The sequence below is a fragment of the Triticum urartu genome, chromosome 2A, assembly GCF_056163025.1.
Source record: "Triticum urartu cultivar PI428250 chromosome 2A, HENAU_Tu73, whole genome shotgun sequence".
Lineage (NCBI taxonomy): Eukaryota > Viridiplantae > Streptophyta > Magnoliopsida > Poales > Poaceae > Triticum > Triticum urartu.
In genome coordinates, this window is record NC_141874.1 from 402,604,674 (window position 1) to 402,676,762 (window position 72,089).

General features: G+C 44.3%; 1 protein-coding gene across 1 annotated transcript; it reads left to right on the plus strand.

Moving 5' to 3' along the window:
- Positions 1-21,038: 21,038 nt before the first annotated feature.
- On the plus strand, positions 21,039-21,686 carry LOC147985264 (uncharacterized). Its single transcript, XM_087541486.1, has one exon. The coding sequence runs from the start codon at positions 21,039-21,041 to the stop codon at positions 21,684-21,686; it is 648 nt and encodes a 215-aa protein (XP_087397612.1).
- The last annotated feature ends 50,403 nt before the right edge of the window (positions 21,687-72,089 follow it).

Below are 72,089 nucleotides of genomic sequence, written 5' to 3' on the forward strand. Positions count from 1 at the left end.
GGACAGGAACTGGCAGATTTATGTCTGCAGGTATGCTGTCTGGCCGTCCCGAAGAGGAAATGTCCGGATCCAAGGCGACCTGCTACAAGAGCTATCCCAAATGCACGAGCAAGCTCGGCAAGCAATGCAGAGTGTTGCCAAGGCTTTATGGCCATCCGCCTCCCCACCAGGAAGTATGGCGGAGCTCGTGGAGCTATTCAAAGGAGCACGGCGGCGTATTCGATTATGGAAGATATCAGCCTGCCGAGAAGGTGCGCGGGTGGCCTGGGCCATGGTGAAGACACGGTACACCAAGCTTGATCCGAATCATATGGCCCGGGTCGGGCCTAAGGGGTCAGATGGAAAAGAAATTCCAGTTAGTTTGGTATATGACCAAGTAAAGGTAGCCGCCAAATATTCCCAACAGGATTGTAAGCTAGACAGCCTGTTAGACGGCATAGAGGAAGAAGTTTTTGAGTCCAAGTGACTACGTACTTCAATTGACATAATTGTCCCTAACCGGATTGTAAAACGATTGTCATGGCAGACCTTTTCGCTTCGACCTCTGGACCCGAATGTGCGGAGTGTTTCCGAATACCACAGTGGCCATATAGACCGGGGTATGCGTGGAAAGCAGGTGTAGGGGTCATAGTTGCTTGAACAGACAAGTTGTATCCGGCTAGCTATGTTATAGTACATTGTAATTGTAAGAAACATCTTCCAGAGAGAATAGTTCCATTAAGGGTTCCTTTCCGTGGGTGAACATGTGTTTAGTGTGCATGCCCGAACTGTGATTGAAAAAACCGCAGTGTACGTGACATCTGGGGGTTCATAGTGTAATGAGTGCAACACGTCTTTAGTCCTCCGACCTAATATTCCCTTAAGAACGCTAGCTTTCGGCTTCACCCGGTCTGAGGTACACGTCCAGATGACCCGGCAGTAACAATCGCAGAGGTGCTCCCTTTATGCCCTAGCCGAACAAATGGGAATTTAGGGCATAAGAACAGGAGCCAGGCAACCCATCTTGGCCAAAACATAAGTCATACGATGCATATAATGGCGAAGAAAAGGTACATATGAGGAAAAAGACACATGTGTGGTGAGCTTGATGCTCGAAAAATAATAATAAGCTTCTGTACAAGAAGCCCCCAGGTATTATGGGCGTACATATTTAAGTATGTGTAGGTCATAGGTGTGTGGTTTAGCCACACAAGAACTTAAAGCTAGAAGAAAAGTTAAAGAGAGGAAAAAATAATGGAAACAAAGGGAGAAGAAGACGAACAAAGGGTCCGGCTTTAGGCGTAGAATCTTCGGAGTCTGTCGGCATTCCACGGGTTCGGCTCTAAGCGGTTGTCCGATGCATCACGCAGGCGGTACGCTCCTCCAGTGAGAACTTCGTCTATGATGAAGGGACCCTCCCACCTGGGCTTGAGTTTGTCCTTTTTCTTCTCTGGTAAGCGTAGAACGAGTTCGCCAACGTTATAACTCTTGGCCCACACTTCTCTGCTTTGATATCTGCGAGCCTGCTGTTGATAAAATGTGGAACCAGCTTTTGCGACATCGCGCTCCTCCTCCAGGGCATCTAAGCCATCCTGCCGATCAAGCTCGGCCTCTCTCTCTTCATACATGCGCACTCGAGGTAAGTCATGAATAATATTGCAGGGCAACACAACCTCTATGCCGTACACCATGAAGAAGGGTGTATATCCGGTAGTGCGATTGGGCGTGGTCCGCAGCCCCTAGAGTACAGAGTCGAGCTCCTCAACCCAGTGCTTGTCTGATTCTTTCAAAGACTGCACTAGTCTAGGCTTAATGCCGCTCGTAATAAGACCATTAGCTCATTCGACTTGACCGTTTGTTTGTGGATGATAGACAGAGGCATAATCGAGCTTAATGCCCAGGTTAGCACACGAGGCTTTCACCTCATCGGCTGCAAAGTTGGAGCTGTTATCGGTGATGATGTTGTGTGGGACGCCATAACGGTGCACAACACCGGATATAAAGTCTATCACTGGTCCGGCTTCGGCCGTTTTAACTGGTTTGGCCTCTATCCATTTGGCGAATTTATCTACCATGACCAACAGATATTTTTTTCTTATGGCTTCCTCCTTTAAGGAGTCTGACCATATCAATCCCCAAACTGCAAAAGGCCAAGTAATGGGGATTGTTTGTAGAGTGGTGGGAGGCATATGGCTTTGGTTGGCCAAAAGCTGCCATCCAACACAACGTTGGACAAGGTCCCGTGCATCTGCTCGGGCCGTCGGCCAATAGAAACCTGTACAGAAGGCCTTACTTACAAGGGCCCGAGCCGCGGCGTGGTGACCACCGAGACCGGCATGAATTTCGACCAAGAGCTGTCATCCCTCTTCTTCAGAGATACATCTTTGAAGTACTCCGGTAGCGCTTTTCTTGTAGAGCTCTCCGTCATGGACCTTGTAGGCTTTCGAGCACCGGACAATGCAGCAAGTTTCATTCTGATCCTCAGGGAGCTCTCACCTATTAAGGTAGGCCAAGAAGGGTTTGGTCCATGGGGAAATTACTGCCGTGATAAGATGGGCTGATGGTGTTATTTCGGTGGCTGTGCCCCTGATGATATCGGTATTGTGTTCGGAATCTAGGGGTATAATCGGTTCTGGACTGGTGTGCCGCTCTCCCCCTGCCACACCACGGATGGCTTGAAGAGCCTTTCCAGGAATATGTTAGGCGGGCCAGGGTCGCGCTTGGCGCCGATGCGAGCAAGGACATCCGCCGCTTGATTACTTTCTCGAGCCACATGATGAAACTCGAGCCCCTTGAACCGAGCCGATATTTTGAGAACAGCGTTTCGATAGGCCGCCATCTTCAGATCTTTGGCATCGAAATCTCCATTTATTTGGGATATTGTGAGGTTTGAATCCCCGCACACCTCCAGGCGTTGTATGCCCATGGAGGCAGCCATCCGAAGACCATGCAATAAGGCCTCGTATTTGGCTGCATTGTTGGAGTCTGTGTATAATATTTGGAGTACGTAATGAACTGTGTCTCTAGTGGGGGACGTTAAGACAACGCCCGCTCCTAAGCCCGCCAGCATTTTGGAACCATCGAAGTGCATGGCCCAGTTGGAATATGTGTCGTGCTCTTTAGGGAGTTCGGCCTCTGTCCATTCGGCGACGAAGTCGGCCAGTACTTGGGATTTAATGGCCCGGCGCGGCTTGTATGTTATGTCGAATGGAAGGAGCTCAATAGCCCACTTTTTGATCCGGCCCGTAGCATCGCGGTTGTTTATTATGTCATTGAGTGGTACTTCGGAAGCCATCGTGATTGAGCACTCTTGAAAGTAGTGTCATAGCTTCCGGGATGCCATGAAGACCGCGTATGCTACCTTTTGGTAATGAGGGTACCGGGATTTGCATGGTGTGAGGATAGTGGATACGTAGTATACCTGTTTGTGAAGTGGGAATTTGTGTCCGTCCTCCTCTTACTCGACAACGAGCACCGCGCTCACCACCTGGTGTGTTGCTGAGATATATAATAACATGGGTTCGCCGATGTTTAGCGCGGCCAGGATTGGGTTGCTCGCTAAAAGAGCCTTTATCTCTTCCAGTCAGTCCGTTGCCGCATCCATCCACTCGAAGTGGTCGGTTGAAAGTGCAACTATCCCTAGGTGGTTTTGGTAATTCATAACAACATATAGCTCATTGAGCTAATGCTATTCCAAGATGACTATTTCAGGAAAGCTCAATGATTGGCATGGCATGGATGTGAAAGTGGAACCCTCAAAATGCTAAGGACAAAGGATTGGCTCAAGATCAAAAGCTCAAGACTCTTCATTTTATATTTTAGTGATCCAAGATCACATTGAGTCTTTAGGAAAAGCCAATATTATCAAGGAGGGATGAGGTGTTGCTTAATGAGCCTCTTGCTTCATGTGCTTAGTGATATGCTCCAAAACCCTCAACTACTTTCCCATATCCACATATGACCTAAACCCTAAGCCAAACTCGGTCCTACCGATTCTTTCTATCCGGCGCCACCGAGTTTCACTTGTCATAAGCCACTGCCAAACCCTAGCAATTCGGTTCTACCGATAGGGATCTCGGTCTCACCGAGATGGGATTGCAAACTCTCTGTTTCCCTTTCGTAACTTTTCGGTCTCACCGAAAGAGCGAATCGGTCCCACCGAGATTGCAGTGTGAACTCTCCGTTTCCTTTTTGTAACTTTTCGGTCTCACCGAAAGAGCAAATCGGTCCCACCGAGTTTACCTGACCAACTCTCTGGTTAGCTTATTACCAAACTCGGTCTCACCGAGTTTGTGTAATCGGTCTCACCGAGATTACGTTATGCCCAAACCCTAACCATATCGGTCCTACCGAGTTGCATGTCAGTCCCACCGAAAATCTCTAATGGTCACTAGGTTTACCTTTTCGGTCCGACCGAGTTTGTTGATTCGGTCCCACCGAGATTGGAAAACTGTTTGTAACGGTTGGATTTTGTGTGGAGGCTATATATACCCCTCCACCTCCTCTTCATTAGTGGAGAGAGCCATCAGAACACATACACAATTCCAACTCATATGTTCTGAGAGAGAACCACCTACTCATGTGTTGAGACCAAGATATTCCATTCCTACCATATGAATCTTGATCTCTAGCCTTCCCCAAGTTGCTTTCCACTCAAATCTCCTTTCCACAAAATCCAAATCCTATGAGAGAGAGTTGAGTGTTGGGGAGACTATCATTTGAAGCACAAGAGCAAGGAGTTCATCATCAACACACCATTTGTTACTTCTTGGAGAGTGGTGTCTCCTAGATTGGCTAGGTGTCACTTGGGAGCCTCCGACAAGATTGTGGAGTTGAACCAAGGAGTTTGTAAGGGCAAGGAGATCGCCTACTTCGTGAAGATCTACCGCTAGTGAGGCAAGTCCTTCGTGGGCGATGGCCATGGTGGGATAGACAAGGTTGCTACTTCGTGGACCCTTCGTGGGTGGAGCCCTCCGTGGACTCGCGCGACCGTTACCCTTCGTGGGTTGAAGTCTCCATCAACGTGGATGTAGGTTAGCACCACCTGTCCGAACCACGGGAAAAACATCCGTGTCTCCAATTGCGTTTGAATTCTCCAAACCCTTCCCTTTACATTCTTGCAAGTTGCATGCTTTACTTTCCGCTGCCAATATACTCTTTGCATGCTTGCTTGAATTGTGTGATGATTGCTTGACTTGTCCTACAATAGCTAAAATCTGCCAAGAACTAAAATTGGGAAAAGGTTAAGTTTTTATTTGGTCAAGTAGTCTAATCACCCCCCTCTAGACATACTTTCGATCCTACAAGTGGTATCAGAGCTTTGGTCTTCATTTGCTTTGATCTCCATAGCTTTTGGTGGTCATAGCCTTGGTTTCACAACCTAGGAGAGTATGGCGTCTAGCGAGGGAAATTATCACCGTAGAGGTCCTTACTTTGATGGTACTAATTTTGCTAGTTGGAAGCATAAAATGGAAATGCATATTCTTGGACATAACCCCGCCGTTTGGACTATTGTGTGTGTTGGTTTGCAAGGTGACTTCTTTGATGGGAAAGAACCAAACCGTGAAGCTACCGCGGATGAGTTGAAGATGTTGCAATACAATGCTCAAGCTTGTGATATTCTCTTCAACGGATTGTGCCCCGAAGAATTCAACAAAATCAGCCGTCTTGAGAATGCAAAGGAAATTTGGGACACTTTGATTGATATGCACGAAGGTACCGACTCCGTCAAGGAATCCAAGTTGGATGTGCTTCAAAGTCAACTTGACAAGTTCAAAATGAAGGATGGTGAAGGTGTCGCTGAAATGTACTCTAGGCTTGCTCTCATCACAAATGAGATTGCCGGCTTAGGAAGTGAAGAGATGACCGATAGATTCATCATCAAGAAGATTCTAAGAGCCTTGGATGGAAAATATGATACCGTGTGCACATTGATCCAAATGATGCCCAATTACAAAGATCTCAAGCCAACGGAGGTGATTGGAAGAATTGTTGCTCATGAGATGTCACTTAAGGATAAAGAGGAACTTCACAACAAATCAAGTGGTGCCTACAAAGCCTCATGTGAAGCCCCTACATCATCAAGTGAGAAACAAAACTTCAATGAAGAATTGAGCTTAATGGTGAAGAACTTCAACAAGTTCTACAAGTGTAGAAGCAAAGATAGAAGCTTCAAGTCAAGGTCCTACAATGACAAAAGATCTTCTAGTCGAGAGCGAAACTGCTACAGTTGTGGAAGACCCGGACACTATTCCAATGAGTGTATGGCTCCCTACAAGAGAAGAGAAGATTCTCCAAAAAGAAGAAGCAAAGAATCACCACCAAGAGAGAGAAGGAGTAGAGATGATCGTTATGAACGAAGATACTCACGGAGAAGCAAGGATTCGGAAAGGAAGGAAAAATCATCAAGGAGCTACACAAAACGAAGACATCAAGCTCATGTTGGTGAATGGGTATCTGGCTCCGACTCCGACAGCCACTCCGAGAGAAGTTATCACTCCGACTCCGAAGATACTCAAGATGAAGGTGTTGCCGGTCTAGCACTTGTGTCAACCAACTCCTACGACATATTTGACTCACCAAATGAAGGAATTGGAAGATGCTTCATGGCCAAAGGTCCTAAGGTAACACACCCCGAGTATGTTGATTTCAATAGTGATGAAGATGACTTGTTAGGTGATGATTTGCTTGTTGACAACTCTAGTGATGAATACTATGATGAAACGTCAATTAATCATGCTAATCAAGATAAAACGAATGACAATGATAAGGAGAAGATTGAGGCTCTAACTAAAGAACTAAACACTCTTAAGTTAGCTCATGAAACTATCTTCGAAGATCATCGAGAACTTTTAAGAGCTCATGAGTAATTACGCTTTGAAAAGCTCAATCTTGAGCAAGACCATGAGTTCTAAAAAGCAATCAATGATGATCTCCGCAAGAAAAGTTCTTCTTACATTGCCAAGCGTTTACTCTTATCCACTTACATGCCTCAAGTCAAGTCTAGTAACAAGAACAAGAAAGATTCTTCCTCTAGCAGTAACAATGATCATGCTAAATCCAATATTGTTGCTTCTAGTAGTTCTCTTGATTACACTAATGATTCTCTTAGCCAAGTTACACTTGAGCAAGAAAATAGCTTATTGAAGGGAATTATAGAGAAAGGAGTGTACAAAAGCCTTGGCGGGAGTAAGCAATTCGAGGAAATTGTGCGCAAGCAAGGAATGCACCGGAAGAATCAAGGTGTTGGTTTTGAACGAAAGTTCAATGCCAATGGAGTTGAGTGGGAAGAAGATCAATACCCCAAGACAAAGTTTGTTCCTCAACAAGAGAAGTATGATACTTCTTTCAAGGGGACACAAGCTCAAGATGATCTTCCACCACAAGGCTACAAGCAAAAAGGCAAGGACAAGCTTCAAGAGGAAATTGATGCATTTGAAGAAGCTCCTAAGACCTTAGTCAAGTGGATTCCCAAGACTACTTCAAGTTCCACTTCATCAAGTATGACTACAACTCCAAGGATTCCCATCAAGATGGTGTGGATCCAAAAGAAGAAGAACTAGAGAGTTCTTGAGGGTGACTCCGCCAACATACTTCACTCTTATCATTTTGGCAAGAACAAGTGCAATCAACTTCCACATCTTGCACTAGTTCAAGGAGTCACAAACCCTCTTGTTGGTAAGACAAGGGACAAGGTAACCTAAAAGTTTTCATGGACATCATCTTGTGTGTGCATCACTCTATGTCTATGGATATCCTTGTTTGTTCCTTGTGGGACTAACCCATGTAGGTATTGAAAGTGCAATTCACTCAAATGGATAGCTCCAAGTGATCTACATCAACATTGAGCATCCACATCTTCAACATCTACATGAAGTCATCATCGACAAAACCCGAGGTTAGTTCATCCCTCTAAGGGGGGATATCACATCTAGGGGGAGCTTTACTCTAAGACTTGAGCTAAAGCAACTCTAAAGATGTGAACACAACAATGCTTTATGTAAAAGTGGTAACCCCACTTGTGCTTGAACGATGAGTATGACCTATGATCAAGTGTTCTCACTTGACTCCTAAGTCAATATACTCATATATAGATGACCTTGTCATCGCAAATTGCTTGATAGATGCTAGAATTGGTTGTGCATGCCTTGTCACATATTTCATTTTCCATCTTATTGTGTGAGCATGCTGGTTGCATATTTTACTCATTCGAGGACATCCACTTGTTGTTTTGATTGTTTGGTTTTATTTCCTTTTGCCAAGTGGATGGACAAGAATGCCTAAGAACCTCCTCTAGCTATCTATGCTTTCCTCGTCTCAAACTCTATTCATGCTACATCACAAAATTTGATCAAGTCAGATTCAAACCACTCTGTGTGAGGAGCGCTCAGAGTCGTCATAGACTTAAACTTCCAAAACCTCTTTATGATTCTCGGTCTGACCGATACCCTACTTTCGGTCCTACCGAGATCATTAAGTTGATCTAGGTTTTCGATCTCGGTGCAACCAATTTGAACCATTCGGTCACACCGAGTTGCAACAACTGTATACAGTTTTGCATCTCGGTGCCACCGAGTTGTTCCACTCGGTCACACCGACAGGGTCGGGCTATATATAGTCATGGGCAAAAATTTGGAAATTTCTCCGAACCCCTTCGCCCGCGCGATAGCCTGCTCTGCCAACTTGGTCTCCGGATCGTCTCCTTGCCGCCAGCCGCCTCCAGTCGCTGGTCTTCGTCGCCGTCAACGGAAATTCAACCCCGCCGTTGCCGCCGTAGCGAGTCTCCGCTGAACTAGGGTATGGACTCGATCTTTGTGCTATTCCCCAATCCGATTCTTAGCACATTGTGATCATCATGATTCTTGCCACGTTTGTTAAACTTCTATCCAGTCAATGAACTCGTAGATTAGGTTTAATTCAAAAAATTTAGGGTTAGGTTTCCGCCGAAACCATCTCGGACCCACCGAGTTGAAAAACTCGGTCCCACCGATTTGGCTTATGCCACTGCACAAGTGAGACTCGGTCTGACCGAGAATTACTTATCGGTGTGACCGATTTTGGAACTCTGTGAAACCCTAGCAGTCTCGGTGCCACCAAATTGTGACTCGGTCTGACCGAGTTCACTAGTTTAGGTGCCAAAACTGCTTCGGTATCACCGAGTTTAGAAATCGGTAGATCCGAGATGCTTTCAGTGGGAAACTAAAACTAAGTTTTTGAATTATTCTTTTGCAAAAATCTCTGCATTTTGTGATGCTTATCCACTCTATCTCATCTATAACCTATTCACAGGGTCAGCAGTCAGAGTTTGCATCATGTCAGACCAAAGTGATAGCCAGAACTTGTCAGAGCAGAAAGTATAGATGAGTGAGGGCACTAGTCCCTCAGGTTCCTCAGATGATGGCAGCAGGAGCACCCCTAGCAATCTGCCTAAAGCTGCCACAAGACAGAGAAAGAAGAGAACCTCAGACTCAGAAGATGAGGATTATGTGGCAGAAGAGGACAGCAGCAGACCAGAAGAGGAGATGTGGATATGCCCCACAGATTCAGGAGCTCATCAACTCTAAGATGGGCACGGGCATATACTTATTGGACAAGGAACACCTGCCCATCCGTCCAGACTTTGAAGATAATCAAGTGGCCATGACTGAGAATGAGCCATCATCTGCCCAAGCACAAGCCAAGAAGGAGAAGGCGAGGAAGGAGAAAGCTGCCAAGATGCCTACTCAAGAGGAGGCATCTGAATATTTCCTGAAAACCAAACAAGAGCAGCTTGGTTACTTGATTGCATCCTCCCTGCGCATTGAGCAAGGACTAGCCACCCTAACTCAGAACCAGGCAAGCTTAGAGAGGATCATGGAACAAAAGTTCTATGACTTGGATGTCAAAGTGACAGAGATTCAGACTGCAGTGGAGCAGCTCTAGGATGACATGCAGGAGAGGAGAGGCAAGACTACAACTGATGCCTTTGCCAGAGTGCCACGAGGTCCGAGGTCGTCTACAGTGCCAGTTGCTGACCCCAGAGCTACCACGTCTGCACCAGCTACAGCCTCAGTTCCACCAGCTCCAGCGTCCACTTCAGCCTCGACTCCGACCACGTCTACAGAAGGCTTCGTCCTTGGAGTGCTCCGGACTCCACCACCACCTGAAGATCAAGCCTGAGTGTCGACTTAGCACTATGCATTTTCTAGGAACTTTTTGGTAACTTGTTTCCAAAGGGGGAGAAAATGTATAGATCATAGGCTTCGAGAGAGAGTGTTGCTTTTATTCTCTCTTGTTTTATTTGGTGGTTTTTTCGAACTTTGTTTGCTTTTGTGTGAGATACTATGTCATTGCTCATGAGACATTGATGATCATGTGTTTGATCATAAGCTACACTTAATGTTTGCTTAATATTATCATCTTATCTATCTTATGTGATCATTCACTATTCTTGGTGATGAGTGCATGTATTTCATTCTTATCATTTTAAGCGCTCCACCAAGATGTATGTGACATGGAAGAGTAACCCATGACTCTAACTCTTTGTGCATTTGCAGTCCAAAGCAAATTTTAAATATGCACAAATTTAGGGGGAGCTCTTACTTGTCACATACTTCTCAAAGCGACGATATATTTCATGCTTATTATCATTTGTCGAAGCTTTGATCTATATGTTGTCATCAATTACCAAAAAGGGGGAGGTTGAAAGTGCAACTATCCCTAGGTGGTTTTGGTAATTCATAACAACATATAGCTCATTGAGCTAATGCTATTCCAAGATGACTATTTCAGGAAAGCTCAATGATTGGCATGGCATGGATGTGAAAGTGGAACCCTCAAAATGCTAAGGACAAAGGATTGGCTCAAGATCAAAAGCTCAAGACTCTTCATTTTATATTTTAGTGATCCAAGATCACATTGAGTCTTTAGGAAAAGCCAATATTATCAAGGAGGGATGAGGTGTTGCTTAATGAGCCTCTTGCTTCATGTGCTTAGTGATATGCTCCAAAACCCTCAACTACTTTCCCATATCCACATATGACCTAAACCCTAAGCCAAACTCGGTCCTACCGATTCTTTCTATCCGGCGCCACCGAGTTTCACTTGTCATAAGCCACTGCCAAACCCTAGCAATTCGGTTCTACCGATAGGGATCTCGGTCTCACCGAGATGGGATTGCAAACTCTCTGTTTCCCTTTCGTAACTTTTCGGTCTCACCGAAAGAGCGAATCGGTCCCACCGAGATTGCAGTGTGAACTCTCCGTTTCCTTTTTGTAACTTTTCGGTCTCACCGAAAGAGCAAATCGGTCCCACCGAGTTTACCTGACCAACTCTCTGGTTAGCTTATTACCAAACTCGGTCTCACCGAGTTTGTGTAATCGGTCTCACCGAGATTACGTTATGCCCAAACCCTAACCATATCGGTCCTACCGAGTTGCATGTCAGTCCCACCGAAAATCTCTAACGGTCACTAGGTTTACCTTTTCGGTCCGACCGAGTTTGTTGATTCAGTCCCACCGAGATTGGAAAACTGTGTGTAACAGTTGGATTTTGTGTGGAGGCTAATATACCCCTCCACCTCCTCTTCATTCGTGGAGAGAGCCATCAGAACACATACACAATTCCAACTCATATGTTCTGAGAGAGAACCACCTACTCATGTGTTGAGACCAAGATATTCCATTCCTACCGTATGAATCTTGATCTCTAGCCTTCCCCAAGTTGCTTTCCACTCAAATCTTCTTTCCACAAAATCCAAATCCTATGAGAGAGAGTTGAGTGTTGGGGAGACTATCATTTGAAGAACAAGAGCAAGGAGTTCATCATCAACACACCATTTGTTACTTCTTGGAGAGTGGTGTCTCCTAGATTGGCTAGGTGTCACTTGGGAGCCTCCGACAAGATTGTGGCGTTGAACCAAGGAGTTTGTAAGGGCAAGGAGATCGCCTACTTTGTGAAGATCTACCGCTAGTGAGGCAAGTCCTTCATGGGCGATGGCCATGGTGGGATAGACAAGGTTGCTACTTCGTGGACCCTTCGTGGGTGGAGCCCTCCGTGGACTCGCGTGACCGTTACCCTTCGTGGGTTGAAGTCTCCATCAACGTGGATGTAGGATAGCACCACCTATTCGAACCACGGGGAAAACATCCGTGTCTCCAATTGCGTTTGAATTCTCCAAACCCTTCCCTTCACATTCTTGCAAGTTGCATGCTTTACTTTCCACTGCCAATATACTCTTTGCATGCTTGCTTGAATTGTGTGATGATTGCTTGACTTGTCCTACAATAGCTAAAATCTGCCAAGAACTAAAATTGGGAAAAGGTTAAGTTTTTATTTGGTCAAGTAGTCTAATCACCCACCCTCTAGACATACTTTCAATCCTACATCAGTGCATCGAAGAAGGCGATAAAGCGGCAATGCTTTTTCTCCTAGTCTGGAGATAAAGCGGCTTAAAGCTGCCACACATCCGGCTAGTTGTTGGACCTGTTTAAGGTCTGTTGGTGTAGCCAATTGAGACAAAGCTCGGATTTTGGCTGGATTTTCCTCAATTCCTCTATTGGAGACGATGAAGCCCAGCAGTTTTCCGGCGGGAATGCCAAAAACACACTTTTCCGGATTGAGCTTGATGTCATATGTATGGAGGTTGTCGAATGTGAGACACAGATCATCTATCAATGACTCGACATGCCTAGTTTTGATGATGATGTCGTCCACATATGCTTCAACTGTCTTGCCGATCTGTTTCTCCAGGCATGTTTGAATCATGCGTTGGTAGGTGGCGCCGGCGTTTTTAAGTACAAAGGGCATAGTGTTGTAGCAGAACGGCCCATATGGGGTAATGAATGCCGTTACGGCTTGGTCGGACTCCTTAATTTTGATTTGATGGTATCCGGAGTATGCGTCGAGGAAACACAGTGAGTCGTGTCCCGCGGTAGCGTCAATAATCTGATCGATGCGAGGGAGGGGAAGGGATCCTTATGGCAGGCCTTGTTGAGGTCTTTGAAATCGACGCATAGGCACCAGGATTTATCCTTCTTTGGCACCATCACCAGGTTTGCTAGCCAGTCCGGGTGTTTTATTTCTCTGATGAATCCAGCCTCGATTAACTTGGCTAGATCCTCCCCCATAGCTTGTCCTTTGGGTTCGGAAAAGCGCCGCAGTGTTTGCTTGACCGGTTTATATCCCTTCAATATGTTGAGGCTGTGTTCAGCCAACCTGCGTGGGATTCCTGGCATATCAGAAGGGTGCGAGGCGAATATGTCCCAGTTCTCGCGCAGGAATTCTCGTAGCACGGCGTCCACCGTTGGGTCCAGCTGTACCCCGATGGATGCTGTCTTCTTGGGGTCCGTCGGGTGGACTTGAAATTTGACTATTTTGTCTGCTGGTTTAAAGCAGGTGGATTTGGGTCGCTTGTCCAGGATTACGTCATCCTTATCCACCGTGGAGCGCAGCGCGGTTAACTCTTCGGCCGTGAGGGCTTCAGACAGTGCCTCAAGGTCCAGGGATGCGGTTTTATTTTCGGTGCAGAATGCTATGTCTGGATCACTGGCAAGAGTGATAATACCATTGGGCCTGGGCATCTTGAGCTTCATGTACCCGTAATGAGGTATAGCTTGGAAGCGTGTAAATGCATCTCGCCCCAATAGGGCGTGATATCCACTGTTGAAAGGGGCCACTTGGAAGGTTATCTCTTCGGACCGATAATTCTCCGGCGTGCCAAATACCACGTCGAGCATGATTTTTCCCGCGCATTACGCCTCCCGACTGGGAATGATTCCTTGGAAGGTCGTGCTACTTTGCTCGATGCGGCTCCTGTCTATTTCCATTTTGTTGAGTGTCTCCTCGTAGATAAGGTTTAGTCCACCGCCGCCATCCATGAGCACTTTGGTGAGCCAAAAACCGTCCACAATTGGATTGAGGATCAAGGCGGCTAGTGCCCGGGCTGTCCAACATTTTGGTTTGTCACTGGCATTGGAAGTTATGGCTATGTCGTTCCAGTGGTTTGTTGCTGCGAATTGGCAGACTTCGGCGAGGTCGCGGAGCGCCCTTTTGTGCCAATTGTTTGAAACGAAAGTCTCAAAGACCGTCAATACGCTGAGGTCATCATCTTCCGGGGGTGTTGCTCTGAGGTATTTTTGGTGAGGATATCCTCGCCGCTCTTGGCCACTTGCCGGAGTATCCAACATGCTCTAAGGTTGTGGGTTGGTATGGTATCCGGTGTTGTGTGTATTCTGCATGGCCTATCGAGCCATCCATCTAGAACGGTTCCGTGCCGCGTAATGGGCTTAGATTTCTTTACTATTGGGTCGGGCGCCCCATGAGGGTGCATCCTTTTTGCCCGGACGAGGGGTTGAGTGGAAACCGGTGGTTCCGAGCGAGCCGCCTGAGTTTTCTAGGCGCTTTCCATTGCCCAGTCCTTTTGTAGTATGGTTGCCAAGTCAGCAAAGTGTAATACACGACGGCGGTTGATGGCGTTGAGGATTCCTTCGTCCATGCAATTATTGCAGAATACTAAGATCGCGTCTTCGTCGCGGCACTCTTTAATCTTGTCTTTGACAAGAAGGAATCTGGCCCAAAAGTGATGGACTGTTTCTTGAGACTGCTGTCGTATGTACATCGCGTATATCTGGGTGGGTGGGTAGCTTTAAATCCGAACCCTAACCCAATTTGGGATCCGGAGTTTGAGAAACTTCCGAGCTTAATAGTTCGGGCTCCGGGATATCAACCGATTTTTCAGGTCCACCGTCCGATTCTAGGTTCGGAGGACAGGGCGTGTTGTTCCGCAGACAGGTATCCGGCTCTTCGAGCTCAGAAATCCTAACATAGTTCGACCTCAATATAGAGGAAGAGTTGTTGTTTTCCTCCGCTACTACCGCTATCTGATGGGTGATCGGCGGAGATGTGTTTTCTCTGTGATTGGGTTTAAGCCCAATCCGATCGTAGTCTGTAGCGACCCCCAAGGCGGCGATGCGATCCAAGAGTTCGTTTAAAGATGACAACTCCGTCGGATCCATCCGTTTGGAGTATTCGGAGTCAACACGGAGGCGATTTTCGTTGACTTGAGAAGTCATCGTCGGCTTAATGGCCGCACGGGCGGTCATGGTAAAGCCGCCCAGCCGGAGGGTTTGGCCTGAGGCCAGGGCTCCTCCGGAGGTGATACTGTCCTTGATAACAAGGTGAGCCATCAATCCTGTCTTTGACGTCACAGCGGAACTCTCAATGAAAGCACCAATGTCGGTGTCAAAACCGGCGGATCTCGGGTAGGGGGGTCTCGAACTGTGCGTCTAAGGTCGATGGTAACAGGAGACAGGGGACACGATGTTTACCTAGGTTTGGGCCCTCTCTATGGAGGTAATACCCTACTTCCTGCTTGATTGATCTTGATGGATATGAGTATTACAAGAGTTGATCTACCACGAGATCGTAATGGCTAAAACCCTAGAAGTCTAGCCTGTATGATTGTGATTGCCTCTACGGACTAAACCCTCCGGTTTATATAGACACCGGAGGGGACTAGGGTTATAAAAAGTCGGTTACAGAGAAAGGAATCTTCATATCCGAACGCTAGGCTTACCATCCACGCCAAGGAGAGTCCCATCCGAACACGGGAGAGAGTCTTCCATCTTGTATCTTCACGGCCCATCAGTCCGGCCCATGTCCAACAGGTCGGACGCCCAAGGACCCCTTAATCCAGGACTCCCTCAGCCGGCGACGGCGCCAGGCGGACTTGCGGGCGGTCGAACTCCCACCCCTGGGAGCAAGGCCACCGGCGATGTCGGGCCGCAACACAAAGATGGGGATGAGGGGAGGGACGCGGTCACGGCACACCACCGGGCGGCCCGCCGCAATGTCGTCGGCCTCGGCGAGGTCCGCCCACACCACTCAAGATGGGACGGGGGGGGGGGGTAGCGACGGAGGGGGTGAGGCCGGTGGCGAGGGAGTCGCCCAGGGCGTCGCCAGAGCCTGCAGGTGCCATCTTCGATGACAGCATTTCAAATTAGTAGTGAACTATTGACCATTAACATATAGAAGAAAGACAAGTCTATAATTCACTAAGACGCATGAACATTTTGCAAAACCATTAAACTAAGTAGAATCTGTTCTGGGCCAAAGTAGAAGCAAAGGAAAAAAGGAATAGGAAATGTCGTGGATGATCTTCAAGTTCTTGTGGACTATTTTTTACTATTATTATTATTTTACCTTATACTCCCTCCGTCCCAAAATAAGTGTCTCAAATTTAGTATAATTTTATACTAAAATTAGTACAAAGTTGAAACACTTATTTTGAGACGGAGGAGTATTAGATATAAAGAAAACATTGAGTACACTCACATCTTGTGGTAGCTAAACCCAAAATATATAGAAGACCATAAACGAAGGAAAAACAACCAATACTATTGGCCTTTGGAGAGGCGATTTTCTATGCATGGTGGTAACTATGCAACCATGGTGGCAGCTACACACCCTTTGGCATAAGTGCCTTTTTTGATATATGAGGTGTCAGGTTTCTTATGGCATTGGCACAAGTGCATTTTTGTTTTATAGAAATGACTTTTTCGCACTTCTCTTTGTCTTTTTATTACCTTTTTACACAAGTGCCTTTTGATTGTGTAGAAAGGGCCTTTTCTCACTTCTCTCAGTCTTCTTGCTTACCTTCTTGGTATAATTGCCCATTTGCTTGCCTAGCTGGTCCAAAGTCGCGCTATTTTTGTTATAGAGTTATTTTTTATGGTCCAAAATAATTATAGATAAAAATTGGGGCCAAAATTGGGGCCATGCGTAGCTACCACCATAGGTAGCAAATTATTTTCTTTTTGTAAAAATTGTCATACGACCACAAGAAAATATATTTTTTGTAAAACTTGTCATGGTTGCATAAAACATTAAATATACAAGTTTTTCCATATCATCATTTAGAAAAAATATGGACAAATTGCCATGATTTTAGAAAAACATAGGAAAGTGAATCTGCCATGATATAAAAAACATAATAGAAAATTATGGAGTTGCTTTGGTCCACCATCTACATTTTGTCAGCAAAGTCGTACACAAAAAAGTGACAATGGTGTAAAAAAGTAGGGGGCATTTCAAGGATTGCTATGGGGGTATGCCATGCTAGCGTTGTAAGAAATCACCATATGTACTGGTTTTGAAAGTGTGCTCGTGTAGGGAAATAGCAAAAAAAACTAGATTTTGCTATGAGAGTATTAGAAAAGTTATTGTTAGAATATTTGCCATGTTTTTTAATAAATGAAAAGGTTCTAAAATTGCCATTTTAGCACATTGGCAGGTAGTCCGTACGCATCCTAGAATTTTTATTACAAATAGCATGTCGATTTCTCTTTTTTTTAGATCATGGCAAATCCTTTTTTGGACCATGGAAAATTTACTTTATGGACCATGGCAATTCTTTTTTGGCCCCTGGCAAATTTAGCGAACAATCCACTGTATAATATTTTTGTTCTCTATCACGGCAAATTTAGTTCTTGTACCATGGCAATTTTATATTTGGACTATGGCAAATTTATTTGTTGGACCATAAGGAAAATTCATTTCTCTTATGAAACAAAGACAACTTAGGTTCAAACAGAATTATTAAGTTTTTTGTTTGTTTTTAAGCTATGGAAGATTTAATTTTTCATGCATGTCAATTGTAAGTTTTCATGTATGGCATTTAGGTATGGCAAACTTATGTTGAAAGACACATCCTACCAGTTAGTTGTTTTGAATTCTTAAACCATTGTTTGAATTGTAAAAAAAAATCAACTTTCGAGCCATGGCAAATTGCATTCGCTGGACAACGGATAATTTTACATACACGACAATTTCTCCAAGCCACGGTATATTTCAGAGACATGTCAAATGGTTTCTTTAAATGGCCAAAACAATTAAAAGTCATGGCAATTTATCATCTAGACTTGTGTTTTGAAAAATTTAATATATTTTTAATCCCTAGCTATGTTGTTGTTCTATTTTAAAACAGATGGCATGTTTTGTATGTTTTTAGCTAAAACAAGCCGTGTGCAAAATATTATCTCTTTTAAGGCTTGTTTTTTACGATGTTCAAGCTAGGCCTTTTTCTAGCCCACTTTTTATACTGGTATGTGCTTTTTCTGTAAAGAGAATTTTATTGTGATGAAGGGGTTAGGGTTCACACCGGGGTTCTCTTTCCAGAGAAAAAATTCGTTCGATCTGGTGCACCATCCATCACGAACAAATCATTCACTAGGGATGGCTCCGAGATCTAATGTCTGATTGCTATTGCGGTCCTTTTTTGCATCAATTGTTTACTACATTAAATATCATATTTTGTTATACAAATAGCGCATTACAAATTTACATTGTTGAAGTAGTTGTATAACACAACCAGGGGTCGTACCTCAAATTTTTAGGCCGCGAAGTGAAATCACAATTTTATCACATGTACAAGAAAGCCAACTGGGTAATTATCATTACACGCGCGACTGCTCCGTGAAAAAGTAGCAAAACACAATTCCATTTTTTTAGATTTTCTAAAAATGATTATTCAAATGATCAATGGAAGAAGTAGTATAAAAAACCCTAATTATAGGACACCCAAGCAAACCTGAAAATAATAATCAGAGGTTGTTTGGATAAATAAAATTGCATGTAATTTTAACTAAACATGTATTTGGTAGGAATTTAAGAAAATCAATTTTATTAATAATTCCATTAGAGATAAGTATGGACATAATCTTTTTTGGATGAGAATGGTAAATTTGTGTGCAAGAGATATGGTAGATTGGTTTATAGAAAAAACCTCTGTTTATCATTTTCTCCCAAACTCAATTTTTTGATTATATGAAAACTAAGATTTACTTATTCTTTAAGTTTGTTATGCTAACCAAGCAAATAATTAGTTAATTACAGTCGTAAGCATGCTTAAGACATACTCATTTAGTAAAATCTTCATATCCAAACACCTCCACAGAATATTTGAGAAGTCGTTGGAGGAGAATAGAGGGTGGAGATGAGGAGTCTCAAAGATAATTTCTAATGGTTTAATTTGCATGGATTTGTTTTAACATTGATAAATCAAGAAAGACAAATAAGAGAAGATGGATAATTTGACGTGCCTGCTTCAAAAGTTCTTTCGTGAGGCTGCGAACATGGGAGAGATGAGAGAAAGAGAGCTAAGCTGGAACGTTGGCCTCGATATGTGGGTTGGTTATGAGTTGGATAATATTATTATTTCCTATTTACAACTTAACACCTTGTTGGTCTTTAATTTTCTTATAGTACTATAATGTAATAGTAGCACTTAAAACAAGCCCCAAACCCATGTGAATGTACGAATTTGAACACAACTCTAGTTGTGACCCTCCCCAAGGTCCAATCTATGCTCTTCTCCATCTCTTTGTCGCCGCTATGGTGGCATGCGATTGATAGTATAGGATCCTCGTCTCTCATTTGTTTAGATTATGTTTTGGTTTCATAGTGACATGTTGCCACAATGTGGTGGCAGTGCTATCTCAAATAAACACCATGTGCTTCTAGTCCCATCTCCTAGGGCTCAATGTAGTGTTGTCGAGGAGTTTGAGAGTTTTTGTCCTCTTCGGTCTTATTGGATGGTTTGTTTCTATTAATTGTTTTATCAGTGTGGCTCTGTAGGCATCATTAGTGACATTATCATCGTCTTCAATAACCTTTATGCTCAAGCTTTTGGAGCAAGGTCACCGGCTTGGTCTGGCGATTTTGCACGGTTGCTGCCTAGATTAGGGAGGTGGCTCCACCGGTATGATTGGTGTGGTTTCCAATCTCCATCGTACACGATGGTCCACCATTGCGCAACTCAACGAGGTATCATCCTCTACAGGCCTTTGCAAATGCTTCGACGGTTGAAATTCTTGATGTTTTCCATAGCGGGCAAGAGCTATGGGCACAATGACAATGGGTTTTAATCTATAATTATTTTGGACTATAAAAAATAACTCTATAACAAAAATAGTGTGACTTTGGACCAGCCGGGCAAGCAAAACGGGCAATTATGCCAAAAAGGTAAGCAAGAAGACTGAGAGAGGTGAGAAAAGGCCCTTTCTACACAATGAAAAGGCACTTCTGTCAAAAAGTTAATAAATAGGACAAAGAAAAGTGAGAAAAGTCATATCTATGCAACAAAATGCACTTGTGCCAATGCCATAAGAAACCTGACACCTCATATATCAAAAAAGGCACTTATGCCAAAGGGTGTGTAGCTGCCATCATGCGTGCGTAGCTACCACCATGCATAGAAAATCGCCTCTCTTTTACAAAAATGCATTTTGTTTTCGCATGCAAACTAATTTGCCACCCCCTAGAAAATGGCAAACAATTTTCCATGACAAAATGCATCTTAACTTGCCATTTTCTATAGTGTGGGTTGCCATGGTGAGTTCTTGAAAATTGAAAAAAAAACTAACTTGCCATCCTAGCAATATCTTTAGTTGTTGCCATAGGCGGAAAAAAATATCTTCGGCTACAATGGCAGTGCATATTTAGTAGCGGTGCAAAAAGGGTAAGTTTAGTTCCATGCTTCAATAACTAGGCACATGAAAAGCTCTACTTAGAAACATCTACAGTCACGCGCCTCAAACCCGTCTCATACGTCCGGGCAGGCCGCCTGGTCACTGTCTGGTCACATTTTTTTTACCTAGACGGTCCCCTCAAACGGCCCTCAAATGCCCGAGCTGATCGGCACCCGTCATATCCAGCCCAAATATTGCGCGTATATGGGGGCGCCTGGGCACGCCCACGTCGGACCCGACAGCCCGTCCCCACCCCAAAGTGCACCAAATTCAGCCCTTCCAGAGCTGCCGGATCCATTTGCGCCCTCCTCTCTTCTTCCTCTTCCCCGCCGTCCGGCTCGCAGCTCCACCATCGCGCGCGCTCCGCAATCATTCCTAGCCTCTGTGTCAGTAGCTCCGGCAAAGCAGTCCTCTCTCCCGTCCTCGCCGCAGGGGACATTGTCTCCGACCCGGACGCCACCGCGGTATGTCTAACAACTCTCTGGTTTCGCCTTACGCTTGATGTGTTCGACACATTGTCTGGCCAGGTTTTTTGTAATTTTGTTAGGGAAAACGATGGATTTCAATGCTTTGTCAGACGAGGAGTATGGACCGATGGAGCTTGACCAAATGATTCAAGATGAGTTCTTCGATTCCTCGGATTCGGACGAACAAGTGGACATCATCATGATCATGAGCATGCAAGAGGAAATGGACCTCCCAGTGGAGCATATTCTCAACTTCAAGGGCTCAATGAAAGGAAGAAGAGTGATCAACCGGGATAGGGTGTCTGGAGCAAAGCTACTGTACAGGGATTACTTTGCTCCCAAGCCCGGTTTCTCGGATGATCCATGGTTTCGTCGCCATTTTGCATGCAGAAACCATTGTTTTGCGCATTGTAGAGGGGGTGGAGGGACACGGAGACTACTTCAAGCTCACAAGGGATTGCTCTCTTTCTCACCCAAGCAGAAGTGCATGGCTACTCTGAGGATGCTTGCACTTGGTACCATTGCAGATGCAGTTGGTGAGATGGTCAGGATGGGGGAGAGTACATGCTTGAAGACTACTGTCAAGTTTGCCCGCGCCGTGGTGGAGGTGTTTGTACCTGAGTATCTCAAAGAACCAAATGTGCAGGACATGGAGAAGTTGTTGGCTATTGGAGAGGCAAGGTGGTTTCCAAGAATGCTTGGATCAATTGATTCATGCATTGTGTTGGGGATATAACCAGACGGTGTGACCCGCCCAGGAGGGACCGGGTTACACTATTGGAGAATCATAAGGGAAGGCCTAAGTAGGCCCAAGAAGATAAGGTATGAAGACTCGAGGCAGCTTACGAGGTGGGCCTATTGAAGGCCCAAGACCCGGAGATGGCGTCATAACCCGGAGGTGTGAGCCGCCCGATGGCGACTTGCCTAGCAAGGCAAGGCGACTTAGAACCCGAGTCGGTCATGTTGTATGATCCGGCTTGGACTCTTGTAAGCCCAGGGCCTCGACCTGTGTATATAAAGGCAAGAAACTGCGGCAGTTAAACTCAAGTTACAATCAATCAAGAGCTAGGTTAAGCGATTTCGTTCCCTTGTAATCGATACTCAATCAATACAACACAAAGCAGGAAGTAGGCTTTTACCTTGTTGGTGAGGGGCTGAACCTGGGTAAACTCGTGTCTCTCGTCCTGCTCAACCCCTTTAAGCTAATCACCGTAGCCATGGCCTCACACCTAAGTCCTTTCACAAGGGCATCTGCCATGACAAAACCACGACAGTTGGTTCCCATCGTCGGGCCAGTGCATGGTGGTTTCGAGTTCTTGGAGGGTTCTTTCCCAGGGATATGAAGGAAATATGCCCTGGAGGCAATAATAAAGTTGTTATTATTTATATTTCCTTATATCATGATCAATGTTTATTATTCATGCTAGCATTGTATTAACCGGAAACTTAGTACATGTGTGAATACATAGACAAACAAAATGTCACTAGTATGCCTCTACTTGACTAGCTCGTTAAATCAATGATGGTTATGTTTCCTAACCATAGACATGAGTTGCCATTTGATTAACGGGATCATATCATTGGAGAATGATGTGATTTACTTGACCCATCCGTTAGCTTAGCACGATGATCGTTTAGTTTGACGCTATTGCTTTCTCCATAACTTATACATGTTCCTATGACTATGAGATCATGCAACTCCCGAATACCGGAGGAACACTTAGTGTGCTATCAAACGTCACAACATAACTAGGTGACTATAAAGATGCTCTACGGGTGTCTCCGATGGTGTTTGTTGAGTTGGCATAGATCGAGAATAGGATTTGTCACTCCGAGTATTGGAGAGGTATCTCTGGGCCCTCTTGGTAATGCACATCACTATAAGCCTTGCAAGCAATGTGACTAATGAGTTAGTTACGGGATGATGCATTATAGAACGAGTTAAGAGACTTGCTGGTAAGGAGATTGAACTTGGTATTGAGATACCGACGGTCGAATCTCGGGCAAGTAACATACCGATGACAAAGGGAACAACGTATATTGTTATGCCGTTTGACCGATAAAGATCTTCGTAGAATATGTGGGAGCCAATATGAACATCCAGGTTCCGCTATTGGTTATTGACCAGACACGTGTCTCGGTCATGTCTACATAGTTCTCGAACCCGTAGGGTCCGCACGCTTAATGTTCGGTGACGATCAGTATTATGAGTTGATGTGTTTTGACGTACCGAAGGTAGTTCGGAGTCCCGGATATGATCACGGACATGACGAGGAGTCTCAAAATGGTCGAGACATAAACATTGATATATTGGAAGACTATGTTTGGACATCGGAATGGTTCCGGATGAGTTCGGGTATTTTCTGGAGTACCGAGAGGTTTCCAGAACCCCCCGGGGAGTCAATGGGCCTTAATGGGCCATTGTGGAAAGCAGGAGGAGGCGGCCAACGTGGCCCCCCCCAAGCCCAATCCGAATTGGGAGGGGGGGTCGGCCCCCTTTCCTTCTCTCCATCTCCCCCTTCCTTCCCTCTCCTACTCCAACTAGGGAAGGGGGAATCCTACTCCCATCGGGAGTAGGACTCCCCCCATGGGCTCGCCTAGGAGGCCGGCCCTCTCCCCCTCCTCCACTCCTTTATATACGGGGGAGGGGGCACCCCATAGACACACAAGTTGATCATTGATCCCTTAGCTGTGTGTAGTGCCCCCCTCCACCATAATCCACCTCGGTCATATCGTAGCGGTGCTTAGGCGAAGCCCTATTCCGGTAGCATCATCATCACCGTCATCACGTTGTCATGCTGACGATGCTCTCCCTCGACACTCAGCTAGATCGAGAGTTCGCGGGACGTCACCAAGCTGAACGTGTGCAGATTGCGGAGGTGCCATACTTTCAGTACTAGGATCGGTCGGATTGTGAAGACGTACTACTACATCAACCGCGTTGTCATAACGCTTCCACTTACGGTCTACGAGGGTACGTAGACAACACTCTCCCCTCTTGTTTCTATGCATCACCATGATCTTGCATGTGCGTAGGAGTTTTTTTAATATTACTACGTTCCCCTACAGTGGCATCCAAGCCAGGTTTATGCGTAGATGTTATATGCACGAGTAGAACACAAAGGAGTTGTGGGCGTGGGTATATACATATTGCTTGCCATCACTAGTTGATTCTTGATTCAGAGGTAGTGTTGGATGAATCGGCCCAGACCGACATCACGCGTACGTGCTACCTCTTGAGCATTGCGTTGGTTTTCCCTTGAAGAGGAAAGGGTGATGCAGTAAAGTAGCGTAAGCATTTCCCTCAGTTTTTGAGAACCAAGGTATCAATCCAGTAGGAGATCACGCTCGAGTCCCACGCACTTACACAAACAAATAAGAACCTCGCAACCAACGCGATAAAGGGGTTGTCAATCCCTTCACGATCACTTATGAGAGTGAGATCTGATAGATATGATAAGATAATATTTTTGGTATTTTTATGATAAAGAGAAATAAAGATGCAAAGTAAAAAAAGGGCAATAGAAATAGCTAAGTGTTGGAAGATTAATATGATGAAAGATAGACCCGTGGGCCAAAGATTTCACCACTAGTGGCTTCTCTCAAGAGCATAAGTATTACGGTGGGTAAACGAATTACTGTCGAGCAATTGATAGAATTGAGCATAGTTATGAGAATATCTAGGTATGATCATGTATATAGGCATCACGTCCGCGACAAGTAGACCGAAATGATTCTGCATCTACTACTATTACTCCACACATAGACCGCTATCCAGCATGCATCTAGAGTATTAAGTTGATAAGAACAAAGTAATGCTTTAAGTAAGATGACATGATGTAGAGGGATAAACTCATGCAATATGATATAACCCCCATCTTTTTATCCTCGATAGCAACAATACAATACGTGCCGTTTCCCTTTCTGTCACTGGGATCGAGCGCCGTAAGATTGAACCCAAAGCTAAGCGCTTCTCCCATTGCAAGAAAGATCAATCTAGTAGGACAAACCAAACCGATAAATCAAAGAGACTTGCAAAGATAAACCAATCATACATAAAATAATTCAGAGGAGATTCAAATATTGGTCATAGATAAACTTGATCATAAACCCACAATTCATCGGATCTCGACAAACACACCGCAAAAGAAGATTACATTGAATATATCTCCAAGAGAATTGAGGAGAACTTTGTATTGAGATCCAAAGATAGAGAAGAAGCCATCTATCTAATAACTATGGACCCATAGGTCTGAAGTAAACTACTCACACATCACCGGAGAGGCCATGGAGTTGATGTAGAGGCCTTCTGTGATCAATGCCCCCTCCGGCGGAGCTCCAGAAAAGGCCCCAAGATGGGATCTCTCGGGTACAGAAGGTTGCGGCGGTGGAATTAGGTTTTCGTGGTGCTCCTGGATGTTTGGGGGTACGTGGATATATATAGGAGGAAGAAGTATGTCGGTGGAGCAACGAGGGGCCCACGAGGGTGGAGGGCGCGCCCAGGGGGTAGGCACGCCCCCTGCATCGTGCCCTCCTCGATCGTTTCTTGATGCCCACTCCAAGTCTCCTGGATCACATTTGTTGAGAAAATCACGTTCCCGAAGGTTTCATTCCGTTTGGACTCCGTTTGATATTCCTTTTCTGCGAAACCCTAAAATAGGCAAAAAAAACAACAATTTGGGCTGGGCCTCCGGTTAGTAGGTTAGTCCCAAAAATGATATAAAAATGTAAAATAAAGCCCATTAACATCCAAAACAGATGATATAATAGCATGGAGCAATCAAAAATTATAGATACGTTGGAGACGTATCAAGCATCCCCAAGCTTAATTCCTGCTCGTCCTCGAGTAGGTAAATGATAAAAAAGAATTTTTGATGTGGAATGCTTTCTAACATATTTCTCAATGTATTTTTTCTTTATTGTGGCATGAATATTCAGATCCAAAAGATTCAAGATAAAAGTTTAATATTGACATAAAAATAATAATACTTCAAGCATACTAACTAAGCAATCATGTCTTCTCAAAATAACATGGCCAAAGAAAGTTCATCCCTATAGTTTGGTCATGCTCCATTTTCGTCACACAAGAATGCTCTCATCATGCACAACCCCGATGACAAGCCAAGCAATTGTTTCACACTTTAGTAATCTCAAACTTTTCAACTTTCACGCAATACATGAGCATGAGCCATGGATATAGCACTATGGGTGGAATAGAATATAATGAAGGGGTTTATGTGGAGAAGACAAAAAAGGAGAAAGTCTCACTTCGACGCGGCTAATCAATGGGCTAGGGAGATGCCCATCAATTGATGTCAATTCAAGGAGTAGGGATTGCCATGCAACGGATGCACTAGAGCTATAAATGTATGAAAGCTCAACAAAATAAACTAAGTGGGTGTGCATCCAACTTGCTTGCCCACGAAGACCTAGGGCACTTGAGGAGGCCCATTGTTGGAATATAGAAGCCAAGTTCTGTAATAAAAAGTTCCCACTAGTATATGAAAATGACAAAACAAGAGACTCTCTATCATAAAGATCAAGGTGCTACTTTGAAGCACAAGTGTGGAAACAGGATAGTAGCATTGCCCTTTTTTGGCCTTTTTTTTATTTTTTGGCCTTTCTCTTTTTTTGGGACAATGCTCTATTAATGATGATCATCACACTTCTATTTATTTACAACTCAATGATTACAACTCGATACTAGAACAAGATATGAGTCTATAAGAATGCCTCCGGCGGTGTACCGGGATGTGCAATGACTCATGAGTGACATGTATGAAAAAATTATGAATGGTGGCTTTGCCACAAATATGATGTCAACTACATGATCATGCAAGGCAATATGACAATGATGATGCGTGTCATAATAAACGGAATGGTGGAAAGTTGCATGGCAATATATCTCGGAATGGCTATGGAAATGCCATAATAGGTAGGTATGGTGGCTGTTTTGGGGAAGATATAAGGAGGTTTATGTGTGATAGAGCATATCGTATCTCGGGATTTGGATGCACCGGCGAAGTTTGCACCAACTCTCAAGGTGAGAAAGGGCAATTCACGGTATCGAAGAGGCTAGCAATGATGGAAGGGTGAGAGTGCGTATAATCCATGGACTCAACATTAGTCATAAAGAACTCACATACTTATTGCAAAAATCTACAAGTCATCAAAAACCAAGTATTACATGCATGCTCCTAGGTGGGTAGATTGTTAGGAAAAGACCATCGCTCGTCCCCGACCGCCACTCATAAGGAAGACAATCAAATAACACCTCATGTTTCAAATTTGTTACACAACGTTTACCATACGTGAATGCTACGGGACTTGCAAACTTCAACACAAGTATTCCTCAAATTCACAACTACTCAACTAGCACAACTTTAATATCACTATCTCCATATCTCAAAACAATCATCAAGTATCAAACTTCTCTTAGTATTCAATGCACTTATATGAAAGTTTTTATTATGCCTAAAAGAAAATTGCCATGTTGTTCTAAAGGACTCTCAAAATAATATAAGTGAAGCATGAGAGATCAATAATTTCTATAAAATAAAACCACCGCCATGCTCTAAAAAATATAAGTGAAGCACTAGAGCAAAAACTATATAGCTCAAAAGATATAAGTGAAGCACATAGGGTATTCTAATAAATTTCAAATCATGTGAGTCTCTCTCAAAAGGTGTGTACAGCAAGGATGATTGTGGTAAACTAAAAGGCAAAGACTCAAATCATACAAGACGCTCCAAGCAAAACACATATCATGTGGTGAATAAAAATATAGCTCCAAGTAAAGTTACCGATGGACGAAGACGAAAAAAGGGATGCCTTCTGAGGAATCCCCAAGCTTAGGCTTTTTGGTGTCCTTGTATTTTACCTTGGGGTGTAATGGGCATCCCCAAGCTTACGCTCTTGTCACTCCTTGTTCCATAATTCATCAAATCTTTACCCAAAACTTGAAAACTTCACAACACAAAACTTAAATAGAAAATCTCGTGAGCTCCGTTAGCGAAAGAAAACAAAACACCACTTCAAGGTACTGTAATGAACTCATTATTTATTTATATTTGTGTTAAACCTACTGTATTCCAACATCTCTATGGTTTATAAACTCTTTTACTAGCCATAGATTCATCAAAATAAGCAAACAACACAAGAAAAACAGAATCTGTCAAAAATAGAACAGTCTGTAGTAATCTGTAGCTAACGCAACTTCTGGAACCCCACAAATTCTAAAATAAATTGCTGGACGTGAGGAATTTATCTATTAATCATCTGAAAAAATAATTAACTACATAGAACTCTCCAAATAAAAATGGAAGCAATTCTCGTGAGCGCTAAAGTTTCTGTTTTTTTACAGCAAGATCAAAAAGACTTTCCCCAAGTCTTCCCAACGGTTCTACTTGGCACAAACACTAATTAAACACAAAAAAACACAACCAAAACAGAGGTTAGATAAATTATTTATTAATAAACAGGAGCAAAAAGCAAGGAATAAAAATAGAATTGGGTTGCCTCTCAACAAGCGCTATCGTTTAACGCCCCTAGCTAGGCATAAAAGCAAGGATAGATCTAGGTATTGCCATAATAATAGGATAGATCACGAAAAATCATTTCATATTCTCTACGTTCAGCAGCAAGTTTTCTTTGAGGCAAGCAAAAGTAATCAAAAGGGCTAAATTTAATGGGACAGAAGTCCCCAAGATCAATTTTGGGAGGTATAGGTTCCTCCTTTGGCCCCTCATATTGCACAACCAATTCATCATTACAAGCATTCTTTTGACAAAACTTCGTGAGCCTATACTCGAGAGAATAACCTAGCTCATTATTTCGAATAGCAAAATCATTATTAAGTTCGAAAATTCTATCAACTAGGACATTGATAGGAACCTTTTTTTCTAAGGTTCTCATTAAAAGCAACATAGTCTAAAGATTGAAAACGCATTATTTCCTCTTGATCAAAGAGGATTGCCTCTATGGGAGGACGGCAAGCGTCCACCCTATAGTGCGCAAAGATTTCTTTGGCCTCTTTTATTATAAATCTGAACTCATGATCCAAAAAGATAGTAGCAGCACGCTTAACAGAAGAATGCTCGATATTAGAAAACTCTAGGAAAATCCTTTGTATGCAATGATGCATGTGCATAAATTGCCTTTCAAGTTCAACTACAAGCATGGCGATAGCGTCTGCAAGACTACTAGTTCTATGAAGAATAGAACTACACATAAAAGGCAAAGCACCAGCACAAGTAAAGAAATCTTGGATAACTCCTTTTCCAATAATATTACCACTACAGATTCGGAATTTTTTTTGTATGTAAGATAGGGGGTTCTTCAGCAGGAGCATCAAAATTTTTCATGTTATTATTATTGTCCATATCAACAATAATTTCCCGAATTTCAAACATAATGGCAGAAAGTGCGAGGATCAAAAGAAAGAGGAAGGCGAACAACAAAGAGAGGGCGATTAAAACGACAAGGGTGAAGTGGGGAGAGGAAAACGAGAGGCAAATGGCAAATAATGTAATGCGAGGGATAAGAGTTTGTGATGGGTACTTGGTATGTCTTGACTTGTGAGTAGACTCCGGCAACGGTGCCAGAAATGGCTCGTTGTCAGGAGTCAAATCTTGACTTGACTTGGCGTGAATATCCCTGGCAACGGCGCCAGAAATCCTTCTTGCTCCTCTTGAGCACTGCGTTGGTTTTCCCTTGAAGAGGAAAGGGTGATGCAGTAAAGTAGCGTAAGTATTTCCCTCAGTATTTGAGAACCAAGGTATCAATCCAGTAGGAGATCACGCTCGAATCCCACGCACCTACACAAACAAATAAGAACCTCGCAACCAACGCGATAAAGGGGTTGTCAATCCCTTCATGGTCACTTACGAGAGTGAGATCTGGTAGATATGATAAGATAATATTTTTGGTATTTTTATGATAAAGAGAAATAAAGATGCAAAGTAAAATAAATGGCAATAGAAATAGCTAAGTGTTGGAAGATTAATATGATGAAAGATAGACCCAGGGGCCATAGGTTTCACTAGTGGCTTCTCTCAAGAGCATAAGTACTACGGTGGGTAAACGAATTACTGTCGAGCAATTGATAGAATTGAGCATAGTTATGAGAATATCTAGGTATGATCATGTATATAGGAATCACGTCCGCGACAAGTAGACCGAAATGATTCTGCATCTACTACTATTACTCCACACATCGACCGCTATCCAGCATGCATCTAGAGTATTAAGTTCATAAGAACAGAGTAATGCTTTAAGTAAGATGACATGATGTTGAGGGATAAACTCATGCAATATGATATAAATCCCATCTTTTTATCCTCGATAGCAACAATACAATACGCGTTGTTTCCCTTTCTGTCACTGGGATCGAGCATCGCAAGATTGAACCCAAAGCTAAGCACTTCTCCCATTGCAAGAAAGATCAATCTAGTAGGCCAAACCAAAGTGATAATTCGAAGAGACTTGCAAAGATAAACCAATCATACATAAAAGAGTTTAGAGGATATTCAAATATTGTTCATAGATAAACTTGATCATAAACCCACAATTCACCGGATCTCGACAAACACACCGCAAAAGAAGATTACATCGAATAGATCTCCAAGAGAATCGAGGAGAACTTTGTATTGAGATCCAAAGAGAGAGAAGAAGCCATCTAGCTAATAACTATGGACCCGTAGGTCTGAAGTAAACTACTCACACATCATCGGAGAGGCCATGGAGTTGATGTAGAGACCCTTCGTGATCAATGCCCCCTCCGGCGGAGCTCCGGAAAAGGCCCCAAGATGGGGTCTCTCGGGTACTGAAGGTTGCAGCGGTGGAATTAGGTTTTCGTGGTGCTCTTGGATGTTTGGGGGGTACGTGGATATATATAGGAGGAAGAAGTACGTCGGTGGAGCAACGAGGGGCCCACGAGGGTGGAGGGCGCGCCCAGGGGGGTAGGCGCGCCCCCTGCCTCGTGCCCTCCTCGATCGTTCCTTGACACCCACTCCAAGTCTCCTAGATCACGTTTGTTGAGAAAATCACGTTCCCGAAGGTTTCATTCCGTTTGGACTCCGTTTGATATTCCTTTTTTGTGAAACCCTAAAATAGGCAAAAAAAACAGCAATTTGGGCTGGGCCTCCGGTTAGTAGGTTAGTCCCAAAAATGATATAAAAGTGTAAAATAAAGCCCATTAACGTCCAAAATAGATAATATAATAGCATGGAGCAATCAAAAATTATAGATACGTTGGAGACGTATCAGTATGCTTAAGCGAGACTAGTTCTACCGACGTGCTTCGCACTCAGGTGGCTGGTGGGTGTCAGTTTTCTCCAACTTTAGTTGAATCGGATTCAATTAACAGGGTTCTTTCTGAAGATCAAAAAGCAATCACTATACCGCGTTGTGGTTTTTGACGCGTAGGTAAGAATGGTTCTTGCTCAGCCCGTAGCAGCCACGTAAAACTTGCAACAACAAAGTAGAGGACGTCTAACTTGTTTTTGCAGGGCATGTTGTGATGTGATATGGTCAAGACATGATGCTAAATTTTATTGTGTGAGATGATCATGTTTTGTAACACAGTTATCGGCAACTGGCAGGAGCCATATGGTTGTCGCTTTATTATATGAAATGCAATCGCCATGTAATTGCTTTACTTTATCACTAAGCGGTAGCGATACTCGTAGAAGAAATAGTTGGCGAGAGGACAACGATGCTTCGATGGAGATCAAGGTATCAAGCTGGTGATGATGGTGATCAAGACGGTGCTTTGGATATGGAGATCAAAGGCACAAGATGACGATGGCCATATCATATCACTTATATTGATTGCATGTGATGTTTATCCTTTATGCAACTTATTTTGCTTAGTTCGACGGTAGCATTATAAGATGATCTCTCACTAAATTCCAAGGTATAAGTGTTCTCCCTAAGTATGCACCGTTGCTACAGTTCGTCGTGCCGAGACACCACGTGATGATCGGGTGTGATAAGCTCTACATTCACATACAATGGGTGCAAGCTAGTTTTGCACATGCAGAATACTCGGGTTAAACTTAACGAGCCTAGCATATGCAGATATGGCCTCGGAACACTAAGACCGAAAGGTCGAGCGTGAATCATATAGTAGATATGATCAACATAAGTGATGTTCACCATTGAAAACTACTCCATCTCACGTGATGATCGGACATGGTTTAGTTGATATGGATCACGTGATCACTTAGATGATTAGAGGGATGTCTATCTAAGTGGGAGTTCTTAAGTAATTTGATTAATTGAACTTTAATTTATCATGAACTTAGTACCTGATAGTATTTTGCATGTCTATGTTGTTGTAGATAGATGGCTCGTGCTGTTGTTTCGTTGAATTTTAATGCGTTCCTTGAGAAAGCTAAGTTGAAAGATGATGGTAGCAACTACATGGATTGGGTCCGTAACTTGAGGATTATCCTCATTGTTCCACAGAAGAATTACATCCTGGAAGCACCGCTAGGTGACAAACCCGCTACAGGAGCAACGCCAGATGTTGTGAACACCTGGCAGAGCAAAGCTGATGACTACTCGATAGTTCAGTGTGCCATGCTTTACGGCTTAGAACCGGGACTTCAACGACATTTTGAACGTCATGGAGCATATGAGATGTTCCAGGAGTTGAAGTTAATATTTCAAGAAAATGCCTGGATTGAGAGATATGAAGTCTCCAATAAGTTCTACAGCTGCAAAATGGAGGAGAATAGTTCTGTCAGTGAACATATACTCAGAATGTCTGGGTACCACAACCACTCGACTCAGCTGGGAGTTAATATTCCTGATGATAGTGTCATTGACAGAGTTCTTCAATCACTGCCACCAAGCTACAAGAGCTTCGTGATGAACTATAATATGCAAGGGATGGATAAGACGACTCCTGAGTTCTTCGCAATGCTAAAGCTGTGGAGGTAGAAATCAAGAAGGAGCATCAAGTGTTGATGGTCAACAAGACCACCAGTTTCAAGAAAAAAGGTAAAGGGAGGAAGGGGAACTTCAAGAAGAACAGCAAGTCAGTTGCTGCTCAAGTGAAGAAACCTAAGTATGGACCTAAGCCTGAGACTAAGTGCTTCTATTGCAAAAGGACTGGTCACTGGAAGCGGAACTGCCTCAAGTACTTGGAGGAGAAGAAGGATGGCAAAGTGAAAGGTATATTTGATATACATGTTATTGATGTGTACCTTACTAATGCTCGTAGTAGTGCCTGGGTATTTGATACTGGTTCAATTGCTAATATTTGCAACTCGAAACAGGGGCTACGGATTAAGCGAAGATTGGCTAAGGACGAGGTGACAATGCGCGTGGGAAATGGTTCCAAAGTCGATGTGATCGCCGTCGGCACGCTACCTCTACATCTACCTTCGGGATTAATTTTAGAACTAAATAATTTTTATTTGGTGCCAACATTGAGCATGAACATTATATCTAGATCTTGTTTGATGCGAGACGGTTATTCATTTAAATTAGAGAATAATGGTTGTTCTATTTATATGAGTAATATCTTTTATGGTCATGCACCCTTGATGAGTGGTCTATTTTTACTAAATCTTGATAGTAGTGATACACATGTTCATAGTATTGAAGCCAAAAGAGGCAGAGTTGATAATGATAGTGCAACTTATTTGTGGCACTGCCGTTTAGGTCATATTGGTGTAAAGCGCATGAAGAAACTCCATTCTGATGGACTTCTGGAATCACTTGATTATGAATCACTTGGTACTTGTGAACCATGCCTCATGGGCAAGATGACTAAAACTCCGTTCTCCGGAACAATGGAGCTAGCATCAGAGTTATTGGAAATCATACATACTGATGTATGTGGTCCAATGAACATTGAAGCTCGCGGCGGATATCGTTATTTTCTGACCTTCACAGATGATTTGAGCAGATATGGGTATATCTACTTAATGAAACATAAGTCTGAAACATTTGAAAAGTTTAAAGAATTTCAGAGTGAAGTGGAAAATCATCGTAACAAGAAAATAAAGTTTGTACGATCTGATCATGGAGGAGAATATTTGAGTTACGAGTTTGGTCTTCATTTGAAACAATGCGGAATAGTTTCGCAACTCACGCCACCCGGAACACCACAACGTAATGGTGTGTCCGAACGTCATAATCGTACTTTACTAGATATGGTGCGACCTATGATGTCTCTTACTGATTTACCGCTATCATTTTGGGGTTATGCTTTAGAGACAGCTGCATTCAGGTTAAATAGGGCACCATCTAAATCCGTTGAGACGACACCTTATGAACTATGGTTTGGCAAGAAACCCAAGTTGTTGTTTCTTAAAATTTGGGGCTGCGATGCTTATGTGAAAAATCTTCAACCTGATAAGCTCGAACCCAAATCGGAGAAATGTGTCTTCGTAGGATACCCAAAGGAGACTGTTGGGTACACCTTCTATCACAGATCCGAAGGCAAGATATTCATTGCTAAGAATAGATCCTTTCTAGAGAAGGAGTTTCTCTTAAAAGAAGTGAGTGGGAGGAAAGTAGAACTTGATGAAGTAATTGTACCTGCTCCCTTATTGGAAAGTAGTTCATCACTGAAATCAGTTCCAGTGATTCCTACACCAGTAAGTGAGGAAGCTAATGATGATGACCATGAAACTTCTGATCAAGTTACTACCGAACCTCGTAGGTCAACCAGAGTGAGATCCACACTAGAGTGGTACAGTAATCCTGTTTTGGAAGTCATGTTACTTGACCATGATGAACCTACGAGCTATGAGGAAGCAATGATGAGCCCAGATTCCGCAAAATGGCTTGAGGCCATGAAATCTGAGCTGGGATCCATGTATGAGAACAAAGTGTGGACTTTGGTTGACTTGCCCGATCATCGGCAAGCCATAGAAAATAAATGGATCTTCAAGAAGAAGACTGATGCTGACGGTAATGTTACTGTCTACAAAGCTCAACTTATTGCAAAAGGTTTTCGACAAGTTCAAGGAGTTGACTACGATGAGACCTTCTCACCCGTAGCGATGCTTTAGTCCGTCCGAATCATGTTAGCAATTGCTGCATTTTATGATTATGAAATTTGGCAAATGGATGTCAAAATTGCATTCCTTAATGAATATCTTAAAGAAGAGTTGTATATGATGCAACCAGAAGGCTTTGTCGATCCAAAAGGTACTAACAAAGTGTGCAAGCTCCAGCGATCCATTTATGGACTGGTGCAAGCCTCTCGGAGTTGGAATATACGCTTTGATAGTGTGACCAAAGCATATGGTTTTATACAAACTTTTGGAGAAGCATGTATTTACAAGAAAGTGAGTGGGAGCTCCGTAGCATTTCTAATATTATATGTAGATGACATATTGTTGATCGGAAATGATACTGAATTTCTGAATAGCATAAAAGGATACTTGAATAAGAATTTTTGAATGAAAGACCTCGGTGAAGCTGCTTATATATTGGGCATCAAGATCTATAGAGATAGATCAAGACGCTTAATTGGACTTTCACAAGCACATACCTTGATAAAGTTTTGAAGAAGTTCAAAATGGATCGAGCAAAGAAAGGGTTCTTGCATGTGTTACAAGGTGTGAAGTCGAGTCAGACTCAATGCCCGACCACTACAGAAGATAGAGAGAAAATGAGAGTCATTCCCTATGATTCAGTCATAGGTTCTATCATGTATGCAATGTTGTGTACCAGACCTGATGTGTGCCTTGTTATTACTTTAGCAGGGAGGTACCAAAGTAATCTAGGAGTGGATCACTGGACAGCGGTCAAGAACATCCTGAAATACTTGAAAAGGACTAAGCATACATTTCTCGTTTATGGAGGTGACAAAGAGCTCATCGTAAACGGTTACGTCGATGCAAGCCTTGACACTGATCCGGATGACTCTAAGTCACAAACCGTATATGTATTTTTATTAAATGGTGGAGCTGTCAGTTGCTGTAGTTCCAAGCAGAGTGTTGTGGCGGGATCGATGTGTGAAGCGGAATACATAGCTGCTTCAGAAGCAGCAAATGAACGAATCTGGATGAAGGAGTTCATATTCGATATAGGTGTCATACCTAGTGCATCGGGTCCAATGAAAATCTTTTGTGACAATACTGGTGCAATTACCTTGGCAAAGGAATCCAGATTTCACAAGAGAACCAAGCACATCAAGAGATGCTTCAATTCCATCCGCGATCAAGTCAAGGAAGGAGACATAGAGATTTGCAAGATACATATGGATCTGAATTTGTAGACCCGTCGACTAAGCCTCTCTCACAAGAAAAACATGATTAGCACCAAGACTCCATGGGTGCTAGAATCATCACAATGTAATCTAGATTACTGACTCTAGTGCAAGTGGGAGACTGAAGGAAATATTCCCTAGAGGCAATAATAAAGTTGTTATTTATATTTCCTTATATCATGATAAATGTTTATTATTCATGCCAGCATTGTATTAACTGGAAACTTAGTGCATGTGTGAATACATAGACAAACAGAATGTCACTAGTATGCCTCTACTTGACTAGCTCGTTAAATCAATGACGGTTATGTTTCCTAACCATATACATGAGTTGTCATTTGATTAACGGGATCACATCATTGGAGAATGATGTGATTGACTTGACCCATCCGTTAGCTTAGCATGATGATTGTTTTGTTTGATGCTATTGCTTTCTCCATAACTTATACATGTTCCTATGACTATGAGATCATGCAACTCCTGAATACCGGAGGAACACGTAGTGTGCTATCAAACGTCACAACATAACTGGGTGACTATAAAGATTCTCTACAGGTGTCTCCAATGGTGTTTGTTGAGTTGGCATAGATCGAGATTAGGATTTGTCACTCCGAGTACCGGAGAGGTATCTCTAGGCCCTCTTGGTAATGCACATCACTATAAGCCTTGCAGGCAATGTGACTAATGAGTTATTTACGAGATGATGCATTACAGAACGAGTAAAGAGACTTGACGGTAATGAGATTGAACTTGGTATTGAGATACCGACGATCGAATCTTGGGCAAGTAACATATCGATGACAAAGGGAACAACATATATCGTTATGCGGTTTGACCAATAAAGATCTTCGTAGAATATGTGGCAGCCAATATGAACATCCGTAGGGTCCGCATGCTTTACGTTCGGTGACGATCGGTATTATGAGTTTATGTGTTTTGATGTACCAAAGGTAGTTCGAAGTTCCAAATATGATCACGGACATGATGAGGAGTCTCGAAATGGTCGAGACATAAAGATAGATATATTGGAAGCCTATGTTTGGGCATCGGAATGGTTCCGGATGAGTTCGGGCATTTTTCGGAGTACCGGGAGGTTACCGGAACCCCCCGGGAGGTCAATGAGCCTTAATAGGCCATAGTGGAAAGGAGGAGGAGGCAGCCAATGTGGGGGCGTCCCCCCCCTCCAAGCCCAACCCGAATTGGGAGGGGGGCCGGCCCTCCTTTCCTTCTCTCCTTCTCCCCCTTCCTTCCCTCTCCTACTCTAACTAGGAAGGGGGAATCCTACTCCCACCGGGGAGGGGGCACCCCATTGACACACAAGTTGATCATTGATCCCTAGGAGTCCAGCCCTCTCCTCGTCCTCCACTCCTTTATATACGGGGGAGGGGGCACCCCATAGACACACAAGTTGATCATTGATCCCTTAGCCGTGTGCGATGCCCCCCTCCACCATAATCCACCTCGTTCATTTCGTAGCGGTGCTTAGGCGAAGCCCTGTTCCGGTAGCATCATCATCACCGTCATCACACCGTCATGCTGAAGAAGCTCTCCCGCGACACTCAGCTGGATCGAGAGTTCGTGGGACGTCACCGAGCTGAACATGTGCAGATCACAGAGGTGCCGTACTTTCGGTACTAGGATCGGTCGGATCATGAAGACGTACGACTACATCAACTGCGTTGTCATAACGCTTCCACTTACGGTCTACGAGGGTACATAGACAACACTCTCCCCTCTCGTTGCTATGCATCACCATGATCTTGCGTGTGCGTAGGAATTTTTTTGAAATTACTACGTTCCCCTACAGGATCGAGGGGTACACCATTGGCAGGATGACCAAGAGTCGCCGCAGCAAGCTCTACATCGACGACGCTGGCTGGGGCCCCGAGGCTGACTCAATCGAGCATGGGTACCGGGTCCTATTCGGTGGAATTCATGTCTTCATCAGTAAGATCGGCGAGTCTAAACCTGAGTTGAACACCTCCACTGACCTCTTCGAGTCAGCTCGGCGCTCGCAACCTGCCCGGGTTCAACCCAGCTGGAAGCATACCTTCGTTTGTTTCACGCAAGGCTTGGAGCTTGCGGAAAATTCTGCATCTGGTGGGGAGACTCTTGTTTATTCAGGTGGTGAGTCATCAGCTGAAGATACGGAATCAACATATCAACTTCAAGATGGCGGGCTTGGGGTCTATTCCGATGACAACAGTATTCCAGATCCCCATGAGCCGTCGAGCAGGGCCGCTATCTTTATGGCTGGTACACATCCGGTTCTAAATTCATCGACGGTTGTGGCTATGACATGTGGATTGACTGTGGCTGCGGCGGCTGGGGCTGGCGGCTTAGTTGTACCACCGACTGAAGTTCTGTCAGATCTTTTGGGCTCTCTAAACACTTTGCTTGTGATAGAGGTGACTGCGGCGAATCAGGCAGAGCGCAATGGAGAGATTGGAAAGATTTAGGCAGAGATCACTAAGGCCCAGGAGGATGTCAACGCAGAGAATGCCAGGATGGTGGAAGAAGGGGCTCAGATCGCGGCTGAGTCAGAGCGAGTAAGGGCGGAGGCTTGGCGATTAAATCTGGACCAAAATGCCTCTAACGCAGTTCTTAGTAGGAGGCACCAAACCCGCTTGCCTTTTCATTATGAGCCTATGAATCTATTTAACACCCCTGGAGCAAGTCCAAGCACTCCAGGCGCTAGGGTAAATCCTCAATTAAATCCAGATGAGCCTAGAAGTGGGGCAGCGGCTCAGCCTCGATAGCCTGAGCCGGCACGGAGGGATGAGCAGATGCCTAACCTGCCCCCAAATCAAACATCGCCTCAACGTTTCTTAACACCACCACCGGGGCATTTTTTCTAACCCGGTGGATAACATGATAGCAACGGCAACACGGTTGGCGGCTATTCCGATCGAGGGCGAGTCACCGGTAGTGGTGGAGACCCGGAAAACAATGGAACTTCTTCAAATGCCTGTTGCGCAGCAGGCAGCTTATTCATACAATCGTGATCGTGTTCATTCCACCCCGCGCCCAAGTCAAAGTTACAGCCAGCGTATTGAGTCACCGGCGGTTTCCAGCAGCGAGCGGCATCGTAACCCGCCCTGTGATGATAACCTGTTGGTCAATGCTCAGGATATTGTGGATCAAGCTAGAGCTCGCCATGAGGCAGAAGTTGCGTCTCAACTGGGGGCTTATCCGCGACCTCTGGTAAACCCTTCGGCCTTCGTAGAAGTTAGGACGATCTCCAGGACGGCTGGAGTGCCATGTTTGGTGCTAGCTCTGCGTAATGAGTGTCTGCCCAAGGATTTAAGGGCCCTCGTAAAGTGCCTAATTATACAGCTGATCTCCCTCCTGAAGGTTGAATTGAGAGTTATGAGTTAGCCATGGAGATGTTGGACGTCAATGATGCGGTCTGTGCCAAGTACTTTAGTATGATGTTGGACGGACCAGCGCGTACATGGTTAAAAAGCTTGCCTGCCAATTCTATCAGTTCATGGGCGGAGCTGAAAGCACGTTTCTTCAAGAATTTCCAAGGGACTTGCAAGTAGCCCCTGACGATCATTGATTTGGATAATTGTGTGCAGCGTGAGGATGAGTCGGCCCACCATTGGGTCCGGCGGGTCAGGCAGTTCTGGTTTTGGAGAAGAATTGTCACTTTACCCCCCTCAAGCAGAAGCTTGGGCGGCTTAAGTGTTATTGTAATGACATGGGTGAGCTCATGGCGGCTCTCATTAAGTATGCAGACTCTGATAACACTAAAGACCCTGGTTCTGATGATGAGAAATCCAACAAGGGAAAGAAGACTAGCAATGGTAAGCGGTGGCAGCAGAATGTGGCAGGGCATAATGGAAACAATCAGGGTAACGGTGGTAAGCGCAGACAGCTCGATGGCCGGTCCGATCTAGTAGCTAACACCAACACTGGGTACAAGAACCAGCGCCGCAACGATAATGGTAAACCGCCTTATGGCAAGGGAAAATCATTTAACCTTGAGGCGACATTGAATGACTCGTGCCTCAAGCACAGTTTTCCTGATAAACCATCCACTCATGGTTGGAAGGACTATTGGATTATGCGAGAGTTTAGGAATTATGGTTTTAGTCTGAATCAAGGCAATAGTAATGGGCCACCCGGCGGGTCAGGATCCGGCTCTCAGGGGTCTGGTTTTGGTGGCGACGGCTCAAATTCTGGCTATCAAGGTCAAGGTCACTAGGGTGGCTATAACCAGCAGTCTGGTCAGGGTAACCAGTAGCAAGGTAATCAGTCAGGATACGGGAGTAATCCGAAGCAGATATATAGTGCCCAGTACCATGTTTTCACCACAAGTCTTTGCAAGCGAGATCAGAAGGTTCATAAGCGTGTTATCAACGCTATTGAGCCAGTAGTGCCATAATGTTTACGATGGTAAGAGCATCCGATCACATGGAATCGAGAGGATCACCCACCCCGGGTTGAGAATCCGGGTCATCTGGCCTTGGTGGTAGCCCCTCACGTAGGTGGTTATAAGTTTACGAAAGTTCTCATGGATGGTGGAAGCAGTATCAACATCTTATATTACGATACCTTTCGTCGTATAAATCTGACGTATAAGCACCTTAAGCCATCATCTATAGTTTTCCATTGTGTTATCCTGGGCAAATCGGCTTATCCAGTGGGGAAGATTAAATTGGAAGTATCTTTTGGTGATGATCATAATTACATGACAGAGTCCTTGTGGTTTGAGGTGGTCAAGATCAAGAGTCCATATCATGTTCTGTTTGGTCGATTGGCTTATGCTCGGTTTATGGCTCGCCCTTATTATATTTATTTGCAGCTTAAGAGGGCCAAACGGGATGATCACGGTTCATGGTGATCGGAAAATTGCTTTGTAGTGCGAGGAAGGAGATGCGGCTTATAGAGAATCAGCTTGCGCTACTGAGGAGCTCAAATTTCATAAGGACAATGTTGACCCAGCTGATATGACCCCTCTGAAGAAGCCCAGTGCCGAGCAAGACCCTTTGTTGAAATTTAAGTCAGGTGATGACACTAAATAGGTGGATTTTGTTCCTGGCGACTCATCTCAACAGTTCACTGTGGGGGCTAACATGGATCCTAAATAGGAAAGCGCGCTCATCGAGTTCATCGTGAGAATCGGGACATCTTTGCATGGAAACCTTCTGACATGCCAGGTGTACCGAGAGAATTTGCTGAGCACACCCATAATGTGGATCCCAAGTTTAAGCCGGTCAAGTAGTTCCTCCATCGTTTCAATGAAGAGCGATGTAAGGCTATTGGAGAAGCAGTAGCCTGGCTCTTGGCAGCTGGGTTTATCGTGGAAGTTTTTCACCCTGAGTGGTTGGCTAACCCTATGCTGGTACTTAAGAAAAATGGCACGTGGCATATATGTGTTTATTACACAAATCTTAACAAGGCTTGTCCAGTTGATCCATTTGCTCTCCCTCGTATAGACCAAATCATTGATGCAACGGCGGGTTATGAGAGCTTATGCTTCCTGGATGCTTATTCTGGTTATCATCATATCAAAATGGCAGGCAAAGACCAAGAGAAGACATCCTTCATCACACCTTTTGGGGCTTTCTGATATGTTTCTATGCCTTTTGGGCTCAAGAGTTGATACAGGCTAAGGTGTCCCGTCTTTCGATGAGAAGGTGATTATCGTTTCGGTGGAGTAGGCTTTGACAACCCGACTACGAACGTGCGAGGACGTTGCGCCTTAGCAACCGCTAAACCAACTCCGAGAGGTTATTGACCACGCCGGAGCACGATCAACCTGACCACGATGGTCTATTTCCTGCAAGCAAACAAAGAACAAGTAAGAAACTGATATTGCAATCTAGATATTGCGAATATAAGATGAAAGCTTTATTGATCAAGGTGGGGCTTTGTGACGTCTTGGTCTGGTCGTTGAACACAAACGAAGTACGCGAAGTTGCAGGTATGCCAAACTTTTAATCTAAACAAAACCCAAAGTCTAAACGATGCCCTAAGGGTTGTATATATGGAGAAAAGAGGGGGGAATTTCATGGCCCTTGGAGGAGGGGTCCGAAACCAACCCTAACTATTGTTTCCCCGCACATACGGACTCTAAAAATAGCCTATAATCAAGTATTTCGAAATTACATGGGTGTGGCCCAAAAATAAGGTGATGCAGCACCTAGAATAGCCTCTGGACGAAATTTATGAAGTGGCATATTGTATATTTCGTCCAAGGCTTCATGCACTCATTATGGTGGCTTCAAAGTCCTGGAATCATCACTTGTAACTCTGTTCTTGTTCCCCTTGCGCATGCCATCATCTCCATGATTGAACTTGCTCCAAAGTTCGTCTTTCTTGTCCAAGCTAGGCCCCTCATTTGTAAGCAAAACAAATGTATCCAATTTAGGCAGCATCATATTCTCATGAACATTAGAATCATTACCAAGAAACGGAAGTACCTGGTAATTCAATTGGCGTGCGCGAGCTCTAGTAATTGGTAGAGTATGTATATGTGGCGCCCCGAGACCGACACTCCAGAAGACTTCTAGCTACTCCGAGTTTCGTTGTGTGTTTTGTTTTGTTTGTTGCATCATTTGAATTGCATCATGCCATCATGTCATTTAATTTTAAAAACTCATCTAAATAAAATCGTAAGGATCTTCGGTCCATTTAAATCGAGGGATATTCACAATGGTGATTTATCTTTATAACATATCCTCCCAATATTAGGGAGCTATAATAAAATATTCCATTTCTTTGGAAGCCACCGCAACAAACTTGCATTATAAATCCCTCTCGTTTCTAAACTATCTTGCATCCATGATCTTTTCTCCGCATGCCCAAATTCTTTCTCTAACCTTCTCTTCTCTCCTTTCCTTTCTTTCAGTTCTCTGTTAACAAAAAGAGTAGAGAGGGAGAGAAGAAGCCCAGCAGTCGCATGCCACTAGGCCTGGCCGGCACACCAAACCCCTTGAGGCCCAACCCTTTCTAACCCTAGCGAGCATCTCCCGATCCTTATCTCCCCTCGATCCCTCACCTCGTCCCCCCTCCGCCGCCACTCACATGCACGCACACAGCTAGCGCCAGGAGGAGCGCCCGCGCTCGATCCCCATGGCGCGCCTCCCCTGTCAGTGACGCCGCCCTCCTTCCTCTTCTGCGCCGGCGCCGTCCAGCCTCGTCGCCCTGCTACATCGCCTGCTTCCTCATCGGGTGCCTCCTCGCCAAACCCCCGTCACCCGAGCATCCGAGGAGAGGAGCTCCTCGAGCACCTGCGCCCGCAGCCGTCATCCTCCACGCCTAGCAGGAGCCCCGCGCCGCTCACCTCTCATCACCGACCTGCCCGTCCTTGCATCTCCGACCTTGTCTCGGGACCCTGCCTGCCAGACCCAGCCTCCTCTTCCTCGGGTCTCCCCCATGACCGGCTTCCTCGTCGGCAACTAGACGAGCCACCAAAGCTCAGCAGGTCGCCGTGCCTTGCCCCGCCTTTTGCTCCTCTGCTTCCTCTCTCTCTCTCTCACCCGACTCCATCCCTCTCTGCTTGCCTACAGAGGAGTTCATCTGCCGCCATGGAGTTTTGCCACCAGCCAGGATCCGGCGTCCCGAGGCCGATCCGTCCACCCCAGCCGTCCATGTGCCTCCCCATTGTGTTGCATCACTGGAGTTTGTGCCGCCGCCGTTGCTCTCCTGCCTCCACGCCGTCCTCGTTCAGGCGGAGAACGAACGCACGCTACCCCTGTGCATTAACCAAACCACCCAATCGCACACATCTGCTACCGTGGACCGACAAGTACCACAGTGACCGATGCCCTTAGGACCCCGGGCAGGACCTCGGGTATGACTAAATGTTGATTGCGCCAAGTACCAAGAACGCGTGTACCACTACCGATGACTGAGACCCTGGATTCGACAAGTTCCTCTCGGTGACCCTGAACATCTACAGGACATGCACGACTTCGAACCGTGTACCACGTCGAACATGTATGGCTACATGACGACCCGCCAAGACCCTGAAAAACTATAGCCGCTGTTGATTCGACAAGACAACGTGTACCACTACATCCACGACGTCCTATGAACGCCTACTTCCACTAGGAAACTCGTTCCGCCTGAAACGCATGCTTCGAAGGTATACCACCAAGACGACGCCCGTGAACGAATGCATGTGATGTATGAGATGATCGTGGTTGCACCATATCCGAGTTGTTCTTTGCGAGTTCCTCGTTGCCTTGCCATCGACATGTGGGAAACCGGTAGCCGGGAGCACCCCATCATCTTGCATGACACACTCTCACCCACTTCCTTTTGCACCGGTATCCCTGTGAGCTACCGGATCATCGGAATGTTGTCGTGGCATCATTTTCGTTTCACCGTCGTGGCACCTTTTCCGTCGTAGTTGCCGTAGCACCCCTTTCGTTTCCACCACGATGACAAAATGCTTCATATCATGCTCTTATCAACATTTTCACATTTATTGCATAAAACTTGCAAATGTAATCCGCATCATGATAACAACATCAAGAATGTTTAAATTGTTGTTTGCTTCAATTGCTAAATGACATGTGGGGATTTACCGGAATGGTTATTTGTTGTTTCCGGCCTCACTTAAAATTGCCTAAAATGTGTAGTTTACTTTTGACTCACCTCTTGCCATGTTTAACAACATTTAATATTGTTGGGTACATAAACGAGAGAGAACTAAATAATTGATGTGGTGTTTCATCAATATGCAACTTGTTGCATATTGAGCTCCACTTAATTTGTAGTATTGTTTGTGCACTTTGCCATGCCATGCCTCATTAAACCGGACATGCATCATACTTGGTTGCGCATCATGCCATGTTTATGTGATGGTTGTTTACCATGTTGTTTGCTCCTTTCCTGTTGTGCGTCTTCTCGATAGTTCCGGTAACGTTGCATTTGGGAGGATCCGTTCGACTACGTCTGTTTGTCTTCTTCATGGACTCGCCTTCTTCCTTGCGGGATCTCAGGCAAGATGACCATACCCTCGAAATCACTTCTATCTTTGCGTGCTAGTTGTTCGCTCTATTGTTATGTCGCGCTTCCTACCACTTGTTATATCATGCCTCCCATATTGCCATGACAAGCCTCTAACCCACCTTCCTAGCAAACCGTTGTTTGGCTATGTTACCGCTTTTGCTCAGCCCCTCATATAGCGTTGTTAGTTGCAGGTGAAGCTGAAGTTTGTTCCATGTTGGAACATGGATATGTTGGGATATCACATTATCTCTTATTTAATTAATGCATCTATATACTTGGTAAAGGGTGGAAGGCTCGGCCTTGTGCCTGGTATTTTGTTCCACTCTTGCCGCCCTAGTTTCCGTCATACCGGTGTTATGTTCCTTGATTTTGCGTTCCTTACATGGTTGGGTGTTATGGGAACCCCTTGACAGTTCGCTTTGAATAAAACTCCACCAGCAAGGCCCAACCTTGGTTTTACATTTGCCTAACAACCTAAGCCCTTTTCCCTTGGGTTTCCGGAGGCCGAGGGTCATCTTTATTTTAAACCCCCCCCCCCCCCCCGGGCCAGTGCTCCTCTGAGTGTTGGTCCAAAACAGAGCCACTTGCAGCGCCACCTCGGGGAAACTTGAGGGTTGGTTTTTGCTGTATGTAGTGTTCATCTGGTGTGCCCTGAGAACGAGATATGTGCAGCTCCTATCGGGATTTGTCGGCACATCCTGGCGGCTTTGTTGGTCTAGTTTTACCATTGTCGAAATGTCTTGTAACCGGGATTCCGAGATTGATCAGGTCTTCCCGGGAGAAGGAATATCCTTCGTTGATCGTGAGAGCTTGTGATGGGCTAAGTTGGGACACCCCTGTATGGTTTGAACTTTCGAAAGCCGTGCCCACGGTTATGTGTCAGATGGGAACTTGTTAATATCCGGTTGTAGAGAACTTGACACTTGATTTAATTAAAATGCATCAACCGCGTGTGTAGCCGTGATGGTCTCTTCTCGGCGGAGTCCGGGAAGTGGACACGGTTTTGGTGTTATGCTTGAACGTAAGTAGTTTCAGGATCACTTCTAGCTTCACGACCGTTGCGTTGATTCTCTTCTCGCTCTTATTTGCGTATGTTAGCCACCATATTTTCTTAGCGCTTGCTGCAGCTCCACCTCATTACCCTATCCTACCCATAAGCTTAAATAGTCTTGATCTCGTGGGTGTGAGATTGCTGAGTCCTTGTGACTCACAGATACTTCCAAACAGTTGCAGGTGCCGATGATATCAGTGCAGATGACGCAACCGAGCTCAAGTGGGAGCTCGATGAAGATCTTGATCGTTGTTTTGTTTCTTTTCCGGATGATCAGTAGTGGAGCCCAGTTGGGACAATCAGGGATCTAGCATTTGGGGTTGTCTTCTTTTATTTTGGTTCCGTAGTCGGACTTTGTTTGTATTATGGATTATGTATGTTTAACTTGTATTTGTGTGAAGTGACGATTGTAAGCCAACTCTTTATCCCTTTCTTATTCACTAGATGGGTTTGTGTGAAGATTACCCCTCTTGCGACAAACCTACCATGCGGCTATGCCTCTAAGTCGTGCCCTGACATGTGGGAGATATAGCCGCATTGTGGGTGTTATAGTATAGCAGCAGGGGCTGTGGGTGTAACAATGGTATTGATGTCCTCATCATCCTCCCCTTCTTGAAATGAGTCATCCTCGACAGAAGCTCATCTTCCTCACCCAAATAAGGCTTCAAATCTGCAATGTTAAAAGTGAGACTAACCCCAAAATCTGCAGGCAGCTCAAGTTTATATGCATTATCATTTATTTTCTCTAACACCTTAAAAGGACCATCAGCACGTGGCATTAGCTTTGATTTGCGCAAATTAGGAAATCTATCCTTACGCAAATGTAACCAAACAAGATCTCCAGGTGCAAACACAACATGTTTTCTACCCTTATCTCCAGCAAGTTTATATTTAGCATTCATATGCTCAATGCTTTCCTTAGTTAACTCATGCATTTTTAAAATATATTCAGCACATTGTTTAGCATCAAAATTAACCTTCTTCAAAGATGGAAGAGGCAACAAATTAATAGGTGCACGAGGTAGGAAACAATACACAATTCAAAGGGGCACATCTTAGTAGTAGAATGCAATGAACGATTATAAGCAAATTCAATATGAGGCAAGCATTCTTCCCACATTTTCTTATTATTCTTCAAAACAACCCTAAGCATAGTAGACAATGTTCTATTGACTACTTTAGTTTGTCCATCGGTTTGGGGGTCACAAGTAGTACTAAAAAGCAGTTTAGTCCCCAACTTAGACCATAATCATCTCCAAAAGTGGCTAAGAAATTTAGTATCAAGATCTGAAACATTAGTATTGGGCACACCATGCAAGCGAAAAATTTCACGAAAGAACAAATCAGCAACATTAAGAGCATCATCGGTTTTATGACATGGTATAAAGTGTGCCATTTTCGAGAATCTATCCATGACAACAAATATGCTATCCCTCCCCTTCTTTGTTCGAGGTAAACCTAAAACAAAGTACATAGCTATATCCTCCCAAGGAACACTAGGTATAGGCAAAGACATATATAAACCATGAGGATTGAGTCGTGACTTAGCTTTTTAACATGTAGTGCAGCGAGCAACAAAATGCTCAACATCCCATCTCATATTTGGCCAAAAGAAATGTGTATCAAGTACGTCCTCCGTCTTCTTCACGCCAAAGTGTCCCATTGATTCTCCTCCATGTGCCTCCTGCAACTACAAAAGATGAACGGAGCTAGCTGGAATGCATAGCTTGTTAGCATGGAACACAAATCCATCATTAACGACGAACTTGTTCCATGTTCTCCCTTCCTTACAATTCTGCAATACATCTTTAAATTCAGCATCATGCACATATTGATCTTTGATGGTCTCCAAACCAAATATTTTAAAGTCAAGTTGTAAAAGCATAGTATAAAGACGAGACAATGCATTAGCAATAACATTTTCTTTACCCTTCTTGTGTTTAATGACATAAGGGAAAGTCTCAATGAATTCAACCCATTTAGCATGTCTACGGTTCAGTTTTGCTTGACTTTTAATGTGTTTCAAAGATTCATGATCAGAATGTATAACAAATTCTTTGGGCCATAAATAATATTGCCATGTTTCTAAGGTCTGAACAAGAGCATATAATTCTTTATCATAAGTAGAATAGTTCAAACTAGGCCCACTCAATTTTTCAGAGAAGTATGCAAAAGGTTTTCCATCTTGTAATAACACACCTCCTAATCCAATTTCACTAGCATCACATTCAAGCTCAAAAGTCTTATTAAAATCAAGAAGTTGGAGTAAAGGAGCATGTGTCAACTTATCTTTTAATACCGTGAAGGCTTATTCCTGTGCGGTACCCCAAACAAAAGGCACATACTTCTTTGTAAGCTCATTGAGAGGTGCAGCAATGGTGCTGAAATCTCTCACAAAACGCCTATAGAAACCAGCGAGTCCAAGAAAACTCCTCACTTGTGTGACCGTTTTGGGCTGCGGCCAACTCTCAATAGCTTCAATCTTGGCTTTATCAACTTCAAATCCCCGTGGAGTAACAACATAACCAAGAAAAGATACTCGGTTGGTGCAAAAGGTGCACTTCCCAAGGTTACCAAACAAACGTGCATCACGTAAAGCAATAAAAACAGCATGTAAATCTTCCAAATGTTCCTCCAAATATCTGCTATAAATCAGTATATCATCAAAATAGACTAGCACAAATCGTCCAATGAAACCACGTAAAACTTCATTCGTTAATCTCATGAAAGTACTAGGTGCATTAGTTAACCCAAAAGGCATGACTAACCACTCATATAATCTGAACTTAGTTTTCAATGTTGTTTTCCATTCATCTCCCAATTTCATACAAATTTGATGGTATCCACTACACAAATCAACTTTGGAGAATATTGTAGAGCCACTCAATTCATCAAGCATGTCATCTAGCCTAGGAATAGGATGACGATAATGAATAGTAATATTATTAATGCCTCTACAATCAACACACATACGCGATGTACCATCCTTTTTTGGCACTAGTATCATAGGAACAACACAAGGACTAAGATATTCGCGTATATAACCTTTGTCGAGCAGCTCCTGTACTTGACGCATAATCTCCTTCGTCTCCTCTGGATTGGTACGTAGCGCACAGTTTGGTAGCGAGGCACCGGGAATTAATTCAATCTGATGCTCAATCCCTCGAATAGGTGGTAATCCCAGAGGCACGTCTTGTGGAAAGACGTCAGCAAACTCCTGCAAAATGTTAGTGACAACAGGAGGCAAAGAGGAAGGTCCATCCTCGAAAGAAAATAATGCCTCTTTGCACACAAAAGCATAGCAAACAGATTTGTTGAAATCTAGATCATCAATATCAGATTTGTTGGCAAGTAAACATGCACTTTTCAATTTAATTTCAGAAGCAACACTAGATGGTTTATTATTAGGCTTCATTTGTTGCTCAAATTCTTTTGCCACAATCTAATTTTCACTCTTATTTTTCTCCTGTTTTGCTTTATTAGCTCTATTAATATCATCTTTCAAAATGGAATCAGGAGTCATAGGAAGCAAAGTAATATTTTTATCCTTATGAACAAGAGTATACTGATTGTTTCTACCATGGTGTACATAATTTTTATCAAATTTCCATGGTCTACCAAGTAATAAGGAACATGCTTGCATAGGTACCACATCACAATCAACATAATCAGCATATGTAGAGATACTAAAATGCACACGAACAGTACGTGTTACGTTAACCTTGCCGCTGTTGTTGAACCATTGGATGTAGTAAGGATGTGGATGTGGTCTTGTGGTGAGGGAGAGCTTCTCCACCATCTCCATGCTAGCCAAGTTGTTGCAGCTCCCTCCATCTATGATGACGCGAATAGAACGTTCCTTCATAACTCCCTTTGTATGGAACAAATTATGCCTCTGATTTTGCTCAGCTTGTGTGACCTGCACACTCAAAACACGTTGAGCAACTAAACATTCATAACTGTCAGCATATTCAAGAGCCATGTATTGTGTCTCATGATCAAAATCATCTCCACCATGTTCTTCACTTGTAATAAGAGTCAAAGTCTCCTCATCATAGTCACTAGCGGACTCATACCCACCATCCTCACTAGCAATCATCACACGCTTAGATGGGCATTCTCTCGCATAATGACCTCCACCCTTGCAGCGATGAAAAATTATATCATGTGTTTGCCCTGTTGATGCCATGGATGAAGAAGAGCTCTATGTGGAACTGGAAGGTGTACTCCTGGCAGATGGTGGTGGTGGTGCCTGTTTTCTTGTATCTCGGTTGGAATTGGCGGCTGAAGTCAGTGGTGCTGCAGTAGGACGTGTGGGAGTAGAGGATGCACGCGGTGTCCATGATGAAGGTAGACCTGTAGAAAAGTTAGTTCGCGCCAATGCCTGTCGATCCTGCACTTCACGTTCAGCTTTGCAAGCAAGATGGAATAAATGAGTGATATTATTATACTCCTTATACTCTAGAATAGTCTAAATCTCTTTATTTAATCCACCCATAAAATGTGCAAGCATAGCTTCATTGTCCTCAACCATACCACATCTAATCATTCTAGTTTGTAATTCCTGATGATATTTTTCTACATAATTTTTTCCTTGTTTTAAACGCTGTAATTTTTGAAGTAATTCACGTTGATAATATGGTGGATGTAGCGACCAGACCTCAAACGGTCCAATCTCTGTGCTCCGGTGTCATCCCTGGATTAGTAATGCTGACAGCATACAGTACTTGAAGGATTTATAACAGAGTAGCAACCACACACTTATTACATCGATTGTCTCAAAAGAGAACTTATCACAATAAATATGGCTTAAGGCCATCTAATAACGATAACAACGGAAGGATTGGAAGATAAGTGAGTCCATCAACTCCAACGGCATCACTGAGTATAGAACCACGACCTAAAAGCACCTTACTCGTCGTCTGAAAAGTCTGCAACATGAACGTTGCAGCCCAAAACGGGTCAGCACATGGAATATGCTCGCAATGTAACACATAGAGAGCAATGAAAGTATAAAACTATACTACATGCATATTTGGCTGGTGGAAAGCTCTATGGTTACAGTTTTGCGTAAAGCCAATTTTTCCCAACTGCAAAGGCATAAATTTTAATTAACTATCATGGTGGTTGTTAAACATTGAGAATGGTTGACAGCATTCTCAATCCCAATTAAGTAACATCATTAAAACCCAACAAAATTAATTAGAGTAACATGATGAGATTCACATGATAATCCAAGTACTAGATACTCGAGATGTCCATAACCGGGGACACGGCTAACCATGATTAGTTTATACACTCTGCAGAGGTTTGCGCACTTTTCCCCACAAGACTCGATCTCCTCTGTTGGGATTCTCGCACTACATGATGTTTGAGAAACGGATGACCGAGAGATAGTCTTTCAGAAGCGCTTGCACCTTACGAACGGGTAGACCGTACCAACCTACATCCCCTACATCTGCTAGTCTACCACTGTAAGAGTTCGCACGACTTAGTCAACTATGCTAGAGCCCATAGTAGCTTGTGGCTGCACATGGAAGTTTCTAGTATGAATAATCTCATCATCCCTTTGAGCCTGGGTGGCGGTCCATAAAAAACAGGCAATCGCTGGAATACCCAGGTGCCTCAATCCACCCAGATGTGTATTTAAGTTGCCACCTTAGATAAACCATTAATTTAACAAACTCACATATGTCATGGATTCACTCACCCAATCCACGTCTACTAGCATAGCATGGCATAATAAGCAAACGTAGAAGTAACTCCCAAAGGTTTGATAATAACAGGTAATAGGTACTACCTCATCTACTTCCCAAACCCACAATTTAATTAGATCATAATCATGCAATGTGTGAGGGTTGATCTAATGCAATAAAAACTGGGTAATAGGAAGTATGATAAAAGTGTTACTTGCCTTGCTGATGATCCGTGAAACCTAACGATTCGAAGTAGCAAGCGGCGCACTCCGGGTACTCTATCGCAAACAAACAAACAGGCATACAATAAGTACTCAACTAATGCACAGGTAAAACTCAAATAAGAGATCTAACCAGAACGTTCAACTTAAGAACTCCGGTTGGCAAAAAGAATCAAATCAAACGAAGTGACGAAAGACAACCGGCAAAAGAAACAGGCTTCGTTTACTATTCTAGATCTAGGTCAAATTTTACCGAGGCAAAAACTTATTTGAGTTGGTTAAACGGAAAGAGGGTTTCGAGATGAAACTCCCGGTGCTTGAATCGCCTGATTCCGATAAACGAGCGAAAAGTTATACTAGAACGAAAATCGGATCAGAAATCGCGATCAGAAAAATCACGGATTTAATCTGAGAAAAAGAAAACGACGAATAGATTAACGAACGAATGTTTGTTATCTGGATCTAAACGATGAACGTGTTCATTAAAATGAACGAACGAGCGAATGCTCGCTAATTAACTAAACCGAGAAAAAAACCGATCTATCTAAAAAACGAATCTAAAAAACCGATGAAAACCAACGGTTTTCTAAAAAAAATCGGCGGGCGGCGGCGGTTTCGACCCCGTCGGCGGCGAGCTTCGGCGGCGGCTCTGGCGGCGGCGCGGCAGCGCGGCGGCGGCTGCTGGGCACGGGCGGCTAGGGTTTGCGGGGCGCTGCGGCTTGGGCTGGAGGCAGCCCGGGCGCTCGCTATATAAAGCCTCCCCCCAGAGGAGTCCGGGCCGGATACGGCCCGTAGGTCGGTTCGCGTTTTTTTTAAATGATTACGCTCAGAAAAAAACAAAAGGAATACTAAACGGACTCCAAAAATCCTGAAATAAATTTTCCCTGGATTCTAAAATCAAGCCGCACAGGATGAACATTTATTTGGGGCCTAAATGCAATTTTGAAAAACGCGCATTTTTCGTAAATTCAAATAAAATAGCAAATAAAACCAAAATAAAATCTTATTTGATTTTATTATTAAATCCTCAATATTTCTTTATTTTGGGAAAGTCATTTTATTCCCTCTCTCATATTTTTATGATAGAAATAATTGAAGATAAAATAAATAAAATCAAATGATCCTATTTTCAAAATTTGAGGAAAACTCAAATATGAAAATAACGAAATCTCCAACTCTCTCCGAGGGTCCTTGAGTTGTGTGAAATTTCTGGATCAACCAAAATGCAATAAAATATGATATTCAATGATGATCTAGTGTATAACATTCCAAATTGAAAATTTGGGATGTTACAAACCTACCCCCCTTAAGATGAATCTCGCCCTCGAGATTCGGGTTGGCTAGAAAATAGGTGAGGGTGGCCTTTCAGCAATTCTTCCTCTCGTTCCCAGGTGGCTTCATCCTCCGTGTGGTGGCTCCATTGAACTTTGCAAAACCTAATAACCTTGCTGCGGGTGACTTGGCTGGCATACTCAAGAATCTTAACTGGTTTCTCCTCGTAGGTCAAATCACTGGCCAACTGGATCGCTTCTAGCGGCACTGTATCTCTCAGCAGTATATCAGCCATCTCCGCGTGGCACTTCTTCAACTGTGAAATGTGGAACACGTCGTGAACTCCTGACAATCCTTCGAGCAATTCCAACTTGTAGGCTACTTCTCCCATACGCTCCAAAACCTTGTATGGTCCTACAAAATGTGGCGCTAACTTTCCTTTAACTCCAAAGCGCTTAACTCCTCGAAGTGGAGATACTCGAAGATAAACTCTGTCTCCTACTTCGTAAACTATCTCCTTGCGTTTAGAATCTGCATAGCTCTTCTGCCTGGACTGGGCTACCTTGAGCCTATCGCGAATCAATTTCACTTTCTGTTCAGACTCCTTAATCAGATCTGGTCCAAACAACTGGCCGTCTCCAACTTCATCCCACGACAATGGGGTCCTGCACCTCCTTCCGTACAAGGCTTCGAAAGGGGCCATCTTCAAACTGGATTGATAACTGTTGTTGTAAGAGAACTCTGCATACGGCAAATTATCGTCCCAACTAGATCCATAATCTAGCGCACAAGCTCTCAGCATATCCTCCAAAATCTTATTGACTCTCTCGGTCTGTCCATCTGTCTGCGGATGGAAAGCTGTACTGAACTCTAGCCTGGTACTCAAGGTTTCATGCAACTGATTCTAGAATTTTGAGGTAAACTGGGTTCCTCTATCTGCTACAATGCTCCTTGGAACTACATGCAGACATACGATCCTGGTCATGTATATCTTTGCCAACTTGGCACTAGTATAGGTAGTCTTCACTGGAATGAAATGAGCTACCTTTGTCAAACGATCGACTACAACCCAAATCGAGTCATAGCCTGAACGAGTTCTGGGCAATCCTGTAATAAAATCCATGCATAACTTATCCCACTTCCATTCGGGTATTGGCAATGGCTGTAGCAATCCTACTAGCTTCTGATGCTCTGCCTTTACTCTCTGACATACATCACAAGCTGCTACGTACTCCGCAATATCCTTCTTCATTCTGGTCCACCACAAAGTATCCTTCAAATCCAAATACATCTTGGTATTTCCTGGGTGAATCGAATATGGTGAATCATGGGCCTCTTGCAGAATCAACTTCCTGATCTCCGGGTCATTGGGCACATATACACGATCTTCAAACCATAAGGTATCATGCTCATCCTCACGAAATCCTTTAGCTTTTCCTTTGCTCATTTTCTCCTTAATAGAAGCAATCTCCTTGTCAGTCCTTTGAGCTTCTCTTATTTTATCCATCAAATTAGACTGAATCTCCAATGCTGCTACATAGCCTCTCGGAAGTATCTCCAAACATAGCTCACGAAGATTCTCGGCTAACTCTCCTGGTAAATCTCCCGTCATTAAGGTGTTGACATGGCTTTTACAACTTAGCGCATCGGCTACTACGTTAGCCTTTCTGGGGTGATAATGCAATCTCATATCATAATCCTTGATGAGCTCCAACCATCTCCTCTGCCTGAGATTTAAATCTTTCTACGTGAAAATGTACTTCAGACTCTTGTGATCCGTGTACACCTCACAATGGTTTCCAATGAGAAAATGTCTCCAAGTTTTCAATGCATGCACTACGGCTGCTAACTCCAAATCATGTCTGGCATAATTCAACTCATGAGGCTTAAGCTATCGTGAGGCATATGAAACAACTCTTCCTTCCTGCATAAGTACCGCTCCAAGTCCTCGACGTGAAGCGTCGCAATACACCTCATAATCCTTGGTCTGATCTGGCAAAATCAACACTGGTGATGTAACCAGACGTTTCTTCAACTCATGGAAACTGGCCTCACACTCTTCAGTCCATTTGAACTTGGTATCCTTCTTCAACAACTCCATCATAGGCTTCGCAATCTTCGAGAAATTTTCAATGAATCTCCGGTAGTATCCTACAAGTCCAAGAAAACTCCGGATCTCTCCAACTGTTATTGGGACTTCCCAATTTGTCACAGTGTCAACCTTGGTGGGATCCACTGCTATACCTTCTCCGGATATAACGTGTCCGAGAAATCCAACTTCCTTCAACCAAAATTCACATTTGCTAAACTTGGCATATAACTGATGTTCTTTGAGTTTACCAAGCACCAAACGCAAATGCTCCTTATGCTACTCTTCATTCTTTGAGTAAACCAGGATATCATCAATGAACACTACGACAAACTTATCCAAAAACTCCATAAACACTTTGTTCATCATGTTCATAAAATATGCAGGTGTGTTAGTTAGACCAAATGACATAACGGTATACTCGTACAGCCCATACCTGGTGGTAAAAGCTGTCTTAGGTATATCCTGTTCTCGAATCTTCAACTGATGGTACCCTGATTGCAGATCGATCTTGGAAAATACCTTAGCTCCTTGCAATCGACCAAACAGATCATTAATCATCGGTAGTGGGTACTTGTTCTTGATGGTTACTTCATTCAATCCTCGATAATCAACAACCATCCTTAACGATCCATCCTTCTTCTCCACTAGAAGTACCGGCGATCCCCAAGGTGAAGAACTTGGGCGAATATATCCTTTATCCAGTAACTCCTTAATCTGCTTCTTAATCTCCTCCAAATCCTTTGCAGGCATCTTGTATGGTCTCTTAGATATTGGCCCTGTGCTTGGCAAAAGCTCAATCAAAAACTCAATGTCTCTATCCGGTGGCATGCCTGGCAACTCCTCTGGAAATACATCAGGAAAATCCTTCACTACTGGTACTTCCTCCTGCACAACTCATGTTAGGGAATTTACTTGAGTCCTTTTAGGCACATGCCGGGATACATACTTGATCCTTCTTCCTTCTGGCGTTGTAAGCAAAATTGACTTACTGGCGCATTCAATATTCCCTTCATACTTCGGTAACCAATCCATGCCTAATATCACATCCAATCCTTGAGATTCCAATACTATTAGGTGAAAGATCGTGGATGTCGCCTAGAGGGGGGGTGAATAGGCGTTTTAAAATAATTATGATTTAGGCTTGAACAAATGCGGAATAAACCTAGCGGTTAATTTGTCAAGCAAAAACCTAAAACAACTAGGCTCACCTATGTGCACCAACAACTTATGCTAATCAAGATAAGCAACTATGTGATAGAAAGATATATGACAAGAAACAATATGGCTATCACAAAGTAAAGTGCATAAGTAAAGAGCTCGGGTAAGAGATAACTGAGGCACGCGGAGACGACGATGTATCCCGAAGTTCACACCGTTGCGGATGCTAATCTCCGTTTGGAGCGGTGTGGAGGCACAATGCTCCCCAAGAAGCCACTAGGGCCACCGTAATCTCCTCACGCCCTCGCACAATGCAAGATGCCGTGATTCCACTAAGGGACCCTTGAGGGCGGTCACCGAACCCGTACAAATGGCAACCCTTGGGGGCGGTCACCGAACCCATACACTTTGGCAACCCTTGGGGGCGGTCACCGGTACCCGTCAAATTGCTCGGGGCGATCTCCACAACCTAATTGGAGACCCCGACGCTTGCCCGGAGCTTTACACCACAATGATTGAGCTTCGAACAACACCAACCGTCTAGGGCACCAAGGCACCCAAGAGGAACAAGCTCTAGGGTGCCCAAACACCCAAGAGTAATAAGCTTCTCAAACTTCACTTCCACGTATCACCGTGGAGAACTCAAACCGATGCACCAAATGCAATGGCAAGGGCACACGGAGTGCCCAAGTCCTTCTCTCTCAAATCCCACCGGAGCAACTAATGCTAGGGAGGAAAATGAGAGGAAGAACAAGAAGGAGAACACCAAGAACTCCAAGATCTAGATCCAAGGGGTTCCCCTCACATAGAGGAGAAAGTGATTGGTGGAAATGTGGATCTAGATCTCCTCTCTCTTTTCCCTCAAAAACTAGCAAGAATCCATGGAGGTATTGAGAGTTAGCAAGCTCAAAGAAGGTCAACAAAGGGGGAAGAACACGAGCTCAAAGGGTTGGGTTCATTGGGGAAGAAGACCCCCTTTTATAGGAGGGGGGAAATCCAACCATTATGTGCTCAGCCCGCACACGAGCGGTACTACCGCTCCTGGCCCCGGTACAACCGGGACTCACAGTATACGTGCAGAACCCTACCAGGCGGTACAACCGGGCGACCAGGCGGTAGCACCGGTTGAGAAGAACAACCGGACCAACCGCCTAGCCACCGCTCAACCACCGCATAGGAACAGAAGGGAGTCACCCCTGAGTGCGGTAGTCGAGCGGTACCGGGCCGGTGCAACCGCATGGCCTTGAGCGCTCGGGCGGCTAAGTCCTGAGCGGTAGAACCGCTCCGGACACCGGTGGTACCGGTACGACCGGACCAACCGGGCCACCACCGTCCGAGTACCGCATCAAAACAGAGGCCTGACCGGTACTTGGGCGGTGCCTGGCCGGAACAACCGCCCAAGTCTTTGCTGAGCAAGTTGGCGGTACCACCGCCCGGAAGCAGCGGTACAACGGCTAAGAGCTCCAAGCGGTACTACCGCTGGGGCACGCGGTACTACCGCTGGGACCAGACAAAAACCACTCTCAAGAAAACCAGAACTGCCGTAACTTCTGCATATGAGCTCCAAATTGAGCAAACTCAAGCTTGTTGGAAACAAGACGACGAGTAGCATCAAAAGAGCGACTGGGTATAGTAAGAAGAGGCAGGGGAGGTATGCCAACAAATAGAGGAGTGAAACCTCCAACCGAGAAGAACCGGCAAAACCTCCAACATCGAAAACATCATAGAAGATGCATGTGAACTCCGTTTTCGATGAACTCGAGCTTGTCATCAAGATGACCATAAGCTCTAAGACTCACAAAGAGAACCAAACAAGAACCAAGAAAGATGATGCAAGGATGCAATGGTTTGAGCTCTCTACGAACGATACGATCAAGCTACTCAACGAGAGCCCCCCTTGATAGTACGGCAATCGATCCTATAACCCGGTCTCCCAACTACCATCATGAGACCGGTAAAATAGAAAACCTATCAAGGGCAAACCTTTGCCTTGCACATGGTCCACCTGAGCTAGATGATGACAATCTTGACTCCCTCAAGTTGGACCACCTTTCTTGATTGTGTTGACTCGATGAAGACTAGTTGATTGCTCCCCCATACTCCACTATGGGTGAGCCACTCTTCCGCACATCTTCACAAGTCCATTATCACCACAAAGGACGGCAATCTTCAAGCATTTGATCTCTTCGTGATGCTCCACTTGAACTTGCACACCGCAACCTAACCCCACAAAGAACTCTCACGAAGACCATGGGTTAGTACACAAAGCGTAATTGACAATTCTTACCATACCATGGGATCACTTGATCCCTCTTGGTACATCTTCTGCGCTTTGTGAGTTGATCAACTTGATTCACTCTTGACTTAGTCTTGATCATCCTTGAACCTTTCCAATTCTCTTCATTTGAATGATGTCTTGAAGGTAGACATGAATGATCACACAATCTTCTTCTTCAAGACATGCTTGCAATAAGCTCAACTCTCACATGACCAATCTTTGGATAATTCCTTGAATAACACCTTGGTCGACACAAACTCTCCTTGAAACCAACACATTTACTCCAAGAAAAGCCTATGGACAAAACCTTCGAATATAACTCAAGGCAACCATTAGTCCATAGAGATTGTCATCAATTACCAAAACCAAACATGGGGGCACCGCATGTTCTTTCATTAGGTCTGAGGGAAATACGTAGTTACCAATCCTCAATGGTAACCGATCACACCATAGACTAGCCATATATTCTGCTCCAGGTGAGGTTACTAACATGGGTGACCCAAGGGCTTGGGTTGGCAATTCATACTTATCCACAAATCCCCTTGAGATGTATGAATGCGATGCACCAGTATCAAAAAGAATGAGTGCAGTAAATGACTTAACCAAAAACTTACCGATTACTGCATCGGGCTGCTCTTCAACCTCCTCCACGTTAACGTGGTTCACCTGTCCCCTGTTGAAAGGGTTCGACTTCTTCCCAGAGCTTCCATTGCCATTTCCATTCTGGGCTTCAGGACATTCATTGGCATAATGTCCGGTCTTCTGGCACTTAAAATAGGTGACTTGGCTCAGGTCTCTCTTGGCTGGGGTTGATGGGTTGGTATAGTTCTGGCTGTTGCTTCCTCCATTCCCATTACCATTCTTGGGGCCATTATGATTGTGTGAGCTACCTCCTCCATGGGTATGCTGAAAATGTCCTCCCGGTCTAGGGGTAAAACGTGGCTTCTGCTGAGCTCCTGAGTTGTACTTCCCTTGTCTATACTTCCTCTTGCGATTCTCAATCTGCTGTTGCTTCCCTTCAATCATAAGAGCACGATCTACCAACTCCTGGTAGTTGTTAAAGGTTGCTACCATCAACTGCATGCTCAACTCATCATTTAGTCCTTGCAGAAACTTCTCCTGCTTAGCTGCATCCGTAGCAACGTCATCTGGGGCATAATGTGCTAGCTTACTAAAGTCCTCCACATACTGGCCAACTGTCCGTCCTCCTTGGCGCAAGTTGTGAAACTCACGCTTCTTCATGGCCATAGCTCCTGCTGAAACATGGGAAGTACGGAAAGCCTGCTGAAACTGGTCCCATGTGATAGCGTCGATAGGGAAAGTGGCTGTGAAATTCTCCCACCATGATGCTGCGGGTCCGTCAAGCTGATGTGCGGCAAACTTCACCTTTTCCGCATCTGTGCATCCTGCCGTGGTCAACTCCCTTGCTGTCTTGCGGAGCCAATCATCTGCTACTATTGGCTCAGTGCTACTGGAAAACACCAGCGGATTCAGCCTAAGAAAATGGGCTAAGTGGTCAACAGGTGGTGGTGGTGGTGGGTTGTTGTTGTTGTTCCCCTGATTCTGATTCTGGACTAGCAACTGCATCAATGTGTTCTGCTGCTGGATCAACTGAGTGAGCTCCGGTGGGAAGGTAAATCCGGGGTCACGTCTCGGAGGCATCTGAGGGTTTAGAAAAGATGATATTTAAGAATAGAGAGGGGTCTAGAGAGAAAACACTACCCATATGCACATGAGGCAAAAGCAAACAATTCACTTCATTCAATCAAACAAGGGCATACAATCGATCTAACTATCTCAAAAGTGCTCGGACTACTATATTTACATGGTGGACTACTACTACTGATGAGGTGGTCTACTAGAAATATTCTTCGGTTGCAGACTCCATGATATCTGCTCCAGCTTCATCAACATAGTCATCATCGCTATCATCTAGATCCGAGTCGGTGTCATCGATGATGATGTAGTCTTCCGGGCGAATCTCTTTGGGTTCTTCGTCTTCTTCTACTGGTGTAGGGCCTCCCATAAATATTCCAATATTCTTGATCAAGTCATCATTCTTCTCCACTAGTACTTCGATTTCCTCTTCATAATCTTCACGTGTAGCCTTGAGTTCTTCCTCCAGTTCCTTGATTCTTGTTCTTGCCTTTGATCTATCATGTCTGTGCACATCTGATTTTCCTGACATCGAATGTGTTGGTTTAACTCCTGGATAAAAGATGCAATTGATCTATCCTTCCAGGTGCTGATCATCTCCCAGTGCTCATCTCAGCGCCCACAAATCTGGTAGATAGTATCCTTGAGATCATTGCGGTAAACTTCTCCAATGCGTCCCATGGCGATGTGGGCTGCCATGCTCTTTCCTAGACTCCAGGTTGGTGCATCAAAGGAAAACTCTATGGGCTCGGTGACTGGCATGAACGTCCTTCCTAGAACTTGAACTTGAATCATCCAGTGCTCCTCTTCGGGTAAAGTGGCGTTGTAGGTTCCGGTGAAGCTTGGTACTCCTATGTTCAGATATCTAGTGACTTCCTTCAAGTGACGTCCAAAGGGTGTATCTTCATCCGGTTGCGTGAACTTGTTCCTTGCATCCGCCATCCTAAAAGAGTAGAAAAGATGAGGAGTCAGAATGAGAAGAGTGAGTAGTGATCTAGGGCTTTAGCTTAGTGGTCGTGTCCTACAGTCAGTGTGTGCTCTGATACCATCTTGTAGCGACCAGACCTCAAATGGTCCAATCTCTATGCTCCGGTGTCATCCCTGGATCAGTAATACTGACACCACACAGTGCTTGAAGGATTTATAATAGAGTAGCAATCACACACTTATTACATCGAGTGTCTCAAAAGAGAACTTATTACAATAAATATGGCTTAAGGCCATCTAATAACGATAACAGTGGAAGGCTTGGAAGATAAGTGAGTCCATCAACTCCAACGGCATCACTGAGTATAGAACCACGACCTAAAAGCACCTTACTTGTCGTCTGAAAAGTCTGCAACATGAACGTTGCAGCCCGAAACAGGTCAGCACATGGAATATGCTCGCAATGTAACACATAGAGAGCAATGAAAGGATAAAACTATACTACATGCATATTTGGCTGGTGGAAAGCTCTATGGTTACAGTTTTGCATAAAGCCAATTTTTCCCTACTGCAAAGGAATAAATTTTAATTAACTATCATGGTGGTTGTGAAACATTGAGAATGGTTGACAGCATTCTCAATCCCAATTAAGTAACATCATTAAAACCCAACAAAATTAATTAGAGTAACATGATGAGATTCACATGATAATCCAAGTACTAGATACTCGAGATGTCCATAACCGGGATACGGCTAACCATGATTAGTTTATACACTCTGCGGAGGTTTGCACACTTTTCCCCACAAGACTCGATCTCCTCCGTTGGGATTCACGCACTACATGATATTTGAGAAACGGATGACCGAGACATAGTCTTTCAGAAGCACTTGCACCTTACGAACGGGTAGACCGTACCAACCTACATCCCCTACATCTGCTAGTCTACCACTGTAAGAGTTCACATGACTTAGTCAACTATGCTAGAGCCCATAGTAGCTTGTGGCTGCACACGGAAGTTTCTAGTATGAATAATCTCATGATCCCTTTGAGCCTGGGTGGCGGTCCATAAAAAAACAGGCAATCGCTGGAATACCCAGGTGCCTCAATCCACCTTAGATAAACCATTAATTTAACAAACTCACATCCTCATGGATTCACTCACCCAATCCACGTCTACTAGCATAGCATGGCATAATAAGCAAACGTAGAAGTAACTCCCAAAGGTTTGATAATAACAGGTAATAGGTACTACCTCATCTACTTCCCAAACCCACAATTTAATTAGATCCTAATCATGCAATGTGTGAGGGTTGATCTAATGCAATAAAAACTGGGTAATAGGAAGTATGATCCAAGTGCTACTTGCCTTGCTGATGATCCACGAAACCTAGCGATTCGAAGTAGCAAGCGGCGCACTCCGGGTACTCTATCGCAAACAAACAGGCATACAATAAGTACTCAACTAATGCACAGGTAAAACTCAAATAAGAGATCTAACCAGAAAGTTCAACTTAAGAACTTCGGTTGGCAAAAAGAATCAAATCAAACGAAGCGACGAAAGACAACTAGCAAAAGAAACAGGCTTCGTTTACTATTCTGGATCTAGGTCAAATTTTACAGAGGCAAACACTTGTTTGAGTTGGTTAAACGGAAAGAGAGTTTCAAGATGAAACTCCAGGCGCTTGAATCGCCTGATTCCGATAAACGAGCGAAAAGTTATACTAGAACGAAAATCGGATCAGAAATCGCGATCAGAAAAATCGCGGATTTAATCCGAGAAAAATAAAACGACAAACAGATTAACGAACGAACGTTCGTTATCTGGATCTAAACGATGAATGCGTTTGTTAAAATGAATAAACGAGCGAACGCTCGCTAATTGACTAAACCGAGAAAAAAAATCGATCTATCTAAAAACAAATCTAAAAAAACGATAAAAAACCCGGTGAAAACCAACAGTTTTCTAAAAAACGGCGGGCGGCGGCGGTTTCAACCTCGTCGGCGGCGAGCTCCGGCGGCGGCGGGCGGCGGCTCCGGCGGCGCCACGGGCGGAGGCGCGGCGCGGCAGCGCGGCGGCGGGGCACGGGCGGCTATGGTTTGCGGGGCGCGGCGGCTTGGGCTGGAGGCGGCCCGGGCGCTCACTATATAAAGCCTCCCCCGGAGGAGTCCGGCCCGGATATGGCCCGCAGGTCGGTTCGTGTTTTTTTAAATGATTACGCTCAGAGAAAAAACAAAAGGAATACTAAACGGACTCCAAAAATCCCGAAATAAATTTTCCCCGGCTTCTAAAATCAAGCCGTACAGGATGAACATTTATTTGGGGCCTAAATGCAATTTTGAAAAACGCGAATTTTTCCTAAATTCAAATAAAATAGCAAATAAAACCAAAATAAAATCTCATTTGATTTTATTATTAAATCCTCAATATTCCTTTATTTTGGGAAAGTCATTTTACTCCCTCTCTCATATTTCTATGATAGAAATAATTGAAGATAAAATAAATAAAATCAAATGATCCTATTTTCAAAATTTGAGGAAAACTCAAATATGAAAATAACGAAATCCCCAACTCTCTCCGAGGGTCCTTGAGTTGCGTGAAATTTCTAGATCAACCAAAATGCAATAAAATATGATATGCAATGATGATCTAGTGTATAACATTCCAAATTGAAAGTTTGGGATGTTACAGTGGAACCCAACGACTACGAATAGCAGTTTTCAGAGTAGCCCAAGTAGCTGGAATAGGATATAGTCTACAATGTTCAGACCACCAAACACATGCAAAACTAGTGAAAGCACAAACAGCAACAGGAACATGTCTCTCCTCAGGATATTGTAAACATGTAAAACATTGTTTAGTTTCTAACTCCAAAGTAAGATATATATCAAGAACATATCTACCCTCAAATGGTGGAATATTCAATTTTAGTTTAGGAAGATGGTCATGATCTCGTACCTCAGGTGGTGGTGCGGCCCTACCATTGCGATGATATGCATGAGGACGACCTGGTAGTGGTGGTGCTGGTGGTTGCACGTAGTTCTGATTTTAATCAACCTCATCCTCGTAATGGTCCTCCACCTCTGCAGTAGCAGCAGGAGCTACAGAAGCATCAATAGTAGGTACAACGGCACCAGAATTTTGACCAGGCTCAAGGGGAACACGCAATGCTCGTCCCACTTGATTTGGAAGGCGATGTTGTTATTGTTGTTGATGTAGAGGTGCGACAAGTGCAGCGGGCGGTGGTTGTGGAAGACATGCGAGTACTTCATTGAACTTGGCATCCAACTTGGTGTCAATTGTCTTCTCAACGTCATCAATGCTCTCCAGTGCCTTTCCAAGGGTGGACATGACGTCTTCTACCTATTGACTCAACATTTGCTGAAATTTATCATGAAGCTCCTTTTTCGTCATGTTCTCCCAGTCAATCTCATCGGCTTGTGGTCCTGCCATGGTTAGCAGCAATAGAAACACACAAGAATATGATCCTACATACTACTAGAAAGTGGCAGTGTGTCACAAATCCGTCAAGCAAATCTCAAATTCTTACTAGTTCTTACCCAGTAGCAGGTGGTGATCGGCAATTGTTGTAGTTAAAACTCTCAAAGCTTGGATAGAGCGATTACCAGGGATAGTCAAACGCACGACGTAGATGTATGTGGAGCTGGGAATGCTTATAATATGGTAGCAAAAAGGGTCAGCAATAATCAATTCAGAGATGCAAAGTTGAATAAACACTCAACGACGGTACTGTGCTGGTCCTAGGTTAGACCGTGCTAGAGACGCGAGCCTAGAACACTAACAAAATCACGGCGCGGCACGTAAACAAGGGAGGATCACACTCTGAATCTCTTTTTTCACCTTTTTGCACTTTTTTCCTCTTTTTTTTGCTCCGCAACAATTTTTTTCGAAAAAGTCTACAAATTGTCTGAAAACTGCCTAGCCAGAATTTTCCAGACTTAGTTTTTTTGGAAACTGGAACTATTTCTCTACTGCGGGTAACACGGAAGTTTAGGAATCCTACTCTATCATGACTCGGAGTATGGAATGATCTGGAAATCAAAAACAAAGCAACAAATATTGGACTCGGACTGGTGGCGGAGATGAATCTGGTGGAACTTGGACTGGTGGTTGTATATGGCGATGGTATATGTGGACTCGGATTGGTGGTGGTATATTGCGATGGTATATGTGGACTCGGATTGGTGGTTGTATATGGCGATGGTATATGTGGACTCGGATTGGTGGTTGTATATGGCAGCGGTGATTGATATGGTGGGGGTGGTGGTATATGGCAGTGGCGATGTATATGGTGGGGTGGTGGTATATGGCAATGATGAAGATGGTGTGGCGGTGACGTGACAACCTATGACCAGAACTCGAAACTCGAAACTCTAAAGAATCTAGACGCTAAGACCAGCAACTCGACACGACGATGCTACTAAAAATTCAAGAAAGCAAAACTCTAAAAAGATTATCCAACGACTCAGATTGGTTCGGATATGAGGAACTAACCCTAAATTTTGTTTTGGCTTTTTCGTGGACTATAAGTATGAAGAATAAACTCGATCTAAACTACGAAAAACTATAAAATCTCAGCGAGCAACCTGGAAATCTAATACCACTTGATAGAGGCTAAGGTGTCCCATCTTTCAATGAGAAGGTGATTATCATTTCGGTGGAGTAGACTTTGACGACCCAACTACGAACGTGCGAGGACGTCGCGCCTTAGCAATCGCTAAACCAACTCCGAGAGGTTATTGACCACGCCGGAGCACGATCAACCTGACCACAAGGGTCTATTTCCTGCAAGCAAACGAAGAACAAGCAATAAACTGAAATTGCAATCTGGATATTGCGAATATAAGATGAAAGATTTATTGATCAAGGTGGGGTTCTATGACGTCTTGGTCTGGTCGTTGAACACAAACGAAGTACGCGAAGTTTTAGCTATGGTGAACTTTTAATCTAAACAAAACCCAAAGTCTAAACGATGCCCTAAGGGCTGTATATATGGAGGAAAGAGGGGGGAATTTTGTGGCCCTTGGAGGAGGCGTCCTAAACCAACCCTAACTATTGTTTCCCCACACATACGGACTCTAAAAACAGCCTATAATCAAGTATTTTGAAATTACATGGGCCTGGCCCAAAAATAAGGTGATGCGGCACCTAGAATAGCCTCCGGACGAAATTTATGAAGTGGCATCTTGTATATTCCGTCCAAGGCTTCATGCACTCATTATGGTGGCTTCAAAGTCCTAGAATCATCACTTGTAACTCTGTTCTTGTTCTCGTTGTGCATGCCATCATCTCCATGCTTGAACTTGAAGGAAATATGCCCTAGAGGCAATAATAAAGTTGTTATTTTATATTTCCTTATTCATGATAAATGTTTATTATTCATGCTAGAATTGTATTAACCGGAAACTTACTGCATGTGTGAATACATAGACAAACAGAGTGTCCCTAGTATGCCTCTACTTGACTGGCTCATTAATCAAAGATGGTTAAGTTTCCTGACCATAGACATGTGTTGTCATTTGATGAACGGGATCACATCATTAGAGAATGATGTGATGAACAAGACCCATCCGTTAGCTTAGCATTATGATTGTTCAGTTTTATTGTTATTGATTTCTTCATGACTTATACATATTCCTCTGACTATGAGATTATGCAACTCCCGAATACCGGAGGAACACCTTGTGTACTATCAAACGTCACAATGTAACTGGGTGATTATAAAGATGCTCTATAGGTGTCTCCAAAGGTGTTTGTTGAGTTGGCATAGATCGAGATTAGGATTTGTCACTCCGAGTATCGAAGAGGTACCTCTAGGCCCTCTCGGTAATGCACATCACTATAAGCCTTGCAAGCAATGTGACTAATGAGTTAGTTCCGGGATGATGCATTACGAAACGAGTAAAGAAAATTGCCGGTGACGAGATTGAACTAGGTATGATGATACCGACGATCGAATCTCGGGCAAGTAACATACCAATGACAAAGGGAATAACGTATGTTGGTATGCGGTTTGACCGATAAAGATCTTCGTAGAATATGTAGGAACCAATGTGAGCATCTAGGTTCCGCTATTGGTTATTGATTGGAGATGTGTCTCTGTCATGTCTACATAGTTCTCTAACCCGTAGGGTCCGCACGCTTAATGTTCGATGACGATTTGTATTAAGAGTTATGTGTTTTGGTGACCGAAGTTTGTTCGGAGTCTCGGATGATATCACCGACATGCACTACTAGGAAAAAGCCTAGTAGTAGCGCGGGTTAAAAGCTAGTAGTAGCGCGGGTGCCTGTGCTACTACTACGGCACTACCGCTAACTAGTAGTAGTAGCGCGGTGCATTCCGCGCTACTAGTACGTGTGTTAGTAGTAGCGCGTGTCTGTGACCCGCGCTACTACTATTAATTTGAAAAACCAAAAAAAAAATCTCGACCCCATGACGCGCACGTTGGCCGGGAGCAGGTAGAGCTCGTCCATGACGCGTGCCTCGTGGAAGCTGTCGAGGGCGGTCGCGGAGGCCAGCCCGGCGTGGGCCAGGAGCTGGAGGACCTGCATCTTGGCATCGTGCATGGGGAGCAACACCTCGCGGCGGCCGTCGCCGTTGAGGTCGGCGACGAGCGGCGGTAGGAGGCGGTCCACGTCTTCCGAAACGAGAAGTCACCCTCGTGCTACCGGAGGAGGAGGGGGATGGGTCAGCTAGCGTTCTGGATCGAATCAGAGAGGGGGGAGGAGGGATGACCTGGATCAAGAAGAAGACAGTGAAGGCGGCGAGGAGGAGGATGCCGTGGTCGCGCTTCTGCATCTTGGCGGCGGCGAGGAGCTCCGGCGACCGCCCACCGAAGGGATCTCGGAGAGGGAGGGGGTGAAGAAAGCAGAGTGTACCAGCGGCGGCCACTGCTGGAGTATGAGGGAGAGACGAGGAAAGTGAGAGAGGGGGAAAGTGAGGGAGAGAAGAGGGATTCGGCTGAGGCTACGGGGATTTCACCTACCTCGTACTTAGTAGTAACGAGGGGTGTAAAACCGCGCTACTACTATCAACTTAGTAATAGCGCGGGTTTGTACCCCTCGCTACTACTATGGCATGTCCCGGGAGGGCATGGTAGAGACCGCTTAGTAGTAGCGAGGGTTAAAAACCCGCGCTACTAGTATCAACTTAGTAGTAGCGAGGGTTAAAAACTCGCGCTACTAGTAAGTAGCAGTAGCGAGGGTTATAAACCCTCGCTACTAGTAAGCGTCTGTCTATAAGCTTTTCCCTAGTAGTGATGGCGAGGAGTCTCAGAATGGTCGAGAGGTAAAGATTCATATATTGGAAGGTTATATTCGGACATCGGAATGGTTCCGAGTGATTCGGGTATTTTATCGGAGTACCGAGGGGTTACCGGACCCGGCCATGGGAGAGAAGAGGGGACATCCCACAAGGGGGAGGTGCCCTCACCCCAAAGGGGAGTCCGAATAGGAAGGAGAGGGGGCGCGGCCCCCTTTCCCTCTTCCTCTCCTCTCCTTCCCTCTTTCCCCCTCCGTTTGAAGGAAAAGGTGGGGGCAAATCCTACTTGGACTAGGAGTCCAAGTAGGACCCCCCTGGCATGCCCCTCCCAGGCTGCCGGCCTCCTCCCCCCTTTTTATACGGGGGCGGGGGGCACCCCAAAGGTGCACCAAGATTTCTCTTAGACGTGTGAAGTACCCCCTCCACAGTTTACTCCTCCGGTCATAGCGTCGTAGTGCTTAGGCGAAGCCCTGCGCGGATCACATCACCATCACTGTCACCACGCCGTCGTGCTGTCGGAACTCTCCCTCGACCCTCTACTAGATCAAGAGCTCGAGGGACGTCATCGAGCTGAACATGTGCTGAACACGGAGGTGTCGTACATTCGGTACTTGGATCGGTTGGATCGTGAAGACGTTTGATACGCCTCCAATGTATCTACTTTTCCAAACACGTTTGCCCTTGTTTTGGACTCTAACTTGCATGATTTGAATGGAACTAACCCGGACTGACACTGTTTTCAGCAGAATTGCCATGGTGTTATTTTTGTGCAGAAATAAATGTTCTTGGAATGACCTGAAAATCAACGGAGAATATTTTTGGAATATATAAAAAATAATGGCAAAAGAATCAAGGCCAGGGGGCCTACACCCTGTCCACAAGGGTGGGGGCGTGCCTACCCCCCCTAGGCGCGCCCCCTGCCTCGTGGGCCCCCTGGTGCTCTACCGACCTCAACTCCAACTCCGTATATTCACGTTCGGGGAGAAAAAAAGAGAGAAGGATTCATCATGTTTTATGATACGAAGCCGCCGCTAAGCCCTAATCTCTCTCGGGAGGGCTGATCTGTAGTCCGTTCGGGGCTCCGAAGAGGGGAATCTGTCGCCATCGTCATCATCGACCTTCCTCCATCACCAATTTCATGATGCTCACCGCCGTGCGTGAGTAATTCCATCGTAGGCTTGCTGGACGATGATGGGTTGGATGAGATTTATCATGTAATCGAGTTAGTTTTGTTAGTGTTTGATCCCTAGTATCCACTATGTTCTGAGATTGATGTTGCTATGACTTTGCTATGCTTAATGCTTGTCACTAGGGCCCGGGTGCCATGATTACAGATCTTAACCTATTATGTTTTCATGAATATATGTGAATTCTTGATCCTATCTTGCAAGTATATAGTCACCTATTATGTGCTATGACCCGTTAACCCCGAAATGATAATAATCGGGATACTTACCGATGATGACCGTAGTTTGAGGAGTTCATGTATTCACTATGTGCTAATGCTTTGGTCCGGTACTCTATTAAAAGGAGGCCTTAATATCCCTTAGTTTTCAATAGGACCCCGCTACCACGGGAGGGTAGGACAAAAGATGTCATGCAAGTTCTTTTCCATAAGCACGTATGACTATATTCGGAATACATGCCTACATTACATTGATGAACTGGAGCTAGTTCTGTGTCACCCTATGTTATAACTATTGCATGAGGAATCTCATCCGACATAATTATCCATCACTGGTACATTGCCTACGAGCTTTTCATATATTGATCTTCGCTTGTTTACTTTTTCGTTGCTACTGTTACAATCACTATAAAACCAAAACTGCTACTGTTACTTTTGCAACCGTTACCACTATACTATCATATTACTTTGCTACTAAATACTTTGCTGCAGATATTAAGTTTCCAGGTGTGGTTGAATTGACAACTCAGCTACTAATACTTGAGAATACTCTTTGGCTCCCCTTGTGTCGAATCAATAAATTTGGGTTGAATACTCTACCCTCGAAAAATGTTGTGATCCCCTATACTTGTGGGTTATCAACGTTCGACTACATCAACCGCGTTAACCTAACGCTTCCGCTTTCGGTCTACTAGGGTACGTGGACACACTCTCCCCCTCTTGTTGCTATGCATCTCCTAGATAGATCTTGTGTGATCGTAGGAAATTTTTTGAAATTGCATGCTACGTTCCCCAACAGTGGCATCCGAGCCAGGTCTATGCGTAGATGATATGCACAAGTAGAACACAAAGAGTTGTGGGAAATAATAGTCATATTGCTTACCACCAGCATCTTACTTTAATTGAGCGGTATTGTTGGATGAAGCGGCCTGAACCGACATTACATGACCGCATTCATGAGACTGGTTCTACCGAAGTGCTTCGCACACAGGTGGCTGGCGGGTGTCTGTTTCTCCAACTTTAGTTGAATCGAGTTTGACTACGGTCGGTCCTTGTTGAAGGTTAAAATAGCACACTGGACGAAAAATTGTTGTGGTTTTGATGCGTAGGTAAGAACGGTTATTGCTAGAAGCCTGTAGCAGCCACGTAAAACTGGCAACAACAAAGTAGAGGACGTCTAACTTGTTTTTGCAGGGCATGTTGTGATATGATATGGTCAAGACGTGATGAGATATAAATTGTTGTATGAGATGATCATGTTTTTTAGAAGTTATCAGCAACTGGCAGGAGCCTTATGGTTGTCGCTTTATTGTATGAAATGCAATCACTATGTAATTGCTTTACTTTATCACTAAGCAGTAGCGATAGTCGTGGAAGCATTAGTTGGCGAGACGACAATGACTCTACATGAAGATCAAAGTGTCAAGCCGGTGATGATGGAGATCATGACGGTGCTTTGGAGATGGAGATCAAAGGCAGAAGATGATGATGGCCATATCATGTCACATATTTTGATTGCATCTGATGTTTATCTTTTATGCATCTTATTTTGCTTAGTATGGCAGTAGCATTATAAGATGATCCCTCACTAAATTTCAAGGTACAAGTGTTTTCCCTAAGTATGCACCACTACTACAGTTTGTCGTGCCGAGACACCACGTGATGATCGGGTGTGATAAGTGAGGGGGTCCTGGATTAGGGGGTCCCCGGGCATCCGGGCTACGTGACATGGGCCGGACTGATGGGTCGTGAAGATAGAAGATAGAAGGCCTTCCCCCGTGTCCGGATGGGACTCTCCTTTGCGTCGATGGCAAGCTTGGCGTTCGGATGTGTAGTTTCCTTTCTCTGTAAACCGACTATGTACAACCCTAGGCCCCTCCAGTGTCTATATAAACCG

Coding starts and splice junctions, on each gene's coding strand:
- LOC147985264 (XM_087541486.1), top strand. CDS start 21,039: ATGGATTTCAATGCTTTGTCAGACGAGGAGTATGGACCGATGGAGCTT.